Source organism: Hyaena hyaena, unplaced genomic scaffold, assembly GCF_003009895.1.
Source record: "Hyaena hyaena isolate Hyena2069 unplaced genomic scaffold, ASM300989v1 scaffold_994, whole genome shotgun sequence".
Taxonomy (NCBI): domain Eukaryota; kingdom Metazoa; phylum Chordata; class Mammalia; order Carnivora; family Hyaenidae; genus Hyaena; species Hyaena hyaena.
Window position 1 is genome coordinate 450143 of NW_024081627.1, and position 72089 is coordinate 522231.

The 72089-nt window shown below is 44.3% G+C and overlaps 1 protein-coding gene across 3 annotated transcripts; it reads right to left on the reverse strand.

Annotated features, from left to right (window-relative positions):
- Positions 1-14399: 14399 nt before the first annotated feature.
- LOC120223497 (quinone oxidoreductase-like protein 2) lies at positions 14400-47554 on the reverse strand. 3 transcript variants are annotated; one of them, XM_039221672.1, is made up of 11 exons: positions 47474-47554; positions 47283-47391; positions 44902-44998; positions 43096-43154; positions 42476-42541; positions 41582-41691; positions 40698-40779; positions 35724-35905; positions 29924-30152; positions 27223-27275; positions 16066-16132 (listed from the first exon to the last, which is right to left on the reverse strand). In XM_039221672.1, exons 1-10 carry the CDS (start codon positions 47521-47523, stop codon positions 27252-27254), a joined length of 1008 nt encoding a protein of 335 aa, XP_039077603.1. In that variant the 5' UTR covers positions 47524-47554; the 3' UTR covers positions 16066-16132; positions 27223-27251. The 3 variants fall into 3 exon arrangements, with proteins under 3 accessions (XP_039077602.1, XP_039077604.1, XP_039077603.1); XM_039221671.1 differs by lacking the exon at positions 27223-27275 and having other exon boundaries at positions 14400-16132; XM_039221673.1 differs by lacking the exons at positions 27223-27275; positions 40698-40779; positions 42476-42541; positions 43096-43154 and having other exon boundaries at positions 14400-16132.
- Between the last annotated feature and the right edge of the window lie 24535 nt (positions 47555-72089).

The window sequence follows — 72089 nt, forward strand, 5'->3', positions numbered from 1 at the left end:
TTAACTGACATGGGATTCATGACCGTGATCTGAAGACAATCTTGTAGTCTCGTTTTCCCTTACTTAAAAAAGATACAGTTGAAAAATGTGCAAAAAGCATCCATCCATAAATTCATAGACCTGCATTTTCCATGGCTCGGACATCTGGATAAATTGGGGAAGTTCTACACTTACTTGTATGTAACTAAACAACTAATAAAAAGTGGAAAATGCAAAGGTTGTTAGGCTCCCAAATACAGACCTTCTGGGTCTCATAGGCACATTCTTTCAAATATCATCAGCAGATTGGAGGTGTTGGCTCAGAATTTGTCGAGCCAAAATTCATGGCCAAAAACAAGTACAAATGTTTCTACTTGAAAGAACTGCAAGCTCTACCTCTTAAACTAAATTACTTACAAACAACAGACCAAAAATCTTATGTTGACCCACCAGAAGACTGAGTCAAATGATGGAGAAACATCTTGAATTCCCCAGGAAAGACTGTGCAAAAAGACTTTGAGCAGAGGCGGTATATCACAATGGTTATGTGTGTGGACTCTGGGGCCACACCACCAGGCTGGGGTCCTGGCTTGGCCACTCTCTAGATCCATTGATGTCAGGCAAATCGCTGAAGCTCCCTTCCCTTGACTTCAGTTTCTATACCTATAAAACAGGGTTAACTACCTCCAGGAGTGTTGTGAAGAATACAGTTGGACTTTGAAGAACATGGGGGTTGGGGCAACAGCTCCTCAGCCTCCTGTGTAGTCAAAAACCCATGTGTAACTTTTGACTACCCCCAAAAACTTAACTACTAATAGCCCACCATTGACCAGAAGCCTTATCGATGACATAGTCAATTAACACATATTTTGTATGTGATATGTATTATATACTGTGTTCTTATAATAAAGTAAGCTAGAAAAAGAAAATGTTATTAAGAAAACCATAAGGAAAATACATTTAGAGTACTGTACTGTATCTTAAAAATCCACGTACAAGTGATCTCATGCAGTTCAAACCCATGTTCAAGGGTCAACTGTAATTGAATCGTTACAGGTAAAGCACTTAGAAGAGTGTTCCAGGTTATGATTTATACCTGTAGCCTAGTAATATTTATTATTATTATCATCCCATGCCCTCTCCCTGTATGCCACTCTCCCTGTATCTCCACAAGTTCACCAACCAAGAAGATCCTCCCCTCTTTACAAATAAGCAAACCAAAGCTCAGAGAAAGTGAGTGATGCACTCTAAGCCTCACAGCTAGCAACAGTCAAACCAGACACTTGTATGAATCAAGAGCTTGAACGTTTAACCACTATTTACACAGCCTCCCAAGTCAGCAGTTCAAAAACACACAAAACAGGGGCACCTGGCTGGCTCAGTTGGTTGTGTCTGACTTCAGCTCAGGTCACGATCTCACAGCTCATGAGTTCGAGCCCAACACTGGGCTCTCCGCTATCAACACAGAGCCAGCTTTGGATCATTTGTCTTCTCTCTCTGCCTCTCCCCCTACTCATGCTCTCTCCCTCTCTCAATCTCTCTCTCTCAAAAATAAAACATTTAAAAAAATACACAACACAGACCCATTCCTTTGTTCACTCATTCATGCATTCATTCACTCATTCCTTCACTGACAGCTTACTGTGTGCCAGGCACTGTACCTGGTGTTGGGGATCCAGACGTGGACGAAGCAGACCAAAAGGGAACTGCGTGCTCGTGAGGGAGACAGATAAGCAAACAAAAATAAATCCGTCATTTAATATCAGATTGTGATATAAGTGGTGTAGAGAAAATAAGAAGGAACCAGAGGATGGGGTGTCAGGGTGGAGGTGGGAGGTGTATTTTAGGTACATGAGTCAGGGAATACTCCCTGAGAAGCTAAGATAAATCCAGTGAGGGGTGTTCTATGGGAAGATCTGGGGGAAAGTGTGGAAAGCACAGTGAACTGTAAGTGCACATGTCTTGAGACAGGAACAAGGTCAGCCTAAGGGAAGAGTGAGAAGGATAGATACTGGAGGGAGCTGGTTTGGAGAGAGAAGGTGTAAAAGAGCCTCTTAAAAATAGGGAAGTGAATTAACTAGGGAAATGAGACAGGGTTACCGGGCAGCGCTGAGAATCCACTTGAGCTCTGAGTTCATAAAATTAAGACTAGGAAGCCTGCTGTGTATCTTTATCCAGCCGAGTTTGGAGGTTTGGCGCTTGGATGCAGATGTGAGCAGGTGAGGAGAGTGTTACCAGATCTGGGGACTCTGGGGGTAAAGGTAGCAGAGAGGAGAGAGGGGAGGGAGTTGAACCTTCTCTGTGGACTCGGGTGAGTGAGGTGAGGCCCTTGAGGGCCATGATGGGCAGCAACAAGGTATAGGGATGATGGCCTGGCGGTCCTTGTGGGACCAAACAATGTCTGGGGTGGGATTCCAGCGGGAGTGAGCTGCAAGTGAGAAGGTAGCGGCCAGAGAGAGGCTCCAGAAATCGGCAAGTACTAGTGCAAGTACTAATAATGTGGAACACAGAGCCTTATTGTTACTAGTTGGTTGAGGTGGGAGAATGACCTGGGGAGCTCTTAAAATATACTCAAGCCTCCAATCCTCTCATTCAGGCTCAGTTGGTTGGGAGGGTGGGGAAGGGGGGAGCAGTGCCTGAGCTTTTTTAAGTTTCCCAGGGGTGCCTGCGTGCCTCAATTGGTTGGGTGTCCTCTTGATTTCAGCTGGGGTCATGATCTTATGGTTTATGAGTTTGAGCCCCATGTCAGAGGCTCTGTGCTGTGGTACAGAGCCTGCCTGAGATACTTTCTCCCTCTCTCTCTGCCCTTCCCCCTCTTGTGTGCACACATACACACACTCTCTCTCTCTCTCTCAAAATAAATAATAAACTTTAAAAAGTATCCTGAATAATTAATTTAAAATTTTTTTAATGTTTATTTATTTTTGAGAGAGACAGAATACGAGTAGGGGAGGGGCAGAGAGTGAGGGAGACACAGAATCTGAAGCAGGCTCCAGGCTGAGCTGTCTGCACAGAGCCTGACCCAGGGCTCGAACTCACAAGTCATGAGATCATGACTTGAGCCGAAGTCAGAGGCTTAACCAACTGAGCCACCCAGGCGCCCCATCCCAAATAATTTTAAAGTGCAGCCAGGGTTGGGACTGACTGATCTAAGCAGGCCAACCGGCAAGAGTGAGGGCAGGAGTGGTGAAAAGCCTGGACGTGAGCGAGCAGGTCCCGGGGCCACACCAGAGGAGTGACCGCCTGTTGGGGGCTGACCCAGCAGGGGAGGTTTATGGAGGATGGATGGCCTGTCCTTCAGAGCTGCTGGGGAAGGGTCAGGGAGGAACAATGGGGTGGAAGCAGTCATGAGGAGTAAAGCAGACACCTACCCCACCATCAGGCCCTGGGGCTCTCAGAGGGAACCTCCATGTCCTCAGGAGTGAGTCAGGTATCAGTGCAGGTGACATTCAGAGAAGAGGCTGAGGACATAGCGAAAGGACGTGGGGGTCAGGGTGGAAGATAAAGTCAAACAAGGATATGGACAGAACTGTGTGGAGGAGGGGGCCCAGGGGTGTTAGAAGGAGGGAGTCACAAGAGTAATCACAAGGCATGATAGGATTAGTACCAAAGCCTTTCAGGGGAAGATGTGTAATTGATTTTAACTGAAGCTTCTCTTCCGTATTGTAGTTAGACTCTTAGGCAGTGTATTGGTTTCCTAAGGCTGCCATAACAAATTATCACAAACCGGGTGGCATAAACTAACAGGAGTTTATAGTTCTGAATGCTGGAGTTTGAAATCAAGTTGTCAGCAGGGCCACACTCTCTCTGAAGACTAGGGGAGAATCCTTTCCTGCCTTTTCCCAGGTCCTGGTGGCTTCTGTCCATCCCTGGCATCCTTTGGCTTGGGCTGCATCAGCCCAATTTCTGTGTCTGTCTTCACATGGCCATCCTCCTCTGTGTCCAAATCTCTCTCTACTTATAAGGGTGACAGTCAGTGGATTAGGGTCATCCTAATCCAGTCTGTCTTCATCTTAATGTGATTACATTAACAATGACCCTAGCTCCAAATAAGGTCATGGCATGGGTGCTGAGGGCTAGGATTTCAATATACATTTTTGTTGGAGGAATGCAACTCAACCCACAACCATTCATGGGGTGAATCGTGGAGGGGATATGACAGCCAGGGCACTGTTGTTACCCAAAGAATACAGGCACTTGGGGCTGCTATTAAGTCCACTGAGAGCCAGTCACTGCAGAAGACGGCAAGCTACAGGCCTGCTTTAGAGACCTCAGTTCCAGGGCAGGGAAAGGGAGGTCTCACCAGGCACTTGCTGGGCTGTCCATAACCCTGCCTGAGTGGAAAAGCAAAGCCAACTGAGTGGAAACCCATCCTTATAGTGGATAAGCAATTCAAGTCAACTTTGTGTTCGTGGCAGGCCAACAATATCTTGAACACATGAATAGCATATATTTGATGAGAAGCTACAAATTGACAAGATAATGAAAGCCTTAAAGATTTCCTGCTATCTCATCGTTAGCATTAAGCAGTGAAACTGGGGAGATGAAGACAAAGAAAATAACCTCTGTTGTGCTACAGAACTCAAATTTAGTAGGCTGGGTAATATACTCTATCAATCAGTTATCAGGGATTAAGTGCCTAGTATTGCAACATGGACAAGAGAAAAATAAAAAGGCACCTTCCTGCAAAGAACCTATCCACCAGTTGAGAAGGTGAAAACACTAGAATCACATATTTTTTTTTAATGTTTTTTTTTTTTTTTTTTGAGAGACAGAGCATGAGAGAGGGAGGGGCAGAGAGAGAGGGAGACACAGAATCCGAAGCAGGCTCCAGGCTCTGAGCTGTCAGCACAGAGGCCGATGCGGGACTCAAATCCACAAACCACGAGATCATGACCTGAGCTGAAATCGGATGCTTAACTGACTGAGCCACCCAGGTGCCCCTAGAACCACATATTAAAGACAAGGTATAGTTAACTGTTGAATTGTATGGTGTAGACAGGGTCAATAATACAGAAATCCAAAAATAGGAGAGATTTGGGGCACCCGGGTGGCTCAATCGATTAAGCGTCCGTCCAACTTCGGCTCAGGTCATGATCTCATGGTTCGTAGGTTCGAGCCCGCATCGGCCTCTGTGCTGACAGCTAGCTCAGAGCCTGGAGCCTGCTTCTGATTCTGTGTCTCCCCCTCTCTCTCTGACTCTCCCCTGCTCATGCTGCTTCTCTCCCTCTCTCTCTCTCTTTCTCTCTCTCTTTCTCTCAGAAATAAAACATTTTAAAAAATTAAAGACAAAACAAAACAAAAACAGAAATAGGAGAGATTAATGATTCCAGGATTACACAAATTGGGTTCTCTGGCATTTGATAAGTATTTTCTCGGGACCTGCTCTGTGTACCCCAGTCCCTGGGCTGGACCTGAAGCCTTCAACTTTCACTCTATAAATTATTAGCATCTGGGTTTCCCAGAGGAAGTAACCAAGGTCCACCCACATAAAGTGACCTGCCCAAGGTCAGATGGGTTGTAGGTTTCCAAGTTAGGAATTGAACCCGAGTCTTTTATCCTCAACTCCATAGCTTTTTGTACAGTGCATTGAAGGGTGAGTAGGGTTTGGATAGGCAAGAAAAACAAGGAGAGTGTTTTATGTGTGGGAAATGGGATTAATATTTTATTATTACATTTAGCTAATTGGCTCCTGAGAGCCAGCCTATATCCCCAGATGAGAAGCTGTTGTCAGTCTTCCAGCTCTTAAAATATCTGGGTCAGTGAGAAGAGAATCACAAGGTCTCCTTATGGTTATTTTTAACTTAAAAATAACCTTTAAAGAAAAGGAGAGGATAAAAATGAAAACATATCAGAGATTTTACAAGCTGAAGTCAAAAGGGAACTATTCAATGGGAACAGCTAGGTGACTGACCCTCACTTGGGAGCTGCAGCGAGGGGTCCCTGGTGGACCACAGTGGTTCCTGACTCCATCAGAACCCAGAAAGGTGGCCTGGAGTCCACATCAGAAAGAAAGCCTAAGACATGAGCAGAAACTTAAGACAGGAGACACGCAGGTGCTAGTGCTGCTTCCTCACACCTGCCTTCAAAAAGACATTGCCCTTGTTCCTTTCTTCAGAGAAGTAATGGAGAAAGAAATTCAGTAGACCTGGTCCAGCATCTACCACTGGCTTTTGCATATTTCAGAACAAAAGGAAAGGAAGAGGAATCTTTCAATCAACTTCAATGTGACATTGGCACCAATTGACATGCGAATGCTGTTCTTAGGAGAAAAAAAATATTCTGAGTATTGCTTTATGTTTTTTTAGACAAATGAGCAGTAATCCAAACCGCCTGCACAGCTTTCCCATCAACTCAAGATACCAGGAATGAAGAAACTGCAAGTGCAGGAAATATGTCTCCCAGGACCTCAAAGTGAGCAGTTCCTGCAGAGCATCTGGCCGTGTCATTAGTCCAGAGCAGCACGTGAGAACAACAAGACGGATGCTCCCCTACCCTGGGACCCAAGCTGGGGAGCGTGTCAGATACAGGGCCTGAGACTAAGGAACTTACTCCCTAGTTGCATCTCTAACCCAAGGCCATGATCATAGCAAATGTTCACTAAATTGTTGAACGTCGTTGAAGGCTAAGCCTACTATATACAATGCAACAAGACAACTGTGCAAATCCATGACTCTCTAAGAGCTGAATTGTGTGCTATGGGAGTTCCTACGCGAGCAAGATCAATATGAGCTGGTTTCTCACGGAGGAAATGAGCCCTCAGCAGGCCCTGAATGGATATAACTTGCACAGAAAAGGAATGATGGGTTCTTGGTGCAGGGAAATTCACAAAGCACACCCGGTCCCAGCATTCATTGAACTCATTATCCAGCAATCTGTCTCCTTAGAGGAGAAGGTACTGATGGGTCATGACAGAGGCCGACATTTATTTAGGGCCTACAATGTGCCAGGCACTAAGCTAAGAGCTTCACAAATATAACCTCATTTTGACCTTATTGCAACTCGAGGATAAGGGGATTACTATTACCACCATTTTATGGACTAGAAGCTGAGTCCACACAACTAATTAGTGCTGAGGCCACAATTCAAATCGTCAGCTGTCTTGGCTAGCAGGCCATTCTCCTTTCGCTCTACCCCATGGAACTTGAAGTCAGGGGAAGCTATACGGTGGAATGCTTGGCAGCCTGGCAAAGCGGTTCGTATTTGCTATGGAGGAAGTAAAAAGCTATTTGTCATCAGTCCTCGCTTTCTGATATTCCTGGATCTCCTCTGGCGAAGCTGGATTCCTTAGGGATACACATGATATTCTGAGTGTGGCCAGGCAAGGCATACTCTCTCCCTCCAGGTCTCCATCGGCTTTCCCGCATGGCAAACTGCAGTGGCCATCTTGAAAGGAAATTTCGGTCATATTTTTCTCTCTTCCTTAAATCCCAAACCTATAGATGCCATTAAGAAACCAGTCCCCATCCAGATGGCCAACAGACACATGAAACGATGCTCAGCGTCACTCACCATCAGGAAAATACAAATCAAAACCACACTGAGATACCTCCTCACGCCGGCCAGAGTGGCTAAAATGAACAAATCAGGAGACTCTAGATGCTAACGAGGATGTGGAGAAACGGGCACCCTCCTACACTGTTGGTGGGAATGTAAACTGGTGCAGCCCCTCTGGAAAAAAGTGTGGAGGTTCCTCAGGAAGCTAACAATAGAACTCCCCGATGACCCAGCAATAGCACTGCTAGGAATTTACCCAAGGGATACAGAAATGCTGATGCATAGGAGCACATGTACCCCAATGTTCATAGCAGCACTCTCAACAATAGCCAAAACATGGAAAGAGCCTAAGTGTCCATCAACTGACGAATAGATCAAGAAGATGTGGTTTATCTGTACAATGGAATACTCCATGGCAATGAGAAAGAATGAAATCTGGCCATTTGTAGCAAGGTGGATGGAACTCGAGGGTGTTATGCTGAGCGAAATAAGTCAGGCAGAGAAGGACAGATACCATATGTTTGCACGTATAAGTGGATTAGGAGGAACTTAATGGAGGACAATGGGGGAGAAGGGGAAAAATAGTTGGGGAGAGGGAGGGAGGCAAACCATGAGAGACTCTTGAATGCTGAAAACAAACTGAGGGCTGAGGAGGGTGGGGGAGAGGGGAAGGGGGGAGATGGGCATGGAGGAGGGCACTTGTGGGGATGAGCACTGGGTGTTATATGGAAACCAACTTGACAATAAACTATTTAAGAAAAAACAAATAAATAAATATATAACACATTTTTTAAAAGGATAAATAAATAAATAAATAATCAAGAAGGGGGGGAAAAATAGAAACCAGTCCCCATGGTTTTTTTTCATCTAGCCCTGTACGCCCCTTTTCTAGTTTTCCCAAGATCTGCGAGAACCCTTGAAGTTGCCCAAAGACCAGAATACCCCAGTTTTTGGGTGGCATCTCGCCACCCAAAATGTCCAAAGGAGAAGAGAGATGCTTTCAAAGTTCTCCTTACCTTTTAAAAAAATGTTTATTTCTTTTGAGAGAGAGAGAGAAAGAGAATGCCTTTTTGCATGAGCACAGGGGAGGAGCAGAGAGAGAATCCCAAGCAGGCTGTACATTCATTGTGGAGCCCAACTCAGGGTGGATCCCATGACCACAAGATCATGAGGTCACAACCTGAGCTGATATCAAGAATCAGATGCTAGGGGCTCTTGGGTGGCTCAGTCACTTAAGCATCTCTCTGCCCTTCCCCCTACCCCTCCACCCTTCCCCCATTCTCTTTCTCTCAATAAATAAATAAGCATTATAAAAAAAGAGAGTCAGACACTTAACCTACTGTCCAGGTAACCCTCTCCTTACCTTTATTTCTCTACCTTTGCAAGGAGGAAAAGGGGACGAAAGAAGAGATGTCTGCATTCTCTCTACCTCCCTCCATAGAGGACCAGGAAGTGTCCCTGCCCTCAGTGTTCTCCTTCATTTCTGAGCCAGGAAATACCACTTCCCGGCGAGGCCAGGATCAGGAAGGACAAGGTGAAGGTCAACTCACCTAAAGGAAATAGAATTGGAAATGCAACCATAAAAGTAGAAATTCTCATGCTCCTAAGGATAACATGTTTACCAATTACAAAACACTGCCAGAGACATTCCTTCAGCTGAATCTCTTGCACAATAGTGAGGCAGGTTAATGCCTTTTTTTTCTTTTTGCATATGAGGAAATCGAGGTACATAAACAAGAAATGATTCCCTAAGGTCACTTACAGCCAGGCCCTCTGAGCTCAAATTCTGTGCTCTGTCTTCTACGGCACATCCTCTTGGGAATCTTGATCTGAACAAGGACCCCAGATGGGGACAGGAAAGGTTCACGGCCACCCTCCATGGTGCCACCGTCCAAGACTAGGGAGATTTACCCAAACTGTTTTTAATTTCATTTTGTAATCTGAATCTATCCTCCAGAAATACATGTCTTTCTCTTATAATATTTTATTTTGGTCCTAGCAATCTTTGAGAGTAGTGAGTTCCATATACTTAGTATTCCTGTGTAAAGAAGTACTATTTTTACTTTGCCCTAAAGCTATTTCTTTAAAATGATAAAGTTGTTCCTGGTTCTTGTGCTCTGGGATTTAATAAGTTCATATTTTTATCCTATGATTTTCATTATTTTATAAATTTCAATCCTCTTCCCCTCTCAGCCTGTGTCTTTCCAGAATGAAGAGCCCTAATCTTTCATCATCCCTCACAAAAGAACCCTCTCTACCCTCTGGATCCATTTAGGTGTCCTTCTCTAGACCTTGCCTGGCTTGGTATGTCTTTGAGGTACATCAGATCATGGGGCTCCCATCACTTCATCCATTATTCTGTATAAAAGGGCGCAACAGCTTCAGCTACAATACAGTGTAGAAATATTTGAAAGACACTTTTAAAAATCAGACAATTCCTTTGCTTCGTGTCAGCCCAGCAGATGCCAAAGAAAATATACATTTTTGCTTCAACTCTGAAATGAATTTGAACACACTGGTGCTGGACGACCTCATAATCTATTATGAAAATGACAATTAGAAAGCGCTTTCACACATTATCATACATTATCTCATTTGACCCTCACATGAACCATGCAAGGTACAAAAAACAAATTATGATCTTCATTGTTTTACACGAGAAAATTAAAAAAGGAGTCTAGCCCAAGGTCGCACAGCTGAACTTGGGGCCCCACACTGGTCCTCCACTGAGAGAATGGTGCTTTATTCACTGTGCAAGACAGCCTTCTGATAACCTCTTGTGATTCATGTGAAATCACTAACCTATCCCTCTCCAAGTCTCTTTCAGTGGTCCACAACACAGTCACGATATTCCATAGACCTGCTGAGAGGAAAGATGTTTCCAGTCAGTCTAGACCTTCTTCCCTTCTCTCTCCACGCTGAAGCTACAATCTCATCACAGGTGCCAATGGTACCTCCATGCAAATGACACCCAGATTTGTATCTCTAGGCCACACCTCTCTTCCGAGCAAGAACAGGTATATAAAACTGCACAGCTGACATCTCATGGATGTCTCAATATACACACAACCTCGTCTTCTGACCCCATCATATGCCTTGCCACGGCCAAAACTCAGTTCTCTTGCGGTGTTCCTCCCCTCAAATACCTATCCAGGAAGCTAGGAGACATCTTGACATTTCTCTCCCTCCCCCCCCCCCTTTGCTTTTACCCCCCACAGAGCTCTCTGTCCTGCCCATTTCTCTCCTTCCCATCATCACACCTTAGTCTCAGGTACCCTCCTCTCCTGTTTAGACGTTCATGGACTCCTAATTGGTCTGTTCCTCTCCCAAACTTTCTCCCCACTATAGCTAGGAGGATTCTTCCAAAAATGCTGTGCTGGTCATGCCGCGTCTACACCACCCCCACTTAGAGCACTGCGTGGCATCTCATCCTTTTAAGCTACAGGCAGAAACCTATAATTGGCCACAGGTCCCTGCCTAATCCGGGCCTGCCTGCGGCCTCATTTTATAATACCTGCCTCCATGGCTCCCCCCTCCAGCCCTGCTCCTCATCGCTCAGCCCCTCTCACTCACCGACTTCCATTTGCCACAGGGCCTAACATTCCTCCCTCCCCTCCCTGCCTATTTAAATTCCTAGAATTAAATGTTCCGTGGGGTACCTGGGTGGCTTAGTTGGTGAAGCGTCCTACTTCGGCTCAGGTCATGATCTCCTGGTTGACGAGTTCAAGCCCTGCGTGGGGCTCTGTGCTGACAGCTCGGAGCCTGGAGCCTGCTTCAGATTCTGTCTCTCTCTCTCTCTCTGCCCCTCCCCCGCTCACACTCTTTCTCTTTCAAAAATAAACATTAAAATAAATAAATAAGTGCTCCAGAAACCTCCATCTTCAGACAATTTTAAGCATCTCTCCTCAGGGAAACCTCTCCTGACCTGCCTGAGTTAGATTCCACCCTTATACTTTATGGGGCACTAACTTGGCATGGTTTTGTGATTTTAATTCATGCTTGTCTCCCCCACTAAATTTGTAAACTTCTGCCCAGCATCGTGTATATTCCCGTGCTGTGCTGAGTTTGTCACACAGAGGCACAGCCATGTTTATTACATCAAGGTGAATAAATGAATAAGCCCACTAATAAGAAAGTGGTTGCATATGATATATATCCTTATTATGGAACACTGAGCATCTGTTAAAAAGAGCGAGGTGTCTATTTTACTAATATGGAATGGTGTTCATGGCATACAGTTTAAAACAGTACAATACAGGGGCGCCTGGGTGGCTTAGTCAGTTAAGCGTCCGACTTTCGCTTGGGTCATGATCTCGCGGTTCGTGGGTTCGAGCCCCGCATCGGGCTCTGTGCTGACTGCCAGCTCAGAGCCTGGAGCCTGTTTCAGTCTGTGACTCCCTCTCTCTCTGACCCTCCCCTGCTCACGCTGTCTCTCTCTCTCTCTCTCCTAGAAATAAATAAAAAATTAAAAAAAAATGTTTTAAAAAACAGTACAATACAGAACAGCGTGCATACTATGATCAGTTAATTAATTCATTAATTTATTTTGACAGAGAGAGAGCGTACGGATGCGCATGAGTGGGGTGAGGGCGGCAGAGAGAGGGAGGGAGGGAAAGAATCCTATGCAGACTCCACACTTCAGCACAGAGCCCATCGTGGGGCTCAGACTTATGAACCGTGAGGTCATGACCTGAGCCAAAACCAAGAGTCAGATGCTCAACTGACTGAGCCACCCAGGTGCCCCCATGATCAGTTATTTTTAAACCTATGTATGTCTTTATTTAAAAAAAAAAAAAAAAAACACCTCTGCGTGTATGCACCATGTGTACGTGTTTAAAGGATCTATGAAACCAGCGCCAAATTGCTTACAGTGGTTTCCCTGGAGAGAGGGAATAAGACATACAAGTTAAGAGAAAATTAGGATAAAATTTCTACTCATAAATTTTTTGCTGCTTTGACTTTTTTCAATGATTTTTTTTTGTGATTATCTTAACAGCACCATTTTTAAAATAATGAGGCAATTCACTGAAGTCCAAGAAACTATTTCTAAACACAGCAAAAAAAATTTTTTTTAATAATAATCACTCTGTATAGGATTTCTCAACAGCAAGAAAGTTCCAGAAGTCAGCATACTTTAAGCTCAGGGCTTCTATCTAGCAATAAGCTGTGACAAAGAAGCCAGAGGAAGAGAACAATTAGACATGCCAGCACTTGTTTGTTTAATTTGGGTCTTCCCTGCCCATGATTTTTATAAACAATAAATATTCTGAGAAGTCACTGCTCTGTGATTCACTTACACAATCTGAGAAGTTAAGTGAAAGAAAAAACAGTGTAAATTTTTCTTAGTTTATTTAATTTTTTGTTGTTGAATACAAGCGATGACGTGAGGACACCTTTATTTCTCTTCTCTTGCTACATGACAAATCTTTTGTGGTCTTTACCACAGCTGCAGAGGAAGGAGCAGGGGACACATATCCTAACCATGAAGAGACAAGGTTATCCTATAGCTAAGAGCACAAAACCTCGCTTGGGTTGTTGAGGGAATGGTGTGCAGGTGGACAGACCCACAGCTAGTGAAAACGGAGAGGTGGGTGTGCAGGAGTGATTCCTCCGGCAGCCAGCCCACGGGCGAGAGCTGGGGAAAGTCTGTGAATACCGAATAAATGCTGTCACTTGGAGCTGCATTGATTCTTTTTTTCAGACTAACGGCTCAGATGGTGGAACAGCCAAACGATGACTAAAATATAAGTCAAATGCTTTCAAATCAAATCATTACAATGAAGCAGGAACACGGCGAGCAGAGAGCAGGTCATTAAGGGTTCTAACCAATACTTGTTAAACCTGAAGAAACTCACTCTCCTAATGACTGCCTCTTTCAATCTAAGTCATTTTGACGTTTGTGAGGGGAGGACAATCGATCTTCATTACCAGTGACACCCACTGACCAGCTCTGAAGGAAGGGAAGGGTAGCTCCCCGCTGGGCTTGTGCACTTTCCCCAACCCTGATCTTTCTCGCCTCTCTCTGCCCAGCATGTCTTTGATTATCCCAAAGGGTGACAGGAAATTTTTTAATGAGCCTCAAAGTTAGTGTCTTGATATTTTTGAAGGCCGATTTTCATTTAAATACAAACCAGCTCAGAAAACTTTAAGAAAAATATGGTTGGGAGCGCCTGGGTGGCTCAGTCAGTTCATCGCCTGACTTGGGCTCAGCTTATGATCTCAGTTTGTGAGTTAGAGCCCCCATCGGGGTTCGCTGCTGTCAGCACAGAGCCTGCTTCAGATCCTCTGTTCCCCTCACCCTCTGCCCCTCGCCCTCTTGCAGGAAGAGGTGCAGTGTGGGCTCTGGTCCTCACAGAAGCACCACAGGGTCCCACAACAGACACAGGGGTGGCTTCCCTGACACCTTGCCCTCCCCCACCTTCTGCTACTTTCTCAGTTTTAAATTCTTTCCCCAAATGTTCACTCCCTATTTTATACTTCACTTCTTCCAAAAGCACTTTTGGTGGGGAGATCCTGAGAAGACAGGTATTCCCAAAAGGCCTGAAGGACTTATCAGAAAACAAAGCCTCTTACCACATTTATTAGAATAAGTAAAAGTACTTATTCTCCTGAAGAATAAGTAAAAGTACCCCTATCCCTGTGATGTCCGGCATCTGTTTTATCCCCACCCCACCACTCTCCTTTTTGGGAATTATCAGTCATGGAGGAGAGTAGGATGAATAGAAAACAAGGTTTAGCGCCAACAAACGTAGAGGACCTTGCTCCATAGACCGGCCTTGGGCAGAGACTGGAGCTTCCCTGAACCTTAGCTGAGCACTCAACTCGCCCCCTGTGCTCTCTTCTCTGAATGGATTCACTTAGATGGGAGGTAATATGTTGCGGGGCTTTTTTTTTTTTTACATTTTTTTATTGCAGTAAAACATCCATGACATAAAATTTATCACTGTAACCATTTTTCCATGTACAGTTCAGTGACATCAAGTACATCATCATTGTTGGGCAGCCATCATCACCGTCCATTCCCCAAACTTGTTCGTCTTCCCAAACAGAAACTCTGTACTCACTAAACAATAACCCCCCAGCTTGGCCTCCCCCCAGCCCCGGGCAACCACCATTTACTTCCTATCTCTATGAATTTGACTACTCTCAGTACTTCCTATAAGTGGAATCACACCATATTTGTCCTCTTGTGACTGGGTTATGTCACTTAGCATAACATCTTCAAGTTCATCCTTGTGATAGCATGTATCAGAATTTCATTCCTTTTTAAGGCCAAATAATATTGCTGTGTGTTTATACCACATTTTGTTTCTCCATTCATCTGTTGATGGACATTGGTTTGTTATTCTTAACTTACTCCCACAGTTTAAGACTTGTAGATAATTTATAATCAATTCGATTTATTGCATATTTACCTCTCATTGTGCTAGGTATTGTGGGAGGTACAAAGGTGAATCAGACATGGTACCCACTTTCAAAAAATGTATGCTACCTTGGGAAAGGAGGAAAGAAAGAAGTGAAAGTAACTAGCGTTTGCTAATAGCTCACCTCGCAACAGGTACTTTGCCCAATCACTGCACGTATTGCCCATGGCAATGCTGTGAGGTAGATAGTGTAATATCCACCTTACAATGAGAAAATGAAGGCTCACAGACCTTAAGTAATCACCTCCAAAGTGGTAAGACCGGGATTCGAACCCACATCTTAGATTCAGAATCCTGTGTTCATTCTGCTAGACACGCTGCTCCCTTCAGTGCAAGGCAGAATGTGACAAATCTCGGGGGGAAAGCTACAGGAAGGAGGAAGGGAAGAAATGACCTGCCTCCTGAGGGGACAGGCTCATGGCAGAGGTTGGTCTTGAAGGTCAGAAAGGTTTATGTTTGACAGGGACAAGGAAGTAGAGGAAACTGCTTGAACAGAGCAAAGGGGGTTGGTAGGAAATCTAAGTGCATACGGAGGGGCCCGAGGCATTGTGTAACATGAGATCACAGAGCCGAACGTGGCAAGGTCATGGACGTAAAAAAAAATGCTAGCCTGAGGTGTCTGAACTCCGCCATGTTCAAGGGGAGCCATTGCAGGTTATCCGAGTAGAGACACAATCATGGCAGTACTTTAGGAAGGTCAGCATGGCAATAAGGTATAACAAGGATGGACGGGTGGGGGGCATTTAAAGGTTGGAAAGCCAGTCAGAAGGTAATTGGAATTAGCAGATGAAACATAATTAGTTGGAATGGAAAAGAGGATACAGAGGTGAGAGATATCTTAGAGTTGGGGATGACAGAACCTGGTCACTGAGGCATTAGGAAAAGGATGGCCATCACGCTTTGCCTGGGGCGCCTGCTTGCTGGGTGTAGTTACTAACAGCCTCCTTTCCCTCTCAAAGATGGCCAAGTTAGGACAATAAAGTATGTGTCACACTAATTACAAGGAATAAGAAAGCAGAATCGAAGAGGTCTCTAAAAGATTTTGAACCTGGATTAATAAGGAAAGCGGTCCCACTTTTAGAAACACAGGAGGGAAATGAGGGTTTTTGGAAAGATGAGGAGCTTGGATTTGGACATGCTGAATTTGCTGCCAAGGTGAGGATTTATTTCATGGAGATAAGCACCTTGCCGGTGGATTTGCGCTGTATCACATGAAGGAAGGCATCATTGACCTAACAAAATTCAAAAAAAAAACATGGTCACAGTTGCATATTTCAACAAACATTTGTTGGTAGGTCACATCTTAAAAGAGCTAAAATATTAAGATGTGTCTCCAATAACTGTATATAACTGTGCAATACCAGCTAAATAATCACCATAAACACAAAGGAAGATAATAATATTTAAGAATAATCCAACTTCAGGGGCACCTGGGTGGCTCAGTCGGTTAAGCATCCGATTTCAGCTCAGGTCGTGGTCTCACTGTTTGTGGGTTCGAGCCCTGCATCAGGCTCTGCTGACAGCTAGCTCAGAGCCTGGAGCGTGTTTCAGATTCTGTATCTCCCTCTCTCTCTGACCCTCCCCTGTTCATGCTGTCTCTCTCAGAAATAAATAAAAACACTAAAAAAAAAAAAAAAAGAATAATCCAACTTCAGCATCTTTCTGTCTAAACTACAATTTTCGGGGCACCTGGGTGGCTCTGTTGGTGAAGCGTCTGACTTCAGCTCAGGTCATGATCTCACAGTTTGTGGGTTTGAGCCCTGCGTCAGGCTCTGTGCTCACAGCTCAGAGGCTGGAGCCTGCTTCAGATTCTGTGACTCTCTCTCTCTGCCCCTCTCCCTGCCCCAATCTCTCTATCTCAAAACTAAACATTTAAAAAATTAACAAATAAAAATAAATAAGCTACAATTTTCAACATCTTCAGATAAATGACAGCAGGTAAAAAGTCCTCAGGCTACTCCATACTCTATCGTAATATTTCTGTGTGTTCTAGTTTTTGAAAGAATGCAGGTGCTGCCAGAAGAATCAATAGTTTAATATTTTACAATTTTTATCTTTTTATTAAAATTGTCCTGTTTCCAGTGTAACCGAAATTGCAATCTGTCTCAAACCTTATTTTTTAGAAGTACAAGGCTATAAAACATAAATTAAAAAGCAGCCACAGTAATAAAGACAGTGCGATACTGGCGAGAGAATAGATAAATGGATCAACGGAACAGATGAGAGCCCAAAATAGGCCCACACAAATATAGTCAACTGATCCTTCACAAAGGAGCAAAGGCAAATTCAATGCAGAGGGGATAGTCTTTTCAGGAAATGATGCTAGCAGAGTACCTGGGTGGTTCAGTCGGTTAAGGGTTCGACTTTGATTCAGGTCATGACCTCGCAGTTCGTGGGATGGAGCCCTGCGTCGGGGTCTCTGCTGATAGTGCAGAGCCTGCTTGGGAGTCTCCTTCACTCTCCCTCTGGTTCCTTCCCTCACGCTTGCTCTGTCTCTCTCTCTTCCTCTCTCTCTCAAAAATAAATAAACATTTTAAAAAATTAAGAAGAAGAAATGAGTTAACAAGCCATTAAAAGACCTGAGAGAACATTAAATGCATATCGTTTTTCCTTTCAAAAAATTTTTAATGTTTTTGAGAGAGAGAGAGCGAGAGGGGCAGTGTGAACGGGGGTGAGGAGGGGCAGAAAGAGAGGGAGACACAGAAAACTTCAAGTAGACTCCAGGTTCCAGGCTCCGTGCTAGCAACACAGAGCCAGATGCAGGGCTTGAACTCATGAACCGTGAAATCATGACTTTAGCTGAAATAGAACGCTTAACTGACTGAGCCACCCAGATGCCCCAAAATGCATATTGTTAAGTAAGAGAAACCAGTCTGAAAAGGCTACATACTATATGATTCCAACCATGTGACTTTCTGGAAAAGCTAAAACTAAAGAGACAGTATGAAGACCAGTGGCTGCAGGGTTTGGGGTGGGGAGCGGGGGTGAATACATAGAGCCCAGGGGATTGTTTAGAGCAGTGAAGCTATTCTGTAGGATACTGTAATGATGGATACATGACAGTATACATTTGTTTTGGTAAAATCTATAGACCTATACAGCACAAAGAGTGATCCCGAATGTAAACCATGGGCTTCAGTTAATAATAATGTATCAACACTGGTTTATCAGTTGCAGCAAATGTACCACACCAATGCAATATGTTGATACTAGTAGAAACTGGGTGGTGGGAGAAGGAATATACATGAATGCTATATACATTCTGTTGAATTTTTCTGTAAACCTAAAACTGCTAGAAAAGTAAAGTCTACTGATTTTTAGTAAAATAAATAATAAATGCAAAAAATTAAAATTGAAGGGGTGCCTGGGTGGCTCAGTCGGTTAAGCATCCGACTTCGGCTCAGGTCATGATCTCACGGTTCGTGGGTTCGAGCCCCGCATCAGGCTCTATGCTGACTGCCAGCTCAGAGCCTGGAGCCTGCTTCAGATTCTGTATCTTCCTCTCTTTCTGATCCTCTCCTGCTCACGCTGCCTCTCTCTCTCTCTCTCAGAAATAAATAAAAACATTAAAAAACTTTTTAAATTAAAATTGAAAAAAGCAAAAAATGGAAGAAAATAGAAGTGTCATTATTTGCATACAATGTAATAATGTACATAAAAAAGCTAATGAAAGCAACAGACAAGCAAATAAGAAAGGCCAGCACGTTGTGAGATATGAGATCAGCTAACAAAAATTACCGACATCTATATCAAAAATAATCAACTAGGAAATATAACAGTAATAAAATAGTGCTCTCAAAGGCAACAGAAATGGTAAAGAACTTATAATGAACATAACTAAGAATGATCCACACGACTCTATGGAGAAGAACTTTGAAATCTATTTAAAAACATGAAACATCTGAACAAATGGCAAGATAGCTCTATTCACAAATGAGACAACATAGTAAAAATATCAGTACCTCCTCAAATTAATCTGCAAAGTCAGTGCAACTCCATTCCAAATTTCAGCAAGATATTTTTTAGGAACTAAACAAATCTATTCCAAAATTCATTTAAAAGGATAAAGATTCACAAAGAACCTTTATGAGTTTTAGAAAGAACATAGGTATAATAGTGGCCCTTCCAGATATTAAAACATACAAAGCTATAAAGACAACAACAGAATGACACTGTTATATGAACAGAGAGCTGAACCAGGGGAATAGAAGAGAAAACAGTATATCTGGGAACCTGAAATAAGATGCAGGTAGCAGCATAAATCAATGGAGAAACAATGAACTCTTTGGTCCAGGAAAACCTGCTCACTATAAGTAGAAAAATAAAAAGTGCTGGTCTAATTTATTCCCAAACAGAGGTGACTTCAGAAGGATTAAAAGTATGAAATAGTGTGAAATAAAAGTACAAAGTTAGTAGAGAAAAATAGAGAAGATCACTGTGACCTAGATACGACAAATGACTTTTTAAACATGTCCCAAACAGTACTAGCCCACAAGGCAAAATATTGATGTGTTTGATTACATTAAATCTAGACAAAGGTGACAGAGCAATGACAAATTTGGAGAGACAGACTTTTGCAAAGTCTCAAATTAGCATCTAGAACCTCGTTACTCACAGGGTGGGTTCAAGGACCTTAGGCTTCTGTATCATCTGGGAGCTTATCAGAAATGCACATTCTTGAGCCCTTTCCTACCTTTACTGAATCATAATCTGCATCTTAACAAGATCCCCAGGTGATTCATATGCACATTAAAATTTGAGAACTATAGATTACACAAGGAAATTTTGCAAATTAGTAAGAAAAGAGACAGGAAGCCCTGTAGAAAATTGCATGAAGGGCTTAAATTGCTATTCAAAGAATTGGAAACCTGAATGTTTACCAAATCTATACAGAGATGCTTACATTGATTAGAAATCAGGGAGATGCCAATTAAAATAATAAGATGCCACTTTACACCAATCAGTCTGGCAAAAATCAGAAAGTAGGACAATGCTACATATCAAAGGGGTGGCAAATGACAAATCTGCCTGCACTGGTAAGGGCATAAACTGGTCGAGTCATCCTGGAGAGCAGTTGGCTGTCAAATTAAGTAAATGTACATCCTATGACCCAACACCCCGACTCCTGGGAAAATGCTCCCAAAGCAACATTTGCACAAGTCCCGACTGTGAGACTGTATACTATGATGCTGATTATGGTGGCAGGGAATCAGATCAAGGCCAGAGTGCATCATAGGAAGCGGACCTATAAACTGTGGCAGGTGCATGCCACTGTCTTCTATGCAGCTATAAGAAGCAATGAACCAGCACCAGCAACATGGGTGGGGCTTAAAAAGACAGCACTGAGTGAAAAATGAAGAAACAGAAAAAGGTCTACTGCACAACCTTATGCTGTCATGTATCTGCGTAACTTGAAAATAAACTAACACACAAAAAATTGTATGTTTTACAAGGAAATATAAATCCAAGCATGTGTATCAAACATACTCTAGAGACTGACTCTGAGGAGGGAATAAAAGAGTGGAGAATGGTAGTGGGCAATGAGAATAAAGAGAATAAGTAAATACACACATCTAGAAATACACAGACCTAAAAGCAGAAGTGGTCCACCTGTGAAAAAGTGCTTTGATTGTTGGGATGAGCACTGGGTGTTGTATGTAAGCCAATTTGACGCTAAGTTATATTCATTTAAAAAAAAATAAAATAAAGTGTAAAAAACTAATAAAAAAAAAAGAAAGAAAGAAAATGTGCTTTGAAATGAGGAAAATGGGGGTGCCTGGGTGGCTCAGTCGGTTAAGCGTCCGACTTCAGCTCAGGTCCTGATCTCATGGTTTGTGGGTTCGAGCCCCACATTGGGCTCTGTGCTGACAGCTCCAAGCCTGGAGCCTGTTTCAGATTCTGTGTCTCCCTCTCTGTCTCTACCCCTCCCCCTGCTCGTGCTCTCTCTCTGTCTCAAAAATAAATAAACTATTAAAAAATTTTTTTAATTTTAAAAAGGAGTTTTTAAAAAAATGAAATGAGGAATATGAATATAGCCAATCCTTCCCACTGAAATCCTTCCCAAAAAGCGTAGAAAAAAATAAGCAGGAAAACCAATCAATCAATCAAACAAATCAATTCTCTGCAGCACATAATCCCTGTTTTCAAAAACATCAGTCTTGCAGGGCTCTGTGCCTTACAGAGACCTTTCCAATCCACGTAAATTTAAACATACTCAAAGGAGGAAGAAGAGGTCTAAGACGCGTGTTTTGAAACATGCATCCCTGCCCTGTAGATCCCTCGGAGGTATAGCTGCAGGCGACTCACAGCTGTATCTCACTGTCAGTTCGAAGTGTTTGTTCCCAGAGATCTGTCACAGCCCACAGATAGGAAATACTCCAGAAAACAAGCCTGATTTGAGATAGCAATACCTCTTTTACCTGGCATCCTAGAGAGACAAGGAATCCCCTACAGATAAATGTTGACATGCGAAGAAAGTTGTCCGTTTAAGTGCTAAAGCTTATTTTCAATTATTTGGCATACATATGTACTTACAGAGTTGTAACACATATTTACCTAACTTCTTTAAAAGATAATATTGGTGGGCAGCATAAACTTTCTGTTCCATGATTTGGGGATCTCATAATTTTGAACATCCGTGATTTCCCTTCTGTTTTTCTGGACTTCTCTCTATGTCCATTTGCCACTTCTGCTGTGATCTTAGCTACTTCCAAAAATAATCCAACTCTGTCCCCTTTCTACCTTGTTGTTTCTATCCAGGCAACCAGCGGGGTCCCAGACTGGATGCTCAATCAGTGTGATAAGGCTCTGAGTGAGAAACTGAGAAGGAAAGTGCATGGTATCAGACCAGAGTCTTTTGATAGCTAATTCAGATGCTGGGGACATTTTTTCCCTCCGTATTCTACAGGCTGCCCACAGAGAGGGAGGCTCCTCTATACCGCTCTCCACATAGACACACAGGCTGTTCCCAGAACCCTCCCTCGCAGTGGATGAAGCCATAATTAAATTCATCTATGGAGACATGCAATTCAGAATAATAGGGGGGCAGGGTGAGGATATTGCTTTTGTCTTAGGTTCCGCTCTTAGAATTTTTAATTAGCTTATCAAGCAGGAATAATCAAAGTAAGCTATAGTTCCCTAAATATATCATGCTGATTCATACCTCCTTAGAAACCAGCCCTTTCCCCCTATCATAACCCCCGTCCTGAGATCTTCCCAACAAAAGAAAGAAGTTCCCAAAGTCTGTTTTTATTGACCGGCATACCAGAATGTACCCAGCGACTGCTGATGAAGAAAATAAACTCACAAGTGAATGAATCTATCTGGGACTAGGTAGCATTGTTTTTAGAAGATAAAAATGCTTAGTTAGAAAAAAAATAAAAATAAAAAAATAAAAAAAAAATAAAAAAAAAAAATAAAGGCTAATTAATATTTAAAAAAAAAAAATGCTTAGTTAGTGATACATTGTCAGAGTTGCATTATACTCATCATGTCATTGTTCTGAAACAAGTTCATCTGAATCTTCTTTTAAAAGTCATCCGATGTTTTGCCAGAACAGAGATAGATGATAAATGAGCATATGAAAACATACTCAAGATCAATAGGGCAACGCAAATTAAATCCACAATGAGATACCACCGTACACCTACAGGAATGGCCAACATTAAAGAAAATAATTGACAATACGAAGTTCTGGCAGATGCCAGACAAATAGACTCTCCTGTATTGTTGGTAGGAATGCAAAATAATACAACCATTCTCATAAACAGCTGGACATTTATTAAAAGCTAAACACAGGGGCGCCTGGGTGGCTCAGGCAGTTAAATGTCCAGCTTTTGGTTTCAGCTCAGGTCATAATCGCATGGTTGTGCATTCAAACCCCACATCAGGGTCCACACTGACAGAGCATAGGTGCTTGGGATTCCCTTTCCCTCTCTCTCTGCCCTGCTCATGCTCATGCATGCCTTCTCTCTCTCTCTCTCTCTCTCTCAAAATAAATAAATAAATAAACAAACAAATAAATAAATAATTTTTTACGTTAGATATAACAAATACAGTAGCAAATAAGCACAAACAAAATCCTGAAGTGTTCAAGCAAATAATGCATGCTAGAGCACCAGTTTCTAACCCAGAATATACCAAAAAATAGAAAACCCAGGTGCTGTGGGCTTTGGTAGGAATATAATAATGGTGTCTGTGTCTTGAAAATCTGGGCAATAGAGATGGTAACAAGGCAAAAAGAGAAAGCTGTTGATTTGGTCAATTTTGCCCTTTCTTGAGGCACGTCAATATCTGTTATTTGTAGGATTCTGCATAGATTTCTTTTAAACTGACATTCACATCTAATGATGTTATCTAGGCACCACTGGAAACTGGGGGCGGGGGAGGGGGCCTGCTCTGTAAATCACGCCAACTAAATGTGCACACTTCTAAAAGTTAAACACTCACTTAGCACATGTCCCAGAAATCCCAGTGCTAAAATGAAAAACAAAAAAAGAGTATCTATACAAAACTTGTACATGAATGCATGAATGTTTACAGAAGACCTATTCATAACCACCAAAAACTGAAAATAATCAAACAACTATTAATTGATAAATGAAAAAATAAGTTGTGGTACATCACACAATGAAACACTCTTTAGCAGTTAAAAAAAAAACAAGAACAAATTATGGACACGTGCAAATATATGGATAAGTCTCAGAAACATTATGCAAGGGGCATCTGGGTGGCTCAGTCGGTTAGGCATTTGACTCTTGATTTCAGCTCAGGCTGTGATCTCACAGTTTGTGAGTTTGAGCCCCGCAAAGGGCTCTGCACTGACAGAGCAGAGCCCACTTGAGGCTCTCTCTCCCTCTCTCTGCCCCTTCCTACTCATGCTGTCTCTCTCTCTCTGTGTCTCTCTCTCAAAATAAATAAACTTTAAAAAAAAAAAAAAAAGGAAAGAAAATAGAGCACAGTCAAAATGTATGCCTTGCTTCCCTGCAATCCCAGGGAGGCAAGAGTGAGGAAAGAGGTGAAGAGAATCAAAGAAAGACATGTGTGTTACTGATCCTGAACTGGTAACAGTTTCAGGGGGACAAGCAGCTAGGGGACCTCTCTAGACAGGCCACATAGACCCCACTGCATGTCGACACGGTCCATCTGGTACAGAGTTCTGGGGATCAGAACTCTGTACCAGAGCCACAGTGGCTCCCACCCTGAAGAGCAAAATGAAGGTTCTGCCTAGGATCAGCCCTCCTGCCAGGAGAGCTTGCAACCATCAAGGGTTAGGAGATGGGACCGAGGGACAGCGTCTGGCTGTATGACTGCACGGATAAGTAGTGTGAGCCATCACCAGAGAAATGTGACAAGTGGCCAAGGCATGGGCTAAGTGTCACTAGCAGATATGAAGACCCCATAAACTGGGTCTGGAATAGTGGACTCAAATTAATGTTATCTAAACTTAAAGAGTAATTTAAGTTTTAAGAATATTCTACAGATATGGGGCACCTGGGTGGCTCAGCTGGTTAAGTGTCAACTCTTGGTTTCAGCTCAGGTCATGATCTCACAGTTCATGAGTCTGAACCCCATATCAGGCTCCACACTGTTGGTGTGGAGTCTGCTGGAGATTCTCTCTCTCTCTCTCCCACTCTCTTTGCCCCTCCACCACTTGTGCTCTCTCTCTCTCTCTCTCTCTCTCTCTCAAAATAAATAATTTTTTAAAAAAGAATATTCCATGGGTCGCCTAGGTGGCTTAGTCAGTTAAGGGTCCGACTTTCGCTTAGGTCATGATCTCGCGGTTCGAGCCCCGCATAGGGCTCTGTGCTGACTGCCAGCTCAGAGCCTGGAGCCTGTTTCAGTCTGTGACTCCCTCTCTCTCTGACCCTCCCCTCCTCGCGCTGTCTCTCTCTCTCTCCTAGAAATAAATAAAACATTTAAAAAATAATAATAATAAAATAAAAAAATAAAAAAGAATATTCCACAGATAGGGGTGCCTAGGTGGCTCAATCAGTTAAGCGTCTAACCCTTGTTCTCAGCTCAGATCTTGATCTCAGGGTCATGAGTTCAAGCCCCATTTGGGGTCTGTGCTGGACATGAAGTCTACTTAAAAAAATAAGGAAATAATAATGTGTGTATATATATATATATACACATACACTCAGATATATACACACATATATATATTATATTATACACATATATTATATGTATGTATGTATATATATATATATATACACATACACTCAGGAAACTTCAAGTAAACAATTTCTATCTATCAAATCTATTCATGTCGTGGCCTCAGCTGACTTTTATGTAATAATCAAGCTCAGATCTCTACAGAACACAGACTTGGCACATCTAAATGAGGCCGCCCACTGAACAGATCATGGTGCTCATTCATGGCCCACCCATCATGGCACAGGTGCAATCCTTCAGAAAATAATAAATTCTAGTTAAAATTGAAAATCTAAAGGCTGTCTCTCTAATCCTGCCCATGAAATGTCAATGTATGTGTTACAGTTCATGGGAACTGAAAAAGCTCAACTCTAACCATTTTATGATGGATAGGTATTTTGCTTTAAACAATATATTAAGTGCCTGCTATGTGCTTTTACACGTTATCTTATGTAACCTTCATGACCACCTTAGTAGGTAGAGTTTATTACTGCCCCATTATACGTGAGGAAACCAAGGCACAAAGATGTGAGTAATTTACCCATAGCCAGTTAAGAGTAATTTAATCATAGCCAGGATCTGAACTTAGGTGGTCTAACCCTATAGCCCCCTCCTCTCAGTCAGTCATTCAACAGATACATGAGTACCTTCCAGAATCTAGAGACAAAGAAATGCATGGCTCATGCCCACGTGGAGTTTATGGTCTATAGGAATGACAAGCATCGAATAATTACAAGCAGATAAACAAAAAGCACAGAGTGCTATAGAAGTTCATACCCTGTGCCTACTCAAAAGACTATGATACAGGGGTACCTGGGTGGCTCAGGTGGTTAAGCGACTAGCCAGCTCAGGTCATGATCTCACGGTTCATGAGTTGGTGCTCTGCGTCGGGCTCTGTGTAGACAAATCAAAGCCTGGAGCTTGCTTCAGGTTCTGTGTCTCCCTCTCTGCCCCTCCCCCGGCCTCAAAAATAAACATTTTTTAAAAATATCTTTAAAGGGGCGCCTGGGTGGCTCAGTTGGTTAAGCATCCGACTTCAGCTCAGGTCCTGATCTCATGGTTTGTGGGTTCGAGCCCCACATCGGGCTCTGTGCTGACAGCTAGCTCAGAGCCTGGAGTCTGCTTCTGATTCTGTGTCTCCCTCTCTCTCTGATCCTCCCCTGCTCGCGCTGTCTTTATCTCTCTCTCTCAAAAATAAATAAAACATTAAAAAAATTGTTTACAAATAAAAATAAAAATATCTTTAAAAAAGACTATGGTACAAAGTATGTGGTCATATTAATATCTATCAAGGTCAAATCTACCAGCCCACATATTCAGGAGAAAACACAAACACAAACTAGTGAGCACTAGTACCTGATATTATATGTATATACTTGTGTGTGTGTGTATATATACACACCAGACAGGTCCTGATAAATAATTTTTTTCTAATACATTAACTGATTTACATGAAGAGTATTCACCCATGCTTTACATTTAAGTGAAATTAACTGTATATATTCATTTAATTATTTTCATTTTAGAAGAATAAAATCTGGGCTCCTGGGTGGCTCAGTTGGTTGAATATCTGGCTCCTGGTTTCAGCTCAGGTCATTATCTCATGGTTTGTGGGATCGAGTCCCACATCAGACTCTGTGCTGACAACACAGAGCCTGCTTGGGATTCTCTCTCTCTCTCTCTCTCTCTCTCTCTCTCTCTCTGCCCCTCTCGCACTCACGCTCTTTCTCTCTCTCTCAAAATAAATTTAAAAAATAAGATAAAATAAATCTTTAAAAAATCTACAAATTCTGGTACTGCATGGGAAAGTTCAAGATTCCTGGTTGTTTTAACTGTAAGATAGCTCTTTCACATAGATAATTCTCTGATAAATGGACAAACTTCATACTCTAGAATAAGGTTTCTAAGGAGCAACTTCCTGATTTCTATGAGGATAGGGTCAGCCATAACCATAAGGAGCCCAGAATCTGGCCTCAGACCACCCTGAACTGGATTCCAGGTCTGTCACTTACTACATAATAGGTTGCTTAACCCCTACAAGTCTTGATTTCTTCATCTGTAAAACATGATAAAAATGGTTCACACGTCAAGGGAATGTCCCAAAGATGAAATGAGAAAATGTGTGTAAAAGTGCTTAGCACAGTTCTTGACCCACAGTACGCACCTCACGTATGGGAGCTGCCATTATTATTCCTATTCCTCTACATGGTTCACATACTGAAAAAGAGAGAGAGAGAGAGAGAGAAGAAATAATAAAGGGATAGTGTGTGAACAAAATGTGTGAAATTGTTAGGGAGAATGGTCTCAGAGGTCCAGCAGTGTGATAGCAGGAAGTCAGCAGTGTGGGAAGAACCAGAAAAACCCCACACGTGGAGCCCTCATTAGAAAGAAGGGCAAGCTGACAGGAGGTTAGCAATTAGATAGTTAATTTGTGTTTAAGAAAAGAGAGAACTTGGGGCACCTGGGTGGCCAGTCAGTTAAGTGTCTGATTCTTGGTTTCAGCTCAGGGCATGATCTCAAGTTTCGTGGGTTTGAACCCCACATTAGGCTCTGTGCTGACAGTGTGGAGCCTGTTTGGGACTCTCTCTCTTTCCCCCTATTGCTGCCCCTCCCCTGTTCATTCTCTGTCTCTCTCAAAATAAATAAGTCAACTTTAATTTTTTTTAAATGCTTTATTTATTTCTGAGAAAGAGAGAGAGGGAGAGAGACAGCACGAGCAGGGGAGGGTCAGAGAGAGAGGGAGACACAGAATCTGAAGCAGGCTCCAGGCTCTGAGCTAGCTGTCAGCACAGAGCCCGACGCGGGGCTCGAACCCACAAACCGTGAGATCATGACCGGAGCTGAAGTTGGATGCTTAACCGACTGAGCCACCCAGGCACCCCAATAAGTCAACTTAAAAAAAAAAGAGAGAGGGGCGCCTGGGTGGCTTAGTCGGTTAAGGGACCGACTTTCGCTTGGGTCATGATCTCGCGGTTCGTGGGTTCGAGCCCCGCGTCGGGCTCTGTGCTAACTGCCAGCTCAGAGCCTGGAGCCTGTTCCCGTCTGTGACTCCCTCTCTCTCTGACCCTCCCCTGCTCACGCTGTCTCTCTCTCTCTCCTAGAAATAAATGAAACATTAAAAAAAAAAATTAAAAAAAAAAATAAAGTTTAAAAAAAAAAAAAAAAAAGAGAGAGAACAGAGGAGCATCTGAGTGGCTCAGTCAGTTGAGCTCCTGACTAGCTCAGGTCATGATTTTGTGGTTCGTGGGTTAGAGCCCCACATCAGGCTCTGTGCTGACAGCTTAAAGCCTGGACCCTGCTTTGGATCCCGTCTCCCTCTCTTTCTCTGCCCTCCCCTGCTTGCACTCTGTCTCTCTCAAAAAAAATAAATAAACATTTCAAAATTAAAAAAAAAAAAAGAACAGAGAACTTCAGTGTAAGTGATTACAATAACCCAACTCTGGCTTTTTCTCATGCCTGAACAGCACTTTGAATGCATCAATGGAGAGAAGAGTCAGTTCGAACTAGCAATTGTTTCCGCACCTGTTCTAATTGTCCTTATCCTCCATCAATGGGTATACGGGAGGCTTAGGTATAAAACAAACCTCAGGTCACAGACACACGATAAAAATCACGTAATGGAAGGGGACTCAGAAATTCTGGAAACTGGTGGTTTTCAAGGTTTTTAAGCCGCGAAACCTTTTCACAGAAGAAACAGATGAACAAAAAGGTAAAAATGTACAGCTACTCAGACCCCAGCAGAGAGGGGATCCCAGAGCCCAGGCAGCTCAGGTCACCTGTCCACCCCCACACACTCGAGCCCCTGAAGTACATAACCCGCTGTAGAGGCGTGGAGACCAAAGGCCGGAAAGGAGAGGAGACGCAAACCAGAGAAGGCAAAGGTAGAAATAGAATCTGACCAGTTTTCCCATGGCTAGTTGGGTTCTCTTTTTACCACCAAATGCTATCTTCTTGACTGACATACCAAAAAGGAGAAGAAGAAAGCAAACAATGTTTGAGAAGAATGTGCCCCATCATAGGGGAAAAAAAAAAAGGAAAAAAGGAAGGCTAATGAGCGATAAAACCTGGCACTGACAGCTTGGGCTCAACTAATCTGCATAGGAACCAAACGTTGCCCCCATCAATGGCTGACTCAAGTTACCAAAACAGTTTTTTGAACATTAAAACAAATTAAGCAAAAAAAAAGGCTTCACAGTCAATGAATTCACAGTGAATACCCAACAGATTGACATTCACAGCTATGTTGCATATGCATGCGCACAATTACAAGAGAGGAATTTACTCCACGTTAATGGGACTGAGGGGGAATGAAAAAAGGTGTAAAAAGGGAGTGAATAGCCAACAAAATTAACTGCAGTGACTAACGGATGAATTACAGTTTTCTGATGCTGGGCATGATATAGTGTTTTGCTCACAGGACCTCGGCTTAAATCATCTGGCTGTACTTTAAAGCGTCTGTATTCTAAAATCAAAGGTCAAGTTAAATGCTTCCTTCTTAGATGTGTATGTTGTGGAGTTCAGAGTTCATTTAAACACAGGTAAATTATTTTCTAAAGCAGCATCACTTCCCCCTGCTTAAGAAACCCATGACGTACATAGAGTCTCAGTGTCCAGCCTCTTCACGGCCTGTGCAAATTCCGTTTCCCAGGTGGCTCACCAGGGCTGAGGCTACAGCCGTACAACCCGGAAGACCGGGAGAAGTCCCATGACCCCGCGGCCCTCGAGACCCCATTATTCTGCACTGCATTTTCACCTTTTCATTCCGTAAAAGGAGGATTTATGGGATCCAGAGAGAAACTACCCAGTCGTTTGACACAGATCACGTCCTGGCATTAGCCACATCACATCCCTTAAGAGCACCTCACCTCCTCCAGCTGAAAAACCGCTCCGACGTGGGGCTGGATGCGCCCTTCCTGGCAGTACTGAAGAGCGGACGACAGGATTCTGGAGAAGACGGGAAAGTTCTGTTCCTTGTATCGGCCCCAGTACAGCCCCATGGCAGAGATGTTCTTCAGGAGCAGAAGGTTGGCCGGCACAGAGGCAATGGTTCCTCCAGCAAAACCCACCACCACAATCCTGCCCTCCCAGGCCAGGCTGGGGGAAGAAAAGAAGGAAAAGAAAGTATACAAAGCAATGTGTATTCACACTCACTGGAACGTCTACTATAAAAAACAACAACAACAGGAAATAACAAGTGTTAGCAAGGATGTAGAGAAACTGGAAGCCTCATGCACTGTGGGTGGGATCACAGAACCAGTCAAGTGGACAACAGTACAGAGGTTCCTCAGGAAATTAAAAATAGAGCTACCATATAATCTGGCAATGCCACTCTGGGTCTCTATCCAAAATAACCGAAAACAGGGTCTTTTTCTCGAGCATTTTTTTAAAGTTTATTTATTTACTAGAGAAAGAGAGCGCCCAAGTAGGGGAGGGACAAAGAGAGGGAGACACAGAATGTGAAACAGGCTCTAGGCTCTGAGCTGTCAGCACAGAGCCCGATGCGGGGCTTGAACCCACGAAACCCAAGAATATGATCTGAACCGAAGTTGGACACTTAACTGACTGAGTCACCCAGGCGCCCCTGAAAATAGGGTCTTGAAGAGATAGTTTCACTCCCACGTTCACAGCAGCACTATCTACAATAGCCAAGAGGTAGAAGCAGCCCAAATGTCCAGAGACTGACAGATGGATACACAAAATGTGTTATATACATACAATAGAGTATTACTCAGCTTTAAAAAGGAAGGAAATCCTGTCACATGCTATGTCATGGATGAACCGTAAGGACATCAAGCTAAACGAGATAAGCGAGTTACAAAAAGACAAATACTGAATGATTCTACTATTTTGAGGGATCTAAAGTAGTCAAAGTCATAAAAACAGAAAGTAAAGTAGTGGTTACCAAGGCCTGGGTGGAGGGAGAAACAGGAATTGTTGTTTAGTGAGTAAAGAATTTTAGATTCACAAGATGAAAAAATTGTGGAGATCTATATCGCAACGATATAAATACACTCCACACTACGGAACTATACACTTAAAAATGGTTAATATAAAAAAATAGTTTACATAGCAAATTTTATCTTATGTATTTTTTTAGCCACAGTAAAAAGCATAGAATGAAAAAAAAGCAATATACATTAATTCACAGAGATAAAAAGTAGAAGTTATCAGGAGGTGGGGGAGGACAGGAGGAGCAGTTATTATTTAACAGGTATAGAGTATTAGTTGGGGATAGTTACACAACATTGTGAGCATACTTAACGTTACTGAATCGTACATTTACAAATGTTCAAAATGGTAAGTATTAAGTTATGGATATTTTACCACAACTTAAAAAAGCAATATGCATTAAACCCCCAGCTAGGAATTCCTCTGGACCTTACAAACTGGCAGAGGTGACCCGCCCTGTATCACTTTGGATTCTTCAGTAGGAACCATAAAAATAAGTCATAAACAAGACTGTAGGGGGCCAGAGGAATGAGCCAGTTTTACATGGGGACCCACTTTAGAATTAAGGCTATGGCTCTACTACAAAGCTGTCATCATCAAGACAATATGGTATTGGCACAAAAACAGACACATAGACCAATGGAACAGAATTGAGAACTCAGAAGTGGACCCAAAAGTATACAGCCAACTAATCTTTGACAAAGCAGGAAAGAATATCCAATGGAGAAAAGACAGCCTTTTTAACAGATGGTGTTGGGAGAACTGGACAGCAACATGTAGAAGAATGAAACTAGATCATTTTCTCACACCATGCACAAAAATAAACTCAAAATGGATAAAGGACCTGAACGTGAGACAAGAAACTATCAACACCCTAGAGGAGAAAGCAGGAAACAACCTCCTTGACCTCCACCGCAGCAACTTCTTACTTGACACATTCCCAAAAGCAAGGGAATCAAGAGCAAAAATAAACGATTGGGACCTCAAGATTAAAAGCTTCTGCACAGTGAAGGAAACAACCCACAAAACTAATAGGCAACCAACGGAATGAGAAAAGATAGTTGCAAATAACATATCAGATAAAGGGTTAACATCCAGAATCTATAAGGAACTCACCAAACTCCACACCCGAAAAACAAACAACCCAGTGAAGAAATGGGCAGAAGAGATGAACAGACACTTCTCCAAAGAGGACATCCAGATGGCCAACAGACACATGAAACAATGCTCAGCATCCCTACTCATCAGGGAAATACAAATCAAAACCACACTGAGATACCACCTCACGCCAGTCAGAGTGGCTAAAATGAGCAAATCAGAGGACTCTAGATGCTGGCGAGGATGTGGAGAAACGGGCACCCTCCTACACTGTTGGTGGGAATGTAAACTGGTGCAGCCCCTCTGGAAAACAGTGTGGAGGTTCCTCAGGAAACTAACANCATGTACCCCAATGTTCATAGCAGCACTCTCCACAATAGCTAAAACATGGAAAGAGCCTAAGCGTCCATCAACGGACAAATGGATCAAGAAGATGTGGTTTATCTATACCATGGAATACTACATGGCAATGAGAAACAATGAAATCTGGCCATGTGTAGCAAATGGATGGACCTTGAGGGTGTTATGCTGAGCGAAACAAGTCAGTCAGAGAAGGACAAATATCATATGTTTGCACGTATAGGAGGATTAGGAAGAACTTAACTGAGGAACAAGGGGGAGAAGAAGGGGGAAAATGGTGGGGGAAAGGGAGAGAGGCAAACCATGAGAGACTCTTGAATACTGACAAAAACTGAGGACTGATGGATGTGGGGGGGAGAGGGGATGGGCATGGAGGAGGGCACTTGTGGGGATGAGCACTGGGTGTTATGTGGAAACTAATTTGACAATAAAAAAAAAAGAAAAAAAAAGAATTAAGGCTATGGGCAAGGGATCCAGGGGTGCTGATGCACAGGGGCCCATGTACCCCAATGTTCACAGCAGCACTTGCAACAATAGCCAAATCATGGAAAGAGCCTAAATGTCCATCAAATGACGAATGGATCAAGATGTGGTTCATCTATACAATGGAATACTACATGGCAATGAGAAAGAATGAAATCTGACCATTTGTAGCAACGTGGATGGAACTCGAGGGTGTTATGCTGAGCAAAATAAGTCAGGCAGAGGATAGGTACCATATGTCTGCACGTATAAGTGGATTAGGAGGAACTTAACGGAGGACCATGGGGGAGAAGAAGGGGAAAAACAGTTGGGGAGAGGGAGAGAGGCAAACCATGAGAGACTCTTGAATACTGAGAACAAACTGATGGCTGATGGGAGTGGGGGGGAGCGGAAGAGGGGTGATGGTCATGGAGGAGGGCACTTGTTGGGATGAGCACTGGATGATATGGAAACCAACTTGACAATAAACTATGAAGGGAAAAAATTAAATTAAATTTTAAAAAAAGAAGGCTATGGGGGCACGTAGGTGGCTCAGTCAGTTGAGTGTCTGACTTCAGCTCAGGTCATGATCTCATAGTCCCTGCGCTCGAGCCCCATGTTGGGCTCTGTGCTGACAGCTCGGGGCCTGGAGTCTGCTTCTGATTCTGTGTTTCCCTCTCTTTCTGCCCCTCCCCTGCTCATGCTCTGTCTCTCTAGCTCTCAAAAATAAAATTAAAAAAATTAAAAAAAATTTTTTAAATTAAGGCTATCTAATTAACTACTCATCTACTTTATAGAAGGAAACTTTCCATATGCAATACTTCAGGACAATTCAGGGATGTCTGGGCGGCTCAGTCAGTTAAGTGTCTGACTCTTGATTTCGGCTCAGGTCACGATCTCACGGTCCATGAGATCGAGCTCCCCGCTGGCTGTACACTGTCAGCACAAAGCCTTCTGGGGATTCTCTCTACCCCTCCCCTGCTTGCTTGCTTGTTTTCTCTCAAATAAAAACAAATAAGCTTAAAAAAAAGACAACTCAGTTTGAAGATTTCACACTTAGCAGAATAAGAAGATAGGTACTTTAATGGAACATCATTTGCTTTACAAAAAACTTACTTTAGGACTCCTTTAAGTTATGTGCTTCTCTAGAGAATTTTGAATAATCTATAAAAGTTCACACAAGTTTTCTGCAGCCCATTCTGAGAAGCACTATACAGTTTCACACTAAGCAAGAAGTTATAAAAAATGCATTTTATAAACCTCTTTGATCCAAAATGCATGTATATGTGTTTGGCTTTTGCTTTTTGCTTTTCTTTGTTAGAGGGAAATGAGAAGCCATTGTCACAACACTTTTACCCACTAGCTACAAGGCAAGGGAAAGGTAAGAGTTAGGAGCTCTCTGTCCTGGCTCTCCATTGAGTCAACACACCCCTTCCTTTGCTTCCATGTACACAGTACCCAACACAGTGCAGGGACTCTCAGGGGCCACAGAACCAACTGAATCCCTTCTGTGGGTAAGGTGCTCTCTGCTTCTGTTTCCTCAACTTTATTTATTTTTTAAATTTTTTTAATGTTTTATTTATTTCTGAGAGAGAAAGAGAGAGAGAGACAGCATGGGCAGGGGAAGGTCAGAGAGAGAGGGAGACACAGAATCTGAAACAGGCTCCAGCCTCTGAGCTGGCTGTCAGCACAGAGCCGGATGCGGGGCTCGAACCCACAAACCGCGACATCATGACCTGCGCCGAAGTCGGATGCTTAACCAACTGAGCCACCTACGGGCCCCAGGTTTCCTCAACTTTAAAGCAGGGGCACCTGGGTGCCTCAATTGGTTAAGCGTCCAACTTCAGCTCAGCTCATGATCTCATGGTTCATGGATTCAAGCTCCGCATCGGGCTCTGGGCTGACAGCTCAGAGCCTGAAGCCTGCTTTGGATTCTGTGTCTCCCTCTCTCTCTCTGCCCCTCCCCTGCTCATGCTTTGTCTCTCTCTCAAAATTTAATAAACGTTAAAAAAAAAATTTAAAAAGGGGCGCCTGGGTGGCTTAGTCGGTTAAGCGTCCGACTTTCGCTTGGGTCGTGATCTCGCGGTTCGTGGGTTCGAGCCCCGCATCGGGCTCTGTGCTGACTGCCAGTTCAGAGCCTGGAGCCTGTTTCAGAGTCTGTGATTCCCTCTCTCTCTGACCCTCCCCTGCTCATGCTGTCTCTCTCTCTCTCTCCTAGAAATAAATAAAACATTTAAAAAATATATTTAAAAAAATAAAAACAGAATGAGAATTGGTATGAGTACAACAGTACCTCTGTAACTCCAATAATTTTTTTTTTTAATGAAATAAGTCAAGGAGACACCTATACTGCTGGCTGCTTCTGAAACCAGTAAGATCAAAAGAGTCTGTACTTGGGTACACGGATAACTAGGGAACAGCCGCCCCAATCATTCTAACATCTGAACGATGATCTCAAGAATTACCCACACTATGTATATAAAGTAGTTAATTGGGGGCCAGCACAGCTGAATTTAACACATGCATAATTTCTAAAGCATTCGATATTGCCAACTAGAGAGTCTGCAGTCATGTTTTGGATATTTTCCAGTTGGATATCTTGTTTTTCTATATTTAAGCATTTCCTGATTTTCCCTCTGCTTCTATTCCTTTTCACCCTCCCACTCAGCTGTTCTCGTGGATGCCAATGCCCCTAGGAAAAGTGAGCAGCAAAAATGGAAGAGAAGCAAGGCCAGAAGATGGATCTAAAAAGGTTTCAGCAGATCCCCAGGTCCAGCCCCCGCTGGGCAGACGCACCTGCGGAGCGCCTCCAGGAAGACGTCTCCTCCCACAGTGTCGATGACCACGTTCACCCCACTACTGCCCAGCAGCTTCCTCACTGCCTCCTTCAGGCTGCCCTGACTATAGTTCACGACGGACTGTGCCCCCTTCTGCATCGCCAGCCTGCACTTCTCGTCACTTCCGGCTGCAGCTATTACCTGCAGAAACAATACAAAGTTTCTGATGATCCAGAATATGTATCAAAAGGGGCTCACCCCACCCACCCAGCTTCCACCACAGAGAATGCTAACCATGAAAACCAATGTCACCTTGCCACCCTACCATCAGCCTCGATCCCACACATCAGGGCCAACACATGGCACCATCACACTGGCCCCTCCACGCCCCACACACACACTGGCCATGGGATCCACCTTTCCAGGAATCCTGGAACCCCAGTGAGTCTGGCTAGGAGATGGTTCAGGACACACTCAGAAAGTCTTCTCCAATGGGACACCTGGGCGGCTCAGTGAGTTAAGCATCCAACGCTTGATTTCAGCTCAGGTCATGATCTCACGGTTCATGAGTTGGAGCCCCATAGCAGGCTCATGCTGACAGTGCAAAGCCTGCTTGGGATTCTCTCTCTCTCCCTCTCTCTCTACCCTGCCCTTGCATGTCCTGTCTCTCTAACTCAAAATAAATAAATAAATTTTTTAAAAAAAAGAAAAGAAAGTCTGAAAGCCTTTGAATTAAACCACCATTTACTGAGTACCTATTATGAGTCAAGTAATAAAGATACTCAACCTTAGAATCAAGATAGCAAGATACAGCAATGTGATGGTGGGGAAGTACAGACAGATGCGAAGTGCAGATGACAGGTATCCAGTCTAGGTCTAGATCAGGAAAGGCTTCCCAGAGGGTAAAACATGACTCAGTGGAACGATCTTGAAGTCAGAAAGACCTGAATTCAAATGCTGACTCTGCTACTAACTAGCAGTGTTACCTAAGACAAATTACTTAGTAAGAAATAATGCTTCCCTAATGTTACTATGTACCAGGTACTATCCTAAATGCTTTGCATATATTAATAACTCAGTCTTATCTTACTAGCCCAAACGATATACACGCTATTAGCATCCCCATTTTAGAGATAAAGAAACAGAGGCGAGAGAAGTTAAGTCACTTGCCCAAGGTCACAGCTAATGGGAGGCAGAACTGGGATCCAGGTCCAGGTAGTCCATCTCCAGAGTTCGTTCTTTTAACCCCTATTCTGTCCACCAGCTTCCCTAAGCTTACCCCATCCAGACAACAAGACTTATTTTAAAAATCAAATGGAATTCTGTACATAAAGCACTTGGAAAACAGAGGGTTAGAGAAATTGAATCTATTGTTACACATACACAATCGTTTGTTCTGTTTAAACCTCATAAGAACATTATGGGGGAGGTATAATTCCTCCCATTCTATAGCTGGAGACACAGATCTAGAGGTCGAGGAAATTAACCCAGGATTAACCAGGTAATAAGTAGCAGAACAACTATATAAGTCCAGTGCCACGTCCCCAAAGCCCACGGTTTTCCACTCCACCGCTCTGGGAGGAAGCCACGCTGAAAGCCTGGCAAAGATGGCCATGGGCCATGCTGTGAGGAGGTCTGGGGTTTGGAAGTCTCCAGAAGTACTTTAAACACCTAAGTACTGCCTGAAAGTGCTATATCACTGGACAGCACCCACCAGCCTGAGCAGTTTGACCCCGAGGTGACAATCAGAACTTGCAATCAAACACACAAGGACATCAATGCCCTTAAAAGATTTCAAACTCACCCATGGCTATTTGAAACTGAAAGCTACGCTCAAATACTGCCCAGTGGAACCCTCAAGTAGCCACAAATTTACTGACAGCCATCAACACACAGTGCCACAGAGGGCTGACGCCAGTCTAGGGTCTGGGACTTGAGGCCAATCTCGATTCTCACACGGTGCCAGCGAGGCCCAATATGAATCACGGTCTCCCTGATGGCTCACTTTCTTTATCTGTGAAATAGGGATAATGAACACCTCACCCATCTCCCAGGGGTTTGCTAGGATCCAAGGTAAGATAATTGGTGAGGAGGCACTTTGAAAGCGACAGGAAATGCTGTGAATGGGAGGTGTTCTCAAAACAGCCAGTTACAAGTAGGTGGCCTGATGACATTTTTAAAGTTATTTTTGTTATTTTGTTGTTGTTTGCATTTGCTTAAAACAGGTATGGCTGCTAAAGAAAATACAGCTTGGGTTAATGTTAATATCTGAATCAAAGTGGATTTTTCTCTCTATTTAACCTACTCTAATGATCTAAAACAAATGGTACAATTTTATCTTCCAAGAAATGTTAAACAGTCAGTGGTTCTAGACAATGAGACAAATTTTGGTCTCCCCACTGAGAGGTGCTAAAAGCCCTGGCTTTGACAAGAAATGTGTTAATATTCCACGGAGGGCCTCCTGGTATCTAACTCACACATCCTTCCCCAAAAGAACTTAATGCGAGAAAAGAGAGGGGCTGCCTGAAGAAATTCCAGAGCCATCCAATTATCTCCAAACCTGTGTATCTTGGTGCCTTCTGGATACCCCAAGTGCATGCTCCACAGAAAGCTCACACTTAGTGGTTCCAAACCTGAGCTCACCATTTCCTCCTGTGTTCTCAGTTGCAATAAATGGCAAATCCACAAGTTAACCTAGTTTGCTCCCTCCCACACAACATCTAATAATAACCGGATCCCTTTTTAAGAGATTCTCGCCGACATGCCATGCCATCTAATAGGCATACTGCACGTGTGATTTCAATATTCCCACAACGACCCCATGAGGGAAGGTTTATTTTACCAATGAGGAAACTGAAGCAATTAAGCAAGAGGCAGAGTTGGAATTTGAACCTAGTTCAGATTAATTTCAAAGTCCTTGTTCCCTCAACTATATTAGGGAATGATCTCCCAGCATCCGACTCTATTCTTTTCTACTTTAGTATCTCTCAACTCATTGCTTCCAGTACCTCGGTTCAAGTGTCGTCACCTGTGGCTTGGATCATCCCAAGAGGCTGCTCTACTCCCTCCAGACCACCCCTGACCTTGCCGCATCTCTCCCCCCCCTCTCCCCGCCAGAATGGACTTCGCAAGATGCAAATACTGTCATGGTCCTTCCCAGCTTAAAGTTCCAGTTGGAAGCTCTCGATGGCTTCCAACGAATATTCAAATTCTTCAGCAGCGCATGATCTGGTCTCTGCCCAGCTCCCTGGAGTCTCCTTCCACCATTCCCCACACAGATCCTTTGCTCCACAGATGCTACTGACAATTCCCTGAATGCACCATGTGACATTCCAGGTCTCTGTCCCCTGATATGCCCTCCCACCACTAAAATGGCCTTCACTTCCCTTCTTCCTCCATTCAACTGCTACCAGTCCTTCAAAAGTCAGCTTCAATGTCTACTCTCTCCAAGAAATCCTCCTTATCTGATTCCCACAGCCTCAGAGTGATACCCCTACAGAGACCTGGGTCTTTCTTTCCTTTGTTTATTCTTTCATTGAAGAAATAGTTATTGGGGGCACCTGGGTGGCTCAGCTGGTTAAGTGGCCAACTCTTGATTTCAGCTCAGGTCTTGATGTCAAGGTGGTTAAGATTGACTCCTGTGTCAGGCTCCATGCTAAGCATAAAGCCTACTTAAGATTCTCTCTCTCTCTCTCTCTCTCTCTCTCTCTCTCTCTCTCTCTCTGACCCTCTGACGTGCACTCGCGTGGTCACTTGCTCTCTCTCAAAAAAAATTATAGGGGCGCCTGGGTGGCTCAGTTGCTTGAACAACCGACTTTCGCTCCGGTCATGATCTCGCATTTCGTGTGTTCAAGCCCTGCGTCAGGCTCTGTGCTGACAGCTGGCTCAGAGCCTGGAGCCTGCTTCTGATTCTGTGTCTCCCTCTCTCTCTGACCCTCCCCTGCTCTCTCTCTGTCTCTCTCTCTCTCTCTCAGAAATAAAAAAGGGGCGCCTGGGTGGTTTAGTCGGTTAAGCGTCCGACTTTCGCTTGGGTCAGAGCCGCGTCGGGCTCTGTGCTGACTGCCAGCTCAGAGCCTGGAGCCTGTTTCAGAGTCTGTGACCCCCTCTCTCTCTGACCCTCCCCTGCTCACGCTGTCTCTCTCTCTCTCTCCTAGAAATAAATAAAACATTAAAAAAAAGTATATATAAGAAATAGTTAGAGTGCCTACTATGGTCTAGGTCCCATGCCAGGTGCTGGAACTACAATAATTAGCCAAAAAGACATTATTCCTGCCTTCACGGGGATTACAGTCAAGTAGGCACTAATCCAAAAATGACAAAAGTAAAGGCTAGACCGCACATTGAGATGTGTACCATGAAAGAGAAGTACAGGATGTTATGAGACCATATACAAACAACCAGGGGCTAGGAGGTGGAGAGAGATAACCATCTCCCGAGGGACAAAGAATACTTCCCAAAAATATAGCATCTGAGTTAAAAGTTGAAGTGAGGAGGGAGACAGTTCAGAAGGGCATGACAGGTAGAGGGAATGGAATCTGCAGAAGCCACGAGGCAGGTGGGCCCTTGCCGGGTTCTAGTAACTGGAAGGATGAGTGATTTACTCCGAGGTCCCCTCACCAGTCTGCAGGCAAACAGGTGGCAGGACCCTAATCTGAGTTACTTTATCTCCCCAGGGCCTCGCGCATGATATTCATGAATGAACGAATGAATATGTTCTAGGTTTGAAAACTGGAGGAATGATTTTTAAAAATTTTATTTAATGTTTATTCATTTCTTGAGAGAGAGACTGTGAGCAAGAGAGTGGCAGAGAGAGGGGGAAACACAGAACCTGAAGCAGGCTCTGAGGTGTCAGTACAAAGCCTGACTCGGGGCTCGAACTCACAAACTGCGAGATCATGACCTGAGTAGAAGTTGGACGCTTAACCGACTGAGCCACTGAGCCGCCCTAGGAATGATTTTTTTTTTTTTTATGGAGACCCTGCCATGCAAATACCTTAGCCTGAAGAACATTTGTCGCCACGTCTATCACTGCAAGGCCCGTGGCTCCAGCTGCTGCTGTCACTAAGACGGTTTCTCTGCCAGAGAAAGATGAATCTTACTTCAGAAAGTTTCAAAAAATCATGCAGTCATATGATTTCATGAACATTTTAAAGCAAGAAGAGAATTCCAAAGTCATTTCACTCAACCCTTCATGGACACCCACTCTCCAGACTTTAGAGGTGGGTTATGGAGGTGCCTGCTTGATCCGCGCCAATTTGGTCCGGTTGAAGTCTTCCCAGGAAAAATATTCCTTAATCTCTCTAGAGATTTCTGCTTTGGAAATTCTGCCCTAAAATCACTCTCACATTAAATGTTGCTGCGTTTTAGAAGGTGGCGATCATATAATGGCCACTGCTCAATTCAATTCTCAGGCTCTCTAAAAAGGGTAAGAGGCATATTATTTCAGGTAAAGTGGGAAAATTCTGCACCTTTGAGTTTGAAATACCCCAGTGAGGCACAAACAACCACGTCTCACAGAAACAAATACCACAGGACTCCATTACAACAAGACTGAAGCGAGTTTACATAAACCAAACTCTCTAAAATTTAAGGTTTTCTAGGAGGTGATCTCCAGAGTGGCCAGGTTTGAGAGAGAGATTTCTCCAAATTTATATTGGCCAACTTCACAGTCTGCCATTCCATCTCAGACAAAAGGATATCCCCACTATCAACAGTCCCCTATCTTGGGTCCTACCTTCCTTTGGCCCTTCCTCACACAGACTGAACATGAGCTCAACTAAAGGTCACAGAGTGGAGAGGAAGGGGCAAGGCCTGGGTGGGCACTTCTGATATCAGAAAGAGATACCACCTAGCCCTCTGTTGCCGACAGTCTCTTACCCAGGCCGAGTACATGCCCGATGCTCCAGGGCCAAAACGGCAGTGACGTAAGATACAGGCAGGGTAGCAGCTTCTCGGAGGGGGACCCTTTCTGGAATCTGCCACAGTGTCTATAAAAAGAGATAAAAGCAACTTCGGGATTAAGCACATGTACCTATTCACAGAGACTGTTCAGTAAATATTATGATCTCGTTGAGTGGCTGATTTGTGAAGAAACCAGGCTTGTCAGGAACCAAGCCCAATGGAGGAATTAAAACCAAGCCAGCTGTGACAGCATTCGGAACATGGGTGCATGGGTCTTCAAAGATCCTAAGGCTGGCATCTGGCTCAGGAAGGAATGAGCTTTCAAAGAATGGAACTGCACTGTAATGGGGATGAACTAGAAGGTTCTATGCAAATTTTACCTCAATAAAGCTGTGGGAAAAAGTGTGTACTGTTCACCACTAGGGGCCACCATTCACATCCTGTACAACCTTACCCGCCCCCCCTCCACCCCCAGGTTGGCTCCATTCCCAGGACTATCTCTTTCACAAGCTTTACGTAGGGGCGAAAGCTATTGTATCCAGCTCAGTGCCTCAAACCAGTTTTTCTACCAAAACTACCTATAGTCCAATTGGACAACCAGCCTGTTCATTGCTCCAGGACTCAGAAAACAAAATGCCCTTCTTCATTATACCACTCCACACAAACAAAGCTCTGTGCAAGGGTTGTCACACCAATAACGAAAATGCGTTTAGCATTTGAAAGTAAGAAATGCTTGGCTGAGAAACAAATACAAAGAAAACAAATACAAAGAAGGGGGAAAGAAGGGTAACAAGAAATGAGAGCTGGGTGGAAATTAAAAAGAGAGGAGGAAAAAAATCTCCAAACATGAATATTGCGAGGTGGGGATACCTTTTGATCAATGATGCATTCTTCAGCCATACCATTAAAGCCACTCACGCCAATAACTCGATCTCCCTGAAGAGAAAATACCATTAAGGGTACGTTCAGATGCATGGCCTTGCCATTTACCTCTTCCCAAATGAACCAAAACAAGAAGGAAAATCTTTCTCTCTGACCCTGTAAGATACAGATTTGCCTTAATCATCTATTCAGAGTTAATATTTAGTAAATAATTCGGCATCTCCTCAATGTCCCCACCAGGGTGCCAAGACAATAGAAGCACATTTTGGACAATGACAAGACAGAGGAAGGAAAAAGTTGAGAGGAATTAGAATCCCGGGGTTAATTTTCTTTTTCCACAAGAGGCTGAAACTTGAGAATTTTCTCTCCCCTCAGTAACTGAAGCCTGAGGTGCTGCCTTCTTTAGTAATAAAAGGTTTTATGAAGCCAGGAACTTCCCCTGGCTTCCTGCCTCCGGTTCAGAATTAGCCGCTTCCCCCTCCATCTCGGTTTCCCTTTGGTGTCTGTTGGCAAAGGCCAGGAGAAGCAAGACCCTTCAGCTATAAATGAGGTTAGCACATTTCTCACGGCTTCACACACATCGAATCCCTGGATTTCAACTTATTTACCTCTTTCACTGTGCTGACAGCTGCGCCTGTCTCCAATACTGTCCCCGAAAACTCCATTCCTAAAACAAATTGTTTAAACACTAGGTTATCTATAAAGCCCGGCACCATGGAGATGAGAAAAGCGTGATCAGCAGGCCATCCTGTCAGCTTTCTGGAGTGGACAGGGCTTAGGTTAGACGAGAGGAGCTTCATACCCAAGGCACAGGAAAGCGGACTTAAGAATTCATGATCACAACCTGACTGCTATGGCAGTCCTATTCTTACCAGGACACAAATGACAGTTTCAAGAGTGGGCAAAAACACAGAGAATTACGGGTACACAAGCATTTAAAATTTTTTTTTAATATTTATTCATTTTTTGAGAGACAGTGTGAGTGGGAGAAGGGCAGAGAGACAGAAGACAGAATGTGAAGCAGGCTCCAGGCTCTGAGCTGTCAGCACAGAACCCAACACAGGGCTTGAACCCACGAACCCTGAGATCATGACCTGAGCTGAAGTTAGACGCCTAACTGACTGAGCCACCCAGGTGCCTCTACTACACAAGTACTTTTGACCCTGCTCTCTGGGTCCTTGGACTCCCTACAGCCCACCATTTACAAGGCTCAACAGATTGTATTTATCTGTTTCCAGGTCTCCTCTTGAGGACTATGAGGACATGAACTATATTTATTCATAAGTACTTGGCTCAATTTGGATGAACTGATATAGACTGCTCTTTCCTCTTCCACCTCCAAAATTTCTGAATTTAATGACCACACATTTCCCACTTGAACTGCAAGAGGAATAACTCAATCGAGTAGGACATTTCCCTCCCCCGTCCAGCATGTCAGCAAATACAAACAGAGGGAAATGGTTCCAAATGTTGAGACACAACCAAACACCCCAAGGCCAAAACACAGCAACTGTTTTGCAATCACTGTATCCTTAATAGTATATGTCTGTATAAAATATACATGTACTCTATACACAGTGAGCTATACTTCTATCTCTTTAAGTAAATTTCAGCAACAAAAAGCAGTCATTTGTTCACATATTCAGGATCTAAATATAATCAGATTGGGCATAATTAAAATCAGACAGTGGACTGCTAGAAATGTATAAACTCTTTTTCTTATTTCTGATCCTTTGATATTAGATTTCTGTAGGAATGTGTTTGTGAGGACTGAGAGCTTTAGCTGCAAACAGATGTTTATGATCCTTCAGTGAAAAAACAACACTGAGGCACTAACAAGGAATGAAAGGGAATGATGAGGGCCAGTGAGGATTCTGATGAGAATTCTGATGGACATGATATGTAAAACTTGTTTTGTTCATTTCCTCATTTTTAACGTTTTTATTGGCCATCTACAATGAGCCAGGCACAATGCTAAGAAGAGGGATATAACTGGGACTATACAATCATAGAACCTTCCCTCAAGGAGCTCACTATCCAGAGCTGCTGCTTCTTTTTTTTTTTTTTTTTTTTTAATGTTTATTTATTTCTGAGAGAGAGAGAAAGAGAGAACATGCACGGGACGGTCAGAGAGAGAGGGACAGAGGATCCGAAGCGGCTCTGCACCGATAGCAGAGAGCCCCATGCGGGACTCAAACTCACAAAATGAGAACATGAACTGAGCTGAAGTCGGACAATTAACCAATTGAGCCACCCAGGTGCCTCCAGAGCTTCTTAATTATGGTGAGGCTGGCATATCTGAGGCATCACTGCCACAGGCAAGCACCACCAGGGTCATGCCTGAGAGAAGGCTCACAGTTCTGAAAACTCTGTATCTTCTTTCCCATCCACTCACTTGGCCCCTTCATACTCACCAGGTGTGAAGGGAAGTTGAGGCTTTTCCTGATACTGACCACGGCAGACCAAAATATCAGCAAAATTAACACCGCAGAAATGGACCTCCACTCTGACCTGCAAAGGAAACACAGCAGCAAAGTGGAGTGGTACACATCCATGGAGACAGAGATCAATTACACCAAAATATTTTCTGAATGTCTACTATATGTCAAGGGTATATGCTAAGTGCCAGTGTCCAATCATGAGACAACCTGAACAAGGTTCTTGCCTTCATGGAGCTAGGATAGTAGAGAAGACAGATATCAACCAAATAATTATGGTGATGTATGTGTTAAATTACAACTTCTACAAAAAATGTTACAGATAGAAGTATATGGTGCTGTGAAAGTGCATCGTGATATGGTTTGACCTTTTGGAGAAGTCAGGAAAAACATCTCTGAGTAAGTAATGCTTAAACTAGGAACAGCTAATTGTTAACTATTCAAAAGAGGAGAGGGAAAGCCTGATGTGATCAAAAGCAATGGTGTGTGCAAAGGCCCTGTGATGGGAACAAAAGTAAAACCAGTGAGCTTAGAGCACAAAGAGAAAGAGATGGGGCTACAGAGCAGGGACCACACACCCAAGTGTCTATAGTCTTTACTGAGGATCTTAGTCGTTCACAGTAGGAGCAGTGAGCAGCCATTAGGATCTGAAGCAGAAGGGTAACCTGACCAGCTGTTCACCCTGGAGGCTCGTTCTAGATCCCCAGCCTCTGTGACTCATGACCGTGCTAGAGCAGAGGCAGGCCGGTAGCAGTGTAGCCAGCACTCTTCTCTTGTAAGCCAGGGGTTCTCCAAGTCTGGTTCCGGGACCACCAGCTTTACTGCCACCTGGGAACTTAGAAATTCAAATTCTCAGGCCTCACCCCAACCTAAGGAATCAGAAACTCTGGGGACAAAGCCCAGGATTCTGCTTTAGCAAGTCCCAGGTGATTTTGACACAGGCTGAAGTTGGAGAACAGGGGCAAGAAACAGCAGGAAATGAAGGCTGGAAGACAGAATCACTGACATTTGTTTATCTGTTTGCTTACATTTCCAGTTTAGTGCAGAGGTGGCCATGTTGGTGAGAAGACATCTCCATGGACAAAATGCATTCATTCAACAATGTTTTGAGCGTCTGCCGTGTGCCAGGCACCATTCCAGAGTATGAGGACTTAATGGTGAGTAAACTCACATTGACCAACTCTCATGAGCTAATTCCTTACCAGGCAGTGTCAGGGCAAATAACAGAACAAAGGAGCCCAGCCTTCAGCCTGTGCACACTGTGTGCATGACACATCAGTTGTTGACATGTGTGGTGCACATAATGTCCTCAAGCCACTCCACCTTGATTCAAGGATGATTCAAGAATAAACGTCTTTCGGGGCGCCTGGGTGGCTTAGTCGGTTACGCGTCCGACTTTCGCTTAGGTCATGGTCTCGCGGTTCGTGGGTTCGAGCCCCGCGTCGGGCTCTGTGCTGACTGCCAGCTCAGAGCCTGGAGCCTGTTTCAGTCTGTGACTCCCTCTCTCTCTGACCCTCCCCTGCTCACGCTGTCTCTCTCTCTCTCCTAGAAATAAATAAAAAGTGTAAAAAAAAAAAAAAAGAATAAACGTCTTTCAGCACACGAATCCCAGGAATCAGACCGGCTGCCATCACACCCTCACCCAAATAATCCATTTCCCGACAAGGTCCCTGTTAGTGATGCTTCTGGAGCTGCGGCCGGATTTCTGCCTCTCACCAGGGATCCCTGACTGTAAGCCTCACTGTTTGCTCCACGATGTCAGAGGTTCCCATTCTCCATTCGAGATGACATTGTGGCACCAGAGTGGTCACCGGGCAGGGCCAAAGAGACTTCCACATTTCACCGGAAATGCCCACAATCCTAAACTACCCCCACCCCCAAATTACTGCACTACAACTGGCGGAGGACACAAGGCACACATTCACACAGAATTATTGGACAGACGTTACCGGACTGGTCTGGGGGAGGAGAGAGGACAGATCATTAAATGCTAACACTGAAAAGGAAGCCATTGATGGGGGTCCATGTATGTGCGTTAAGCCAATAACCTGCATGTGGTCATGAAAAGTGTGCAAATCAGAATTGTTTCTAAGGCAACAGCTCTGGAGCCTTCAGAAAGAGGCCTATGTTTGAGTTTGGCGGGGGGCAATCTTCCTTCAGCACTTGTGGCCTTTTAGTGAACCCTGAAAGGGCCCTTCCCGCCCAGGACGGAGTTGCGCTCCGGTCTCCCGGCCGCCCCCTAGCCGAGCACTTGGGAACTCCATCCAGGACGGAAGCCTGCGGAGTGTGTTGTGGCTGCGGAGGGGAGAGCGAAAGTGGGTGTCGGGGTCCCGGGGATAAGCCAGTCACCATCCTACCTCGTGAGGCCGGACGGGGCGGGGGGCGACCTCCTGGATGGCCAGGGGCTGCTTCAGCGCGGCGCAGAGCGCAGCGCGGTAGTGGCGGCCGCAGCCCGGCCCGGCGCTCCTGCAACACAGAGCAAGGGTCGGTTACTGGGGGACCCCCGGCTGCCTGCCTTTCGGGGTTCAGGGGGGAGTCGCGGCCCCACCTGCGGAGCCACACCCGAGGGAGGTACCGTCCCCAAGCCACCGCCGCCATGGCCTGGAGCAGGGAGGCGCGGAGGGGTGGCCCGAGGTGGCAGGAAGTGCGGGACAGCGCCGGCCCCGCCCTGGCCCCCGGGACCACGCGAGAGCGTCCGGCCGCGCGACCCAACCCGGCTGACTGCTGCGGCCGGACCGCGCCTGGGCCACCCCACCCGCGGGGCGCCGTGCGTCCCCGGGGGTCTGAGCAGGGTGCGCGGACACAGAGGCACCAGAGCCCCTAAGGTCCCCGGCTCCCTGGTGGTGGAGCCAGCTGGAGAGGAAAGAAAACAGTAAAAGCAATTTGCTAGCAGATTTGGGAGACTTTTAAAATTACACTTGGTCGGGGCGCCTGGGTGGCTCAGTTGGTTAAGCATCCGACTTCAGCTCAGGCCATGAGTTAGTGACTGCGGTTTGTGACCTCGTGGTTCGTGAGTTTGAGCCCCATGTCCGTTCTGCGCCGACAGCTCAGAGTCTGGAGCCTGCTTTGGATTCTGTGCCTGCCTCTCTCTGCCCCTCCCCCACTCATGCCCGCGCTCTCTCAAAAATGAATAAACGTTAAAGAATTTAGAAATAAAAAATAATAAAACCACACTTGGTGACATTTAAATAGCGGTTCTTGGGTCCTCTGCACATGTGAAATCCTAAATGCGCCAGTTAAGGCTTTAATGTCTGCATCCACATGTTACTGGAGTTCAATTCTTGTTACTAGTTTTCTCACACTCATAGGACTATTTACACTAAAACTATATGGTTACTCGTTAATCCATTGTTGAATGATCACACACAGATTCAAATATTTTCGATTAAAATCAGGCCCAAAGCCAGTTGTTTTTATGTTCCTGATGCCTGTATTATGCATGGCACATAGTAGATGTTCAATAATTAACTCAGCGACAACATAATTCCTACGGAGCAGGTATACTCTGGAAAAGCTGAAAACATAACAATATAACCGGTGAAATATTATAAAACTGGGTAGATTTCTATTGTAACAGTAGCCAAATAATTACATAGTAACAAGAGAAACACTTTATCCTGGGAAGAGTATTTTATGTGACAGGTGGCTTTTAAACACAGCTCCATGTCTTTAAGAGGTCTGGTCAAAGAACATAGCCTCTCAGGTTCAAGCTCAGCTCTACCACCTGTCTATATGGCTTTGGCATGACACCTGATGGGTGTGGGCCCCAGTTTCCTCCTCTACAAAGTGAAAGCATGGGACAGGATAATTCACAAATTCCTAAATTCTTCTGTTTTGGTGAAAACAATGGTCCAAGACAGCAAATGACCTGGAAGGAATGATCAGGAATGGAATAAAGGGAAAATAGCCAAACTGAAGTAGCAATCAACTTCTGAGATTGTGGCCTAGAAGCTTTGGTAGGAAAGGAATCCAGGAACCAGATCCCTAACGTAGTAGAGATCACTGTTATTTTAAGCGCACTCACAGAGAATTCGACAAGCCATTTTAGCCTCTGATGGCCCCTGGAGGAAACTCAGATCTAAGAGCAGCAAGGTGGACAAAGTGAGAAGAAGAAAAAACATTCTGGTTGCCAAATAACAGTGAGCAACAAGACATCTCAAATCTATGAAGTGTGAAACAAAGATTAATAGTTCTGAGGACAAAATGAGTTGTTACATATGGAAAATGTTTTGTAAAATATTAGGTTTTATATGAGATATAAAGCAAGCAATTTTTAATTGAACTCCTTGAAAGCAGCTACCCTTTCTTCATCTCCTTTATGTTTGAAGTACTTTGCACATGCAACACTTTTAGGCAATTAATACATGTTTATCTAATGAACTGTTGGATGAGCATTCAATTATCTAGCGTCAATAGTCCAGATAATTGGAAGTATCTTTAAGCATCAAGTCTTTTCTTTTTGATTAAGTATTTTTATGGAAATGTTCTCTACTGTGATTTTTTTTTTTAAATATTTGTATTTATTTCTAGGAGAGAGAGAGAGACAGCGTGAGCAGGGGAGGGTCAGAGAGAGAGGGAGACATAGACTCTGAAATAGGCTCCAGGCTCTGAGCTGGCAGTCAGCACAGAGCCCGACGCGGGGCTTGAACCCACGAACCGTGAGATCATGACCTAAGCGAAAGTCGGACGCTTAACCGACTAAGCCACCCAGGCTCCCTCTACTGTGATTTTCATAATATCCTTGTCATTCTCGGGGAATATGAAAATTAGTGAGTTTGGGGGAAATCTATCAATACTGCGTCCTACATTTCTAACAGTATCTGAAGAAAATAGTAAGAGTCCCTTTAAGAAGAATCTTGGAGGGAGATGAAAGTATCTTAACTAATTGAGGTGAATTTAAGCATTTATATGCAAAATAACTTTCACATTTCCAAAGAGCTTCAAAGGTAAATGACAGGGCATGCAGTAGTAGTTGCTATAGTAGCAAAAGAAATATTTAGCCTATCCATCAAAGGGCTGCCACCACACCACGCTGTTTAGTTTGTGTTATCATTTCTGGTTACTTTGTTTTAATTGAGGGTACAGTGGAAGAGTGGACAGGAAAAATAAAATTTGAGCCCTGGAGAAGACTAAGACCAAGCAGCTCTATCTAAACTGATCAGTCCTCTGAGAAGAAAAAATCCATAGATGCCCTGCAAACCAGTTTGAGGGACTCATTAGGAAGTAAAAGAGTAACAGATGACTCTTCCTTCTGGTACAACTCACATGAACAGATAATATTTAACATCCAGAAGCTGCTGAAGGGCTGAGGCTGGAGAAAGAAGCCAGAGCTGAATACACAAACAGCTATATTTTCACAGAATAATGGACAAATGATATATAAACAATGTAAAGCACTGCACACTACTATGCTGAACATGTAAACATATCCCCACAGTTAAAATGCTCCACCCAGGGGCGCCTGGGTGGCTCAGTCGGTTGGGCCTCGGACTTCAGTTCAGGTCATGATCTTATGGGCCATGAGTTCAAGCCCCATGTCAGGCTCTGTGCTGACAGCTCAGAGCCTGGAGCCTGCTTCCGATTCTGTATCTCCCTCATTCTCTGTCCCTCCCCCACTCACACTCTGTCTCTCAAAAATGAATAAATGTTTTTAAAAATGTTTTGAAATACATGTAAGTCATTACCTTCTGCCACAGGTATGTCCTCCAAGATTCCTAAGGTGTGTGGGAGTAGCTTGCCTTCTCACTGAATTCCACTGGATTGCTCCTTCCGATTGTTGCATTTGGAGTTCACTTTTATCAACCTCAGAGATGAACTTTGGCTATTGATACACATAGTACATACTGACCTTCCTTTCCATTCCAAGATCCATGTAAGATTTGCTCCAACATTCATGGACTCATAGAATTTCAGAGCTGCGATTGATCTTCAAGATAATTCAATCCAACTGCTTCATTTACAAGTGAGAAAGAGGAGGCTAAAGGAGAGACTGGCCCAAGGTCACACTGCGGGTTAGTAAGAGTAGTGTTAGCATCTAGCTTTCCTTATTTCCTGTCTGCTTCTCTTTCTACTGAGCTCCTTAGAATGTACTTGACGCTGTACATCATCATCATATTTCCCATTTGCATAGCACTTCATAGGTTGCGAATCACTGTTGTCCAAATAGCTTCATCCTGCCATTGGTAAGAGTAGTAATAATTATCATTAAAACTAGCACTTAACTGGTAACATTACAAACCAGTCACTAAGTGCTTTTGCATTATTTCATTAGCTCTCACCATAGTCCTAGTACTGGTATACTGTTTTCACTCTTTTATGGATCAGGGATGTAGGCTTATGGAGGTTAAGTAAGTAACTTGCCCAAGGCCACGCAGTTAGGAAATGGAGCCCTTTAGAAGCCTCCTAATTGCCTGATGCTGGAGCCTTGACCCGAGCATCCGGGTATCCAGTCACCCACTGAGACTCCCTCATCACCACCCTCCAGAGGAGACAAAGAAGGTTTTGTGCGATACATTTTAAAGCCACGCTTTGCTTGTAGTTTTAAGCTTAATTGTATAGGAATTTTACAGTAGTTCTAGCCTAGAAAACAGATGAATTCCCTGAAGGAGAGAATATAGAGAAAGCTGCCCTCCAGGGATGCCTGGAGTTAAGAGACAAGAGCAAGAAGAGAACATGTAATTAGGAGTTACTACCCTATCCCATGTAGCCATAAAGTTGAAAATGTATTGATTTCATTTAAATGTAAAGTAAAGCATGTGAGATAAAAACTGTGATTATGTGAAGTAGTTCTTACACACGCACACGCACACACACACACACACACACACACAGGATTTTAATGAAACAATGTGCTGACTAGGTTGCCTGGTTACCAGTCATCACTCAGGCAGGTACCAGCAGGCATTTGGGCTAAATTCCTGGCACCCAGATGGGCCAATTTGGAAGCAGTGATGACCTGGACAATGGCTGCCGTGGCCCTCCAAACTAACCACCAGTACTTGACATGGGGATCTATTTTCCACCTTAAACCATAATTACAGAATCAGTTTACAAGTTCCCAAGCATTCTGGCAACTTTATGAAACTTTTCCAACCCCACCCCCCCCCCCCAGAGAGAACAAATTCTTCCTTCCATATGTCTCCCCAAAGAACTCTGTAGAAACCTGTATTAGCTTGCTAATCTCATTGTTCAGGTAGTATTTATCTGTCTTTCTAGTCCAGCAGCTAAGCTGTGAGCAGCATGGATGGTTGTGAGACCAGCACAGTGAAAAGAATTTGGGCTTTGAAATCACATGTATCTACGTGTGATTCCTGACTTAGCTATGAACTCATCGTGACCTTGGGCAAGTTATTTAATCTCCCTGAGCTTCCATACGCTCATATGTAAAGCAAGCATAGGAATCCCCACCTCAGGAGGTACTTGTGAGAATTAAAAAGGTAAGAGAGGACATGGCAGCACTCATAAATGGCAGCTCCTACTATGAAGACAGTCCCTGCCCTTGAACCTCTCACCATCGAAGGGGGCGAGGCACATTTAATTAGGCATCAGAGATGCCAGTGATAGGTCCTGTGACAGAGGGCTGCAAAGGGGGCTGGAGCAGCATAGGGAAAGGTCAACGTTGCCCAGCTGGAGAGCATCATTTCAAGAGAACCTTCCAGAGGAAAGATGAGGAAGAATTCGGCAGACAGAAGGCACAGCTAAGCAAGTCCCAGGCAAAAGAGTGCTGGAGAGAGAATGTCGCATGTTCAAGAAACTGTAAGTGGTCGGCTATGACTGAAGTTATGGCTTGAGCTGGCGAATGCTGAGAGGCTAGGCTGGAGAAGCAGGTAGTGACATAGAAAGGGCATAGGTTTTGGAGTGAGGCCATCAGGAATTCCAGCTTCACATATCCTCATCGAAGTCTCAGTTGCCCCATTTGTAAAGTGATTGTGATTACATGAGCTAATGTACATAAAGTACCCGGCCCAGAATGTACATTTAAGTGAGAGCAAGTATTCCTTATCTCTATTTATCTAGGATGAGTTTGGTGGTTGGTCCATAGAACACCCTCATTTTAACTGAATCAATGAAACGATGAATGAATGGGTGAATTCGTTCACTTTATACATATTTATTAGATACCATCCATGTGCCAGATACTTTTCTAATCCTTGGGGATACAGCACTAAACATGACAGCCAAAAACCTCTGCCACAGTGGAACTTGCAGTTCATAAATGAAGAACGAAGGCACCTGGGCACCTGGGTGGCTCAGTCGGTTAAGCATCTGACTCTTGGTTTTGGCTCAGGTCATGATCTTGCCATTTGTGAGTTCGTGCCCCACATCAGGCTCTGTGCAGAGCCTGCTTGGGATTCTCTCTGTCCTTCTCTCTCTACCCCTCCCCTGCTTGCTGGCTCTCTCTCCCAAATAAATAAACAAAAAAATAAATAAATAAATGAAGAAGGCAAAGGCCACTGGTGTCTGTGAGGACAGTCTACTTCAGAGCCCAGATGACCCAGGTAGCTCCAGGGTTATCTGATGAAAAGCTGATCAACTGACAAAGCAAATTTCCAAGAGGTCTGGATGTGAGCCCTACCTCCTAACAATAAGAAGGCTTGTGCCCATGCCTTAATGCTTCTCACTTATCAGCCCCCCGCTTCCTGTTGTGATCCAGAGGGACTGGTGAGTCGTGTTGTTGGCAGGAAGAAATGTCAAGGAGGGCTCATTCATTCTTGGGCTAAGTCTAAAGCGGTGGCAAGAGGAAGTAGGAAAGCAACACACACACAAAAAGCCTATGGAGACGGAGACTTGCCTATCAGAGCCTCCAAGTGATAAGGGAGATAAGGGAGATTTGTCCAACTCAGCAGCCTTGTGATGTGTGGAGGTTTTATTTCAATAGCAGGATAATCATATTTCGGATGTGTGGATCTCTTTACAGAAAGGGTTCACCTAGGGGGATCTCATTTAATCCTGGGAACTCTACATGGTAGGAATTAACCCTCTTTAATCCCGTCTCTCTCCTTTAACTGCTCCCTCTCCACTGCCTACTGCCCTGGGATATACAACCGCACCCAAGTTTCAATTCTAGACAAAAACAACAATGACCTTCCTTCTTTCCCCATCCCTCTCCAGCCAACACCCTATTCAATCTCCTCCCAACAGTCAAGAAAGCAGCTCCCTCGCTCTCCTTCCATTCCGTCTCCTCTGGGATCTTCCCCTAATTGCCCTGAAGTTGCTCTTGCTACAGTCATCACTGATGCCCAGTCAGCCCAATGGATGCCAGTAAGTCTCCGTTGTCATCAGCCTCCAGCAGCATTTGGCCTCTGCCAGTTCCCTCCTACTTAGCCCACTCCTCAGTCATGCCCTTTCTGCCTCCCACCACCCTTCTCTGCCTCTACATGAACTCTCTTTTCTTCTTCAAGATCCTGCTCAAGCCTCTGATCTGTGGGGCCTCCCTAACCACAGTATCCCCACCTCTCACCTTCTTGCTTTTCTCCCCCGCCTCAGAAGCACGCACAGTCCCCTCCTCATGCTCTTCCATGGCCCCAGCAAAGCAGAGATCACGTCGTGTTGGGACTGTCCACGAAGCTCTCTGTTCCTCAGGAGATTATAAGCAACTTCAGGACGGAGCCAGTGACTTCCCCATTTCTGCGTTCTCAGTGCCTGGCGCAGGACCTGGCACATGGTCGACACTTGGGGTTAGAGGAGTTTTGCAAATTCTCAAGAATCAAACGGCTAACACGTGATAAACCCTAGTCTTCTGACTTTAAAGGAGGCAGTCTCTCTACCTCAGCCCAGAAAAGAGCCATGTCGCAAGGATTTAACTGTAAATGTTCAACCCCAGCAAATTATATAAATCAACGGCAAGGTGGCAGGAAGGACTTCCTTTTCCCCACAAACAGTGCCTTGCTACCAGGTGTGGTGTGGAAGGATTGTTTGGTGTTTGTAGCCTTCCTTTTGCAAACTACAGGATAAGAGAAGAAAGAAGGAAAAAAAAAAAACCCACCTCCCATTTCTTCCTCCCAGTGGACGGTCATCATCATCACTTCCGTTTGAGCCAGGAGGGCAGGAAGTCTTTCCTCACTCACGAAGCTCCTGATTTAAGAAGAGGTAGGGAGTGACTTTAATGTGCCATTTTGCAGCGGGGCCAGCCCTGAAAATGATTACTACTATCCTGAAGTGAGTCCTTCGTAAGGTCTCACAGATACACCTGGAAGGAAGGCACCCTCCCCCTTCGCAGGGAATAAACAAGCTTTCTAGGGAGAGGCTCTGAAATCAGGCAAAGCGTGCATCCAATTACAAGCTCAAGTTCCACCCAAATACACACAATCAAAGGCTTTTACCGAGGCCATCATTACATGCACGAGGCCCTCCTGCTGTTTGGGCAACATTTTAGTGCTGCGGTGAAGCAAGATAAATGCCATCAAAGCAACAAGGTAAAGACAGACCCATTCTGCAGTGCTTTGTTTTGACCTGATGACTCACTTCGCCTTGTCATTTATAACACAGGGAGGGGGAGAAGGAAACGAAGAGGAAAGAGGGGACGACGCTGTGCATGTAATTTGTTTCCCCATTTCAGACGGCTTTTTAATGAGCTTTCTCATTAAGGGCTCTGTGAGCCTATGCTTAAAGTTTTCCGGGCAAGCGAATGAGCAGGGCTGAAATCAGATGGCATCAGGCCAGCACCTCATGTTTTGTTTTAAAGATATAATCATGGGGGTGGGGGTGTGAAAGAAAACATTGTTATTTGAGAGAAGAGAGAGCCGATAACTCTTTTCCCCAAGATGATTTGAAAATGAATGGCATGGGTTTACCAATCCCTCACGAAACTACTAATGTTCATCAATTATTAGAATATTATGATGTACCTGTGATAGCATTTCTCTGTCAACTGGTTCCCATGGAGAGACCTAAAGTTCTGTGCTATCCTAGCCGTGGGTTCATGTTTCTGGAAAGGTAATCATTACATTGCATCAGAGGTAATGTCCCCTCCAAGCTCTGACCCTAGTGAAGTAGGCCCTCAGGATTACCTAGCCTCCTTTATGTTGTCACAGCCCAGCCCAGCTGTCCAGACACATTGACACTCTAAAAACGTGGTTTTACCATTTAACTGAATTCATTAGGTGCTATTAGTACATGCAAAAGGCACATAAAATAATTAGACTTGAGTATTAGACTGCAAATCAGAGTAATTTCTCACCTTTCAAGGTTCAACAAACATTCTAATGTGCTAACAGCCCCTAATTAAAGCAGCAACCTTCAGTTGAAATTATCAAGCGGGAGGAAGAACGGGTGGGGATTTAGAGATACAATTTTTTTTCAATCATTGACGGACATTGTCTACTGGGTTTCTGGGAAGGAATCAGCTCTTTTTACAACAGAGAAAAGGACAGGATTGTTGCTTTATCTTTCTCGGCGTTTGCTCAAGTGCGGAATACAAAAAAGCCAATTCGAGCTGTTGCCTATTCTTGAACCAGTTGTTGGGCAATCCTTCCCTCTGCTTATGTGGCGTAAGGAATGCCTCACTTGTGATGATTCCAGTGATTTCCAAAGACGATATGCGTGAGTAGTCGGACATAGTGTTGGCCATGGGACATGTGCTCAACAGGGGGCAAAAAGGGCACACACACCAAAAGGGAGGCACAAAAAGACAAGAGGGATTTCCTTCTGTCTGATTAGAGACTAGACATCAAGAGAAGGTAACACAATCCCTTCTAAGACATTTGCTCAATGGTGCAGCTAAAAATGCTGCTTCCTGCTCTTGTGTATGCTAGACCTTACTTTATACCAGAGGCCTAGGCCACCTCTCTGTCTCTCTCTCACTGACGGCCGTACTTGAGCAGTGAGCAAGGAGTCTGTGATACATCCCTGTAAGCAGAAGAATGAGATCAGGTGTCCTCAGACTACATATCTGGAACATTTTCTCTGATGGGCATCACCTCGTCGGTATTTCACAGTGTGATCTGAAGACTGGGCATCAGACCTCTGAAGATGGTGATTAAAAGGATTAGTCTCCCTTCTGGCTTGGCAACCTGGCGTCTCTGTTTTATCAGCTCCCACCATGATTGTGCTTCCTGCTGAAGTTCAAGAGCCTCTGGCCCTGGCTTATGACCTAGTGGTGCCTAGGATCACTAGAGGGCACCCTGGAACAACATTTTTCCCAGGCTGTGGGCTCTCTGCTTGCTCCTGCCAACCAACCAGGGCTGCGGCGCCCACATAGCTCTGGGCTACAGTTCCCAAGCCCATCCTGGAACCACAGTTTCCTTTAAGAAGCTGTAGTCCAATTGCCACATCACCAAACACATCTAGCACGCGTTTCCCCGATGGTGCTGTAATAAATGCAACTCTGTAGAGAAAAATTAGACCTCAAGTCATCCTATGTTTATCCATTAAATATTTACAAATTGTGTACCACAATATTAGTTATTAAAAGGATTGATAAGACATTCTTCCTACTCTGAAGAAAATGTGGGAAAGGTAAGGCATAAATATGAAATCACTTTACGATAATTGTAAGTAAAATTAATTTTTGGAGCGCCTGGGTGGCTCAGTCGGTTGAGCGTCTGACTTCAGTTCAGGTCATGATCTCACCATTTGTGGGTTCGAGCCCCATGTCTGGCTCTGTACTGATGGCTCAGAGCCTGGAGCCTGCTTCGGATTCTGTGTCCTCCTTCTCTTTCTGCCCTTCCCCCACTTGTACCCTGTCTCTCTCTCTCAAAAATTAAAGTAAACATTAAACAATTTTAAATATATTAGTTTTCAAGTTAGTAAAAAAAAAATACAGCAAATAAGTTAATCTGAGACAGGTGCTAGTAGATATGAGAACAAGGAGCTCCATGGGGGGGGGGGGGGGAGCGCGGTGGCTAAGCTGGCTGAGATAACTTGGGAAGGCCAAGGACCCTTGGGAAGGCATCATGGAAAAGGGGGGACGGGAGAAGAGGAGAATGGAGGTCCGGGCAGCCCGACTGCAACATGCCTTTCTATTCGGGGCCCTTCCTTATGTGTCAGCAGGAACTTCACTAAAATAAACATGGCAAATGCAAACATGGGAAGGACCACTGGGCCTTCTATTGTCATCCTGGCACAATGCCCACGTATTCAACAAACACTTGCGGGGCGCTACCATGTGCCGGGCACTGGCCATGCACGGGGAAGACAACGATGGGTAAGACAGATGCCTCGGCACCGCCCTCGGGTGTTTACAATCCAGTAGAAGAGACAGACGAGCAAACCTGTAATTACAAAGTAGTGTGTAGGTTAAGTAGGAGGTCTACGGAAGCTCCTAGAGAAAAGGATCCCAGAGCTAGAGGGGTGAAGGACGGCTGCCCTAGGGTAGGGATGTTCAATGCAAAAACTTAAGGATGAGTTAGGAGCGGCAAGAAAAGGCGTGTTTGGAAGTTAGGGAAGAGAGGAAGCAGACCAACATTTGAGGAACTGAAAGAAATTCAGTAGAACTGGGGGAGTGGTGGGGAAGGAGGGTGGGGGTGAGGCCCAGGGCAAGCAGGGGCCAGCTCACACAGAGCCTTCTAAATCCTCATGGGGACATCCAGACATCATCCTCAGGGCACTGGGGAGCCATTGAAGGGTTGTGAGCAGGGTAGTGCTGTGACCAGATCTGCCTTTCAGGGGGCTGCGCCTGTGCCAGGGTTAGGGCTGCCTCAGTATATTAATAAGCCAGCAGAGCCAGAGGTATCAGTCTCTTTCTTTAATTGGAACTTTCTCATTTCCTTCCTCCCTCCTCAATCACCAGCTTCCAAAACTCTTTAAACATGGAGGCCTCTTTTTAAGGTCTACTTCACATGCCAGATAATAGAGGAGGCAGAAATAACCTAAAAGACATGCCAGTCATTCTTGGCCTCATGAAAGGCGATCTCTGGCAAAGCAGGGGAGGGGGAAGGACCACACGGGACTGAGAGGAAGAGTGGTCTGAACCCCACTTCCTAGGCTGGACGCCCTAAGCACCGCCGTTGAGCTGGTTCAAGGGGAAACAACAGACCTGTGAATCGATGCACAAAATTTATGCAAAATGTACAAAGAGAGGCCTTATCTGCCTGGGTAACTGCTGTTTTATTGCTCTTATTACTGACTTATTACTTTCACTTGGCCCACACATCAAAACGTAGAACTCTTAATCAGGCCTCCTGTCCTTATCTACATGGTAGCAGAGAGGCAGGTGAAGGAGCAAACCTAAATGACCAAAAGAAGCAGAATGCTAATGCAGCTGACTGAACTTTCCAATTAAAGTCTAGCCCCACAATGGCTTACCTAGAGAATAATCAGAGTGGCACTTTTTTTTTTTCCCTTACTAACTCCACCCTCAGGCCCGGCCCAGGCATCCTGCCCTCTATCTTTATTTCCTAAAACGGACACCTTGTGGAGAACAGGCCTTCGAGTAATACAGGTTCCTCAGTTTCCGCCTCTGTGAGGACAGCAGGCCTCACGCCCAGTTTCCTTTCCTTCAGAGCAAGGAAAGGTCTGTGTGCAGGGCCTGGAGCCTTGGGCACAAAAATAGAATATTTGAGCGTTTGGATTTTCCTTTCCTGACAGTGGACTTACTCAGGAAGAGGCACTTCAACAAGATTTTTTTTTTCTCTGTGTTTTTCAAAATACCCATTTAATAGAAGAGGTGGGGGGGGAGGGGAGGGGAAGGGAAGCAAAGTTGCTGTGGAGAGAAGACTCTTCTTCCCCGGACAGGCTCAGATGAGGCAGACCTTCCCCGGTGACTACCCTCTATGCTTGCACCCAGCTACCCTCCCCCAGCTTCCAGACTCTTCCCCCTGGTCCCCCACCACATCCTACAAAGCACCCTCCCCTCTCTTCAATAGTTGGGCTCATAACTGAGACTTCCCACACAGTGATATGAAGAGACATATGATTCAAGCATCCCCATTCCAGAAATATTATTATAGTCTCAGGAAAAAACAGGGGCCTGCTCACTGTCTGTCACCTGAAATAAACTCCCTGTTCCTTTCCTACGGCTCCGTTCTAATGATCATTCCAGTTTACTTTGCCCCAAGAGTCTGAACCCTGGCTAGCTAGCGGCTGAGGGCAAGGGCAAGGGCGAGGAGGAGGGAAGGGGCCCTCTGAAGTCGGCCACCTCGGCCTGGGTGAAGCACACGTGTGTCACGTGGAAATAAAATGTGCCGCTAACCTCTGCGAGTCCCCAGAGAATCCACAGTTTGTGTCTCTTTGCAGAGCTCGGAACAGCCTGTATGTTCTCTCCCCATGGTGTGCTTGGCGCTTCCCCAACCAGATACCTCCTGGAAAAGCTTTTCCGGTGAGGGGTGGGGAGCTTTTGTTCTCTGGGAAACGTGGTGGGGCTAATTAAGAGCATTGTCCTGTGACGAGGGAGGTTGCAGACACTGGGCTTCCAACCAGGGGTCAAAGCGGCTGCCTCTGCCCAGGGATGGGATGTACTTGATCTCTCTGGCCTGCGGAGATAACCGCAGGGAGATTGTGATACAGTCCAATAAAATAAAAATAGATATGTGAAGTGGGTTCTCTTTTTTCTTAGCATTTTCTCTGCAACGAATTGACTTTCTATGACTAACTCATTTCAGAGAAGGACCTCCCCGCCCCCCCAACAGTTTGGCTTTCGACCCCTACCGAGCTGGTAGAAGCAAGAGGTCACAGGGCTGACGCCTATTCTGCTTCACCCCATTTCTCGTGTAATAACACGCAGGCCTGCAGCCAAAGTGAAATTTCTAGCAGCTATTTAAAAAAATTCTTTTTTTGATTTTTAATGAAAGTGTAGTTAACTCTAGCAACTATTTTGATTTAGCTGTTGGTTGTTAGCATCGAAGAGGTTCGACAACTCTCAGTTCTTGATTTGAAAAACAGGAATAGCAGATTACATGGTATCTTACAGGCACCGCAAAGTTCTTAAAATATCATATAAGCTCTGATTGTCGCCACAGTGGCAAACAGAATTAGGATCAAACTTTGTCGAGGCAGCATTCTGCAAGGTAGACCGCTTTCCTGGTTTGTTCTCTCAGGATTTGAGAGGCTTCCTGCATGAAATGCTACAAATATTTATTGGGCATTTACTACGTGCTAGGTAGTATTTTGAGTACTTGGGATATATTAGGAAACAAACACAGATTCCTGCCTTGTGGGGTTTATTTATATTCTAGCCAAGGAAGATACAATACATACATTAATCTATTAAAAGGTGATAAGTGCTTTGGGAAAAAAGAAAAAGTGGATCAGAGTAAAAGGCAATTGGGAGAGTGGGGGTAAAGGAGGCGGGAAATAGGGTGGTCAGAGTAGTCAGGAGGTGGGCATTGAGAAGGCGACCGTTGGACAAGTAGAGGGACGTGATGGAATTAGCCACGTGGATGTCTATGAAAGAAGCTTTTCTGGAAGAGAGAAGAGCCGGTGCAAAGGACCTGAGGTCCATGCCTAGAACAACAAAGAGGCCGGTGCGGCTGAAGTAGGAGTGTGTGTATAGGAGGAGAGGGAGGCAGTTGGCAGGTTCCAGGTCTGAAGGACCCTGAATGCCATGCTAAGGATTTTGCCTTTTACTCTGAGTGAAAGGAGAAAGAAACCACAGGAAGGGGAGCCAAGGAATGAAATGATTAGACTTTACATTTTAACAGAGTCACCCTGACTGCTATGGAGGAAAAAAAAAAACTGTATTAGAGAATCAGCAAAAGTGATGAATCCTAAGTATATAAACATCTATTTTTTTTTTCTTGGATCTATTTTGGGAGTAGATCAAACCAGCGGGATTGGCCGATAGATCCGATATGGGGTGTGAGAATAAAAGTGAAGTCCAGAGCGACACCGAGGCCTTTGGCCTGGGTAGTGGCTGGCAGAAGGAAATCGGCATTACCAGAGAAAAGGGTAGGCTGCACCAGGGCTCCTGGATGGGGCAGGGGGTGGTGGGGAGGGAAGCATTTAATCTAAGTAACGTTTTCGATGGTTCTCGTCCAAGTGTGCCCTTCAGAATGACGTGGCAGCGACTTTGCCCAAGAACACCGGCGGTTCTGCTTTAGGGGACTTGGAGTGGGGCCCACAGGTCTGTACTTGAGGTACACTTTTTTAATTTATTTTTTTAATGTTTATTTATTTTTGAGAGAGAGACAGAGTGCGAGCAGGGGAGGGGCAGAGAGAGAGGGAGACAGAATCTGAAGCAGGCTCCAGGCTTGCCCTGACGCGGGGCTCGAACTCACAAACCGTGAGATCGTGACCTGAGCCGAAGTCGGACGCTTACTCGACTGAGCCACCCAGGCGCCCCTGTATTTGATGTACGCTTTAAGTTGAGAATCATAGAATTTTAAGGTAATATCTGTTGTGGTTCTGTGTTTAAAATTCTGAACTTCATTCTGAGACACGTGAAAGGGTTTATTTTTTTTTAATATTTACTTATTTTTGAGAGACAGAGAGAGGGATCGGATGCAGAGAAAGGATCCCAAGCAGGCTCCACGCTGACAGCAGAGAGCCCGACCCAGGGCCTCGATCTCACAAACCGTGAGATCATGACCTGACTCCAAGTCAGACCCTTAACCGACTGAGCCACCCTGGCACCCCACGTGTGAAAGGGTTCATAGCCAATTCTCACACTCTGGGATGAACTAGGTACTGAGGTCCTCCTGTTAAAACTTATTCAGAACAAACTGCCTATAGCTTACAAAACAGTTAAAGCTTAAGCATACAGAAATGATACATGACATAGAATAAAGCTACGAGGGTCAATTCCAATCTTTCTCACTAGAAAATTGGTTATGGGGCAGTTGTGCCCTGAGTGGGCTCCTTTGAGGCTCACCCCGGGTGGGCTATGTATGCATGTAGCAAGCGCCCTGCCCCCTGCAGTGACCACAGGAGGAGAGAGGGAAAGGTGAGCCTTCGGTGTAAAATAAACAGGGAGGTTTGGGGGATGACGAAAAAGTGGCATGATGATATTGTCACCTCAGGCACTATTTATAAACATTAATGGTAAAGGTTACGGATGCCAGTTTCTAGATTTAAAAACTGAGACTCAAGCAGGCCAAGTTCACATGCTTACACTCAACTAACAATTCAGTGATAAAACTGGGCCTCAAAGCGACAAATCAAAGGCCAGCTCTGCTGGTTCCCAGGGCTGTCAGCCCTTCCTCATCATAATCGGTTCCACCAAGAGTTGGAATCCCTCAATGAAAGGGAAAGTTGCATAATGAAGCAGCATTCCACGGGAACCTTCTATTCAGTCTGACTCCCAGCCATCCTGGATCATTTTCTCAAACTATTTATTTCTGTGTGGTGGGGGTGGGAACATTGACGACAAAATGGCACCTACTTACTCAATTTTGCTGCTCCCTGAGTGTCTGACTCACACCTGCTGACAGGAACGAGCCTCAGCGTCTTCCTTCCCCGCAGAGCTGGAGGAGGATTTTAACTTGCCCTCGCCCTCCCCGCCGTCAGGAAGGCTGTCAGCTTAGTGCTGATTTAAAAACAAAACAAAAAAAGAGAAGAAAAGAAGAAACGAAAAGAAAAGAAACAAAGCAACTCCACAAACCTTTATTACCCAGCAGGTCACTAGAGGCGGGGAAAGCAGCTCCCTTCTTAGTCTCACGTGGAGGAACCAGGGCTGGTGGCTGAAAGGCCACCTTTTGACTTGTAAAACAGCAGCTAAATTGGCCATAGAGGCGCTTTCTTATGCAAGGAGGAATAAGGGGCTCCCCTTTCTGTGTTCAGCCTTCACACAGAACATATTCTTTTCACGGGGTGGAGTGTCCGTTTGATGACATTTATTGTGGGGACATTTACAGCACTGGTCCTGGTGGACCAGATAGAGCATTCATTTGACCTGAAAAGCACTGGCCTCGTCCGATGAGAGTACAGAACAAATAAATGTAATGTGCCATTCTTACTGTCAACAGGCCGTGAGCGTGAATTGCTACTTTGTTTTCCCATTAATGACAATAGGCTGCTACTTATTCTTAGCCAGGCTCCGGCCCAGCACATTCTGGAGGACAGCCATTGGCAAGATGGCTGGTCCGGGGGTCAAGGTAGTGCCAGTCAGTCTGGCGGAGAGCAGAGGTGATTCGTTGTGTCTGGATTAAACTCCTACTCTGGTTTTCATTCGTACCTTGCTCTAGAATAGTAGGACCATTCGGCAAAAGGGCACTGCCTGTGAGATCTATTCGGACTTAGTGGATCCTGAGAAATAACTTTCTCTGGAGACAGGACTCCGGTAATTCCCCCCCATCCCCCCAACCCCCATGTTGGAATTTTTGACCTTTACTTGCACACTCATTAAATGGCTAGTGATTGTGCTTTTTTGCCTCTCTCCTAGAGTTGCTTTGGGATATTGAGAAAGGGGGCACAATTCAAGAGCAAATTGCTCTGATTAATAGTATATTTATAGTTCAGTCTATCAAGGTCATTTCCCTAGATGCTAGCCTTTCTTTATGAAGACAGAAATACTGTGTCAGTGTCTGTCTATCCCTAGAAGAGGCAGGAGGCCAATGAGGAAGGCAAGCAGTGATGAGTGGGATACGTATTTATTTACATATGTAAATACATATATACATACATATATATATATGGCAACTTGGTGCCACACATAGATCTGGTCCAGCTTTTTCTCGTACTCTGAAACTTCTCTCAGGTCACCTCCATTCCCCCTGGAACTATTTTTTGGAGAAACAAACCTATCCTGTCAGACAATTGTATTTCTGTCTCATTCCCGACTGAACTAAGCATCTGGTGGCACTACTTCCAAAAAACTGACTTTTTAAAAATTATTTTTTAAATGTTTATGTATTTTTTTTTTTTGAGAGAGAAAGAGCACAAGCGTGCATGCAAGCTGGGGAGGGACAGAGAGTGAGGAAGAGAGAGAGAGAGAAAATCCCAAGCAGGTTCCCCACTGTCAGTGCAGAGTCTGACGTGGGACTCAATCTCACAACCATGAGACCATGACCTGAGCCAAAATCAAGACTTGGATGCTTAACCGACTAAGCCACCCAAATGCCCCTAAAAATTTGACTTTTAAATCACACAAGCTTGCACTGAAGCCTACTTGTATGACTCTGAAAGGAAAGGCACCCACGGAATACAGCCCTCTCCTTGAGCAGGACGAGGAAGATTACAGGTGTCTGTTACAACTGAGAGAATGGAGAGCCCAGGAGTCTTAAATTACTGGAACACAAGTTAAAACAGTTACCTTCATGTTTCCTTGCTTCTAAGACTCACATTTATGCAAAGAAGACATTACCTCAGAGCCAGTCACGCCACCTCCAGGAACCTTGAGGTGTCCTGTTTGATTCTAACATCTCTTCTCAAGGGAATGTAATTCCCTCAGTGCTTGGGTAGAAATAGAATGACCTCATTTCCAGAAAGCTCCAAGAGACCAGCGACCATATTGCTGTAATTTTCATGCGTAGTGTTCTGAGTACTGTATTTACTATTCACTTTTGGGTTAACCTTAAGAATTTGGGCGACAGGTTTAGATACAAACATTTCCTTCATGTATTCATTTCATACATGTTTAGTGAAGTCTCTGTTGAGATGAATGATACAGTACTTGCCTTCAAAAGTAGTAGCAGCCTTCTTTTTGATGCTTGCTATGTGCCAGACATCATTTGAAACATTCTAGTAGCTTTTCTCATTCACTCTTTACAACAGTTCCATAAGATGGATACTGCTATGATCTCCATTTTGCAGATGGCCAAACTGAGGCTCAAGTTAGCAAGTTGTATAACATCACAGACCTAGGATGTTGCAGGGTCTGAATTTGAATCCAGGCAATCTTGCTCCAAAGCCTGAATTCTTAACCCTTGTATTTGACTGACATGGTCTCAAGTGCCTTGGGTCTAAAGATAGAAAACAGACAAATGTACTATGATTGAAGGAAGTGTAGGAAATCAGAGAGTATTTGATATATTGATCCACACTACCTATGACGATGACATACACTTTTAACCAAATCCCCAGCTTCGTGTGAGGCTGCAAACCATGCCTGGAAAGTACGTCAGCCTAGTCCACATTGGTAGAAACATACACAGACATACAAGTTGTTGAAGGAGAGATGTCCCAGAGGAGGAATTAGTCATACTGAGACAAAGGACAGAGTTCCAGCAGAGAATCCAATATCAGTTCATCACAGCCAGATAGATGACTGTGGGGGGGATGTCCGAGCAAGGAGAACTTGGTGACAGATGGCCAGGTCACAAGAGGCCACGCATGCCATCCGAAGACGTTAGGGTTTTATCTTGAAGGATTTGCACTTTAGGGAATCATTCTGGCTGCAGAAGAGAGAATGGATTAGAGAAGGAGAAGATTGGAGGCAGACGGACCAATCAGGAGATGATTGCAGTCATCCTGGTCAGAGGAGCCTGGGGCTTGGCATAGGCAGAAGTAGTGCAAATGGAAATTAGTGAGTGGATCCCACATGTATATGTTTGTTTATTTTTGAGAGAGAGAGAGAGAGAGAGAGAGAGAGAAAGTGAGTGTGTGTACATGAGCGACCAGGGGAGGGGCAGAGAGAGAGACAGACAGAGGATCTGAAGTGGGCTCCGTGTTGACAGTAGAGAGCCTGATTCAGGGCTTGAACTCATGAATCCCAAGATCATGACCTGAGCCAAAGTCTGACACTTAACCTACTGAGCCATCCAGGTGTCCCCAGAGATATTTAAAGGTATCATTGTCAGACTTGGAGTGCCTAGGTGGCTCAGTCAGTTAAGTGTCCCACTCTTGACTTCGGCTAAGGTCATGATCCCATGGTTTGTGAGTTTGAGGCCTGCATAGGCTCCGCGCTGACAGTGCAGAGCCTGCATGGAATTCTCTCTCTCTCTCTCTCTGTCTTTCTATCTGCTCCTTCCCCACTTGCACTCACTGTCTCTCTGTCTCTGTGTCTGTCTGTCTCTCTCAAAATAAATGAACTTAAAAAAAAAGAAGGAATTGTTTTCTGCAGATCTTCTTCTAAAGGTGTAATTGTCTGGCTTGATTAGAAATGGGGTACAAATAAGGGAGAAGAAGCTGAGAATGACACCCACATTTCTGCCTTAGGCAACTTGTTGAATGGTAGGACCATTCTTTGCTGGCACAGGAAACCCAGCAGGAAGAACAGGTTGGGAGGGAAAAGCAGGTGAGTTTGGAGTAGCTGAGTTTGAGCATGAAGTGTCTATAGAATATCTAAGTGGAAACATTGGGGAAACAGATTGATATGTATTCAGTCTAAGGCTCAGAAGGGAGATCTAGGCCAGAATTATAGATTTGGAAGTCACATGCAAATAGATGGTAACCAAAGGCAAGGGAGAAGACGGGGCCACCCAGGGAAAGTGTGTAGATTGAGAAATATAGAGGCCTCAGGGTAGAACCCCAAAGAAAAGGGATAGGCAGCAGAAAAGAAACTTAAAAAGGTAAAGTACAGGGGCGCCTGGGTGGCTCAGTCGGTTAAGCATCTGACTCTTGATTTTGGCTCAGGTCATGATCTCACGGTTCGTGGGTTTGAGGCCCGCATCAGGATATGCACTGGTGGCATGGACCCAGCCTGGAATCCTCTCTTTCCCTGTCTCTCTGCTCCTCCCCTGCTTGTGCTCTTTTCCTCTCTCTCTCTCTCTCTCTCAAAATAAATAAAGAAACCTTAAAAAAGAAGAAGAAAGTATAGCCAGAGAAGTAAAAAGAAAATCCAGATGAGTAAAGAGAACAGTTCAGGAAATAGTAAACTATAGTGTCAAATACTGAGGGTGAGCAGTGCCCCTAGATTTTGCAATTAGGAGGTCATTGGCATCCTTGATATCCACACTGAGAGAAGTGTTGGTGGCATAAACTTAGATGTGGTGGTGCAGAGTGGGAGTTAAGAAGGAGTGACACCAAGGGTAGGCAATTTCTTAAGACTGGTGGCTGAGAAGGGGAAGAGGAAAAAAAAGAGCAGGGGCTATGGGACGGTGTTTGGGTTTTTTGTTTGTTCGTTTTTATCCATTAAGCAGAGATTTGAGCATTTTTAAATTGATGAATGGATTTAGTGAATGAGGGAAAGGTGTTCCAGGAAGAGAGGGGGAGCGATCAGTAGCACAAAGTGATGAGAAAGTAGGTGGATCTGGAATCCAAACCCTGGGTTCTACCCAGGAGGATGGGATAGACGTGGTGGGGGGCCGGGGTTTAGAAATGGTGGTGGGAAGCTGAGTTGGTTATTGTTGGGTCGCTTGTACTTTCCCTGTCAGCAGGTGTTGAGTCATTTGCTAGGAGGGAACTGGGAAGTGACACGCGTGGGTGGCAGGATGGCAGCGGGGTGAGCAGAGGGCATGTGAGAGAGCTGCTTCGGGGGATGGAGGAGAACATGTTACAAGGGTCCCAGCTGGGCCTGGGGTAAAGTCGGAGAGCCCCCCGAACTGGGATGTACACTTTTAGCCAAATCCCCTGCTTTGTATGAGACCCAGGAGCTTGCCTGGGAAAGAACTTCATCCTACTCCACAAAAGAGTTTGAAATATGGGCAGGGGCGCCTGGGTGGCTCAGTTGGTTAAGTGTCTGACTTTGGCTCAGGTCATGATCTCACTGTTCGTGGGTTCGAGCCCCGCATCGGGCTCTGTGCTGACAGCTCAGAGCCTGGAGCCTGTTTCAGATTCTGTGTCTCCCCTGCTCATGCTGTCTCTCTCAGAAATAAAAAAAATAATAATAATAAAATATAAATAAACATAGGTAGACATGTCAGCTACTTGACTGGCCTTGTAATAAATAAATATTTCTTGGAATTAATATTTTTAAATGATTCTTTTTCAGTTCTCTGCTCACCAAGGATATGCTGAATCCACAAATCGCATCTTTTCATTAGAGTCTAATATCATAACATTGGAAGAACTGATATAAAGAGGTGATGTTGCCTGAAAGTCAAGAGCACAGGCTCCAAGTCCAACTTGGAGTTCAATCCTGATTCAGCTACCAACCAGCCGTGTGCCCTAAAGCAAGATAACCTCCTGTCTGTAGAACGAGGATGATAGGAACACTTACCTCCTAGGGTTATTAAAGGAGATAATGTTTTTGGTGGAATAATATTTTGAAATATTAACTTTTAACTTACTAACAAGTTTCCTTCCCGGGACTGTTCCTTGTGAACAAGAAACACAAGGTGTTTCCTTGCGATGTATTTCTTTTTTTTTTTTTTTTTAATTTTTTTTAAATGTTTTATTTATTTCTAGGAGAGAGAGAGAGAGAGACAGCGTGAGCAGGGGAAGGTCAGAGAGAGAGGGAGTGACAGACTCTGAAACAGGCTCCAGGCTCTGAGCTGGCAGTCAGCACAGAGCCCGACGTGGGGCTCGAACCCACGAACTGCAAGATCATGACCTAAGAAAAAGTCAGACACTTAACTGACTAAGCCACCCAGGCGCCCCACTTGTGATGTATTTCTTGAAGTCGAGCCGGGGCAGGAGGATGAGGATTAAGAGAGGGGGAAAAAAGGCAGAAAAGAGTGTGTTTTCCTATTTTGGAAGCCCCAAAACCCATTGATAAGATAATTCCAGGCAATACCTCTGAAACCAATAACAAGAGAAAGATTGTCCCTGGGGCAAGTGATTTTTTCTGAAGAGTAGAAGAGACTCTCTTCCCAGGACAGAAGGGAAAGGAGCTGAGAGAGAAAGGCATGTGGTAGAAGGTTGTCACTGGAGAGAACGCCAGACTTATCAGGACCAAGCCTGTAGGAATGAGGGATAACTCGGCAGAGAGGACGCTTGACTAGTTGTCTATGCTCTGTAACAATTTACCCCAAAAATTTACAGTCAAAAGAAACAAACATTTATTACTTTATAGTTTCTGAGTGCCAGGAATTTAGGTTGGCTTAGTTGAGCAAATTTTGGCTCTGGGTCTGTCAAGACACTGCAGGGAAGCCATTGCTGGAGGGCATCGTCTGAAGACTTGAATGGAGCTGGAGAATCTGTTCTCAAGCTCACTTACATGGCTGCTAGCAGGAAGCCTGTTTCTCAGCATGTGGATGCTCCAGACACGGCAGCTGGCTTCCCCCAGAGTAAGTAATGTGAAAGAGAGAAGAGGAGAGAAACCAAGACCGAAACCACCGTATCTTTTATTACTTAATCTTGGATGTGTCATATCATCACTTCTGCTCTATTCTTCTGCTGAACTATGTTCCTTGTACAATGTGGGAGAGGGCTATAGGAGATCGGTACTCCAGGAGATGAGGAACATTGGGGGTTATTTCCAAGACTGGCTATCAGAGACACAGGGAGGGAGGTACTGGAGCCGCCGGGCATGAGTGGGAGCAGACCACCTGACTCTCCTGGAATCTTGTTCAGCATCTGTGGTTCCGCCAGCTCAACTTCCCCTTGGCATCATCTGAGGACTTCTCTTTAACAGCAGACTTCCCCTCATCACACTTCCAGAAGTGATGGCCACAATGCTCTGTGACTTCACTCATTCCTGCCTACCCTGTGTGTATGACCCCCACCTTGCAATGAGCCCCACCAAGGAAGCCTGGGTTTATCCATGGCAAGTGTACTCAGGAGACTCCCTTCCTCTCTGGGATTGTAGTTAAACGTACTCCAACTTCATAATAATGGCTAATTTTCTGGGTGTTTATTTATCAGACTCTATGAGGTAGACTCACCTTTCAGTTGAGGAGATTAAGAACAGAGAAGTTAAGTAGTTCAGTAAAGTAACACCTATAACTAATAGATGGTGAAGCCAAGATTTGAACCTTATCAACCTGGCTCTAAATGCATGATCTCAGCTTCTATTCTATATATTCAGCACAGAGCCCAGCATTAGTAAGTATTCCATAAATGTTAGTTATTATTATTAATATTTCTCAGTGGGAGAAAAGGTACCTTCTAGATTCAAAAAGCTGAAGACTTGGCATAGTCATTTTAAAACGTAAAGATTATGTTTTTATTTTTTTTTTTTGTTGCTTTCACTGACAACCCGACAAAGCTTATGAAAAGTTATATTTACTAAATAGCCATTTTGATCGATGTGCCCGCTGAATTGCTCGGTGGGGGATCTAAATCAGCTATGATTACCATTTGTTTTCCCCTCTGTTTATATGGTTTTAATACCCCCAAGTTCTTCTTTCAAGCACTAGTGTCAAGAGCTGCCAATTCTCTCACCTCAACTGTAACCCATACGGCTGCTTTCCTCACGGGGTCTGGAATGAGTATGGAGTCTGCCAGGTCTGACGTTGGCCTCCACACCAAATCTGAGCTGGGTGACCTTGGGCAAGGTACCTAGTGTTGCTGAGCTGCTGCTTCCTCCTTTGGAAAATGGGGCTGTTGGGAAAATTAAATGAGATAAGATACAGAAAAGACTTAGCACAGTGCTTATCACAGAGAAGACTATCTTCGTTAAATGCCGTTTTCTCTTTCTTTCTCCCAGTAGGGTTTAATTGCTCCATTCATTGTGGTCCCAAACCATTTTGATTATGCCAGCTTATGGCATCTGAAATTTATCAGATGATATTTAAATGCATAAAAGGGCCTACTGATATCTCTATTTGTTTTGTGTTTTGTTTATAGTCAAGCCTAATCTCTCCCACTATATTCCCAGAGAGCAGAGGCTATTTCTTATTCATATTTATATTTTTGTTCCCTATAGTGCCTTGCAAAATGACTGGCACATCATTGTATTTAATACATATCTGCTGACCTAAATTGAAATCAGAGTTTGGAAGGGATTGGAACTAAAACAAAATAGGAAATGCTTGCAATGTAAGGTGGGTTTGAGGAGGGGAGATGTATATTTCCAAGAAACATTTCATGTGCACTGTATAGATTTTCATATTACATATCATTCAGTATCCTCCATGTACATCTTCAAAGCAATTAAATAACATTTTAAGTCTTTAAAGGGATAATGGTGGCAGAAATAGACAGAGATTCATCTTTTGAAAATATTTACTATTTTATTTAACAAGCTGAAATGATATGAACACCTAGTACTGGAGAAATTGTACCATTAATCATATTAATGATTTAACTGGTTTCCCAGACTAAGTATTTCAGTTCTATTATTGCTTAAAGAGAATTCTTAGAGAGAAAAAGAATTTGCTTTAGAGGAAGTCAATTTATATTCCCCACTCGACTAAGAGGACACTTGATAATAGACCCCTGGTAATATGAATGGAACAAGGAGCCCAAGGTATTTTGCTTTCTTTTCTCTACGGCCTAGTGGCACCCAAATAACAAAATATCAACCCCAGATTAACCCAACTATCCGATTCATCCATGCCCACATCTGTCACCTGGCAGCTGGGGGCTGC

Bases quoted from the DNA above. Each gene is read 5' to 3' on its own strand.
- LOC120223497 (XM_039221671.1), bottom strand. From the start codon at position 47,523: ATGGCGGCGGTGGCTTGGGGACGGTACCTCCCTCGGGTGTGGCTCCGC. The intron at 47,392-47,473 runs GTGGGGCCGCGA...TCTGTGTTGCAG, and splicing joins CCTCGGGTGTGGCTCCGCAG to GAGCGCCGGGCCGGGCTGCG. The intron at 42,542-43,095 runs GTAAATAAGTTG...TTTTCTCTTCAG, and splicing joins CTGTCAGCACAGTGAAAGAG to GGAGATCGAGTTATTGGCGT.